At 40.2% G+C, this 58669-nt stretch overlaps 1 protein-coding gene and 1 long non-coding RNA gene across 2 annotated transcripts; one reads left to right on the top strand and one right to left on the bottom strand.

The window, feature by feature from the left end:
- The first annotated feature begins 3870 nt into the window (after positions 1-3870).
- On the top strand, positions 3871-53817 carry LOC117951446 (short transient receptor potential channel 7-like). The gene is made up of 12 exons (XM_034883134.1): positions 3871-4514; positions 10580-11342; positions 16316-16498; positions 19395-19559; positions 31556-31772; positions 33093-33326; positions 35139-35403; positions 47219-47414; positions 47773-47994; positions 50700-50780; positions 51652-51727; positions 51996-53817. Exons 1-12 carry the CDS (start codon positions 4036-4038, stop codon positions 52133-52135), a joined length of 3021 nt encoding a protein of 1006 aa, XP_034739025.1. The 5' UTR covers positions 3871-4035; the 3' UTR covers positions 52136-53817.
- Positions 6320-39740, bottom strand: LOC117951473. Its single transcript, XR_004658191.1, has 5 exons — positions 39731-39740; positions 28350-28359; positions 25161-25271; positions 23402-23405; positions 6320-6329 (listed from the first exon to the last, which is right to left on the bottom strand). It is a non-coding gene; the product is annotated as an uncharacterized LOC117951473 (long non-coding RNA).
- Positions 53818-58669: the final 4852 nt, after the last annotated feature.

Here is a 58669-nt window from a genome sequence, read left to right as displayed (position 1 = left end):
TGAAATGCAGTGTTCCTTCTACGCCAGATATACTTGGACACACACTTTCCAAAGAGTTCCACTTTTGTCTCATCGGTCAACAGAATGTTGTCCCAAAAGTCTTGGGGATCATCAAGAAATTGAGACGAGCTTTGATGTTCTTTTTGCTCAGCAGTGGTTTTCTCCTTGGAACTCTGCCATGCAGGCCATTTTTGCCCAGTCTTTTCCTGATGGTGGAGGCATGAACGCTGACCTTAACTGAGGCAAGTGAGGCCTGCAGTTCTCTGGATGTTGTTGTGGGGTCTTTTGTGACCTCTTGGATGAGTCGTCGCTGCGCTCTTGGGGTAATTTTGGGCGGCCGGACACTCCTGGGAAGGTTCACCACTGTTCCATGTCTTCGCCATTTGTGGATAATGGCTCACTGTGGTTCGCTGGATTCCCAAAGCTTTGGAAATGGCTTTATAACCCTTTCCAGACTGATAGATCTCAATTACTTTCTTTCTCAATTGTTCCTGAATTTCTTTGGGTCTCGGCATGATGTGTAGCTTTTAAGGATCTTCTGGTGGACCTTACTGTGTCAAGCAGCTCCTATTTAAGTGATGCCTTGATTGTGAACAGGTGTGGCAATAATCAGGCCTGGGTGTGGCTAGAGAAAATGAACTCAGGTGTGGAAAACCACAGTTATAGTATATTTTAACAAGGGGGCAATCACTTTTTCACACAGGGCCATGATGGTTTGGATTTTCTTTCACCTTTAATAATAAACACCTTCATTTACAAAATTGCATTTTGTGTTTACTTGTGTTGTCCTTGACTATTGTTTAAATTGGTTTGATGTTCCGAGAAACTTAAGTGTGACAAATATGCAAAGGAACAGGAAATGAGGAAGGGGGCAAACACTTTTTCACACCACTGTACTGCATGGATTCCTCATTTCATTTCGAATTTGGAGAACTAGAGTACTCCTTAATTGTTATGGTTTATCTCTAAGGCTCCCATCTTGAATATTGTGCTTCTTACAATGATCCTTTAAATGCTGTATAAGCTTGGCTGATGGCAAAAATATAAACATTTATAAACAGCTTTTTTAAAAGTAGTTTATAAGCTTTGAAATCACACAGATTCAGTTACAACAACCCCTTTTTCGCGCTCTTCCTGTTATTGTGCAACACCCCCAGCATAGAGGGTGCTTGCCACTTTATAGTTAGCTTTGATGTGTGTATTCATAATAAAGCATGAACGGTCACCTTTCACACCGCCTTGTTGTTTTGTTACGTTACCCACTGCCGTCGGTATACTATACCGTGAAGCAGAAGAGGAACCTTTGAGTGAGGAGAGCCAGGATGAGGAGGATAGAGGAGGAGGGGATATGTATATATATATATATACATATATATCCTATACTAACAGCGGTAAAAATAGTTTTAAATTTCTTACAATTGTGGACCTGGCTTTCCTCTTCCATTGTTGTTGCTGCAATGGTCTGTCTAAATGTGGGGCCAGAGGGGTCTGTCTATATGTGGGGCCAGAGGGGTCTGTCTAAATGTGGGGCTAGAGTTGTCTGTGAGCTGACTGACTGACTGACTGACCGGCTCCCGGCTGGCGAGCCTGCGATGCCTGCCGGGGATTGTGGAGCTTTCCAACTCCGAAGGCTTTTTTAATTCACAATCAATTTTTGTTGAACTGCCTATATTCAAAATCTACACAGCTGATTTCTCGCTTTAAAACATCCTAACAATGAATTTATTGATTTAATAATAGACGTAAATTGTGAAAATCTGTGTACCGGAAACCATACGCGCTTTACACCCAAATTGAATGCTGGGATACCGTCCCGGCCAAATTCACACAAGTTACCATCCGATGTATCCTTGGTAAAATGGGCGTGTCGAGATCAAATCTGGGGATTTTATCTGTTCTTGGCGAAATGCTAACTTGTGTATTGGATCAGTACTTTGTCCACCAAACATGACGTTTCACAAGAACACAAGAACACAAGTCCATAGGAGAACACAGATTGAGAAACGTCCAGTGTTATACTGCAAGCTTGCCAAAAAATAGCCCACAGTCTGGAAGAGTGGCGTGTACCAGTTCTGAAATACTGAATGTTTAATTAATCCTCCAGGGCCGCTTTACTTTTTTCATTTGAATCCTATCATGCTAATGAGGGGAAGAAATGAAAAAACCTGACATAAAAAAGTTGTATGTGTCCCTTGGTTCCTGGACATGACTTTGTCATTTAGTTGAGCAACTTCAAGCCGCTGAAGTGAGCCAAAAGTAAGTAATGAAACCCTAAAGTATATATACTATGGATACCTGAAAAAGTTCGTTATGCTGCTTTGTAACTCCCAGATACTCAATTCAACAAATGCCCAAATGTGTGTTTGTGTTTTTGTTTGTGTGCGTGCGTGTGTGCGCGTGAGTGTGTGCGTGTGTGTGTGCCCGCTAGGTGTATAAATACAAAGACTGATCAAAGAGCTGGGTTAGGACTGGTTATTGTCTGTGTGGGGGTACAGGAAGTCTCCATCATGACTAATGGTCTCTGCTTCTAATTACAGAACTACATGCAAACACACACGCCACAAGGATACACAAACATTCAAACACTGTATTGTTTTTATCTGAAGACAGAGACCTTAAAAGGTTTTGTGTTTAGGTTAGTCTAAACTTACCAACGAGCAAGCAAGGACTTAATGTGTCCTAAACCTACCACTGAGGTTAGATGTTGGCTATTTTAAGTATTAATTGCTTGTTCTCTGCAGCAATAACAAGATTATATCAGTACAAGTAATTGGCATACAACAGGTGGGCATGTTAACCCCTCCCCAACCAACCTCCAACTCTCTGGATTATCTCTCCGTCCTCTCTTTACCTCTCTCAACCCTCTTCTTGATTGAAATTTATGTAAATGTACTATTACCACACTGAAAAAATTACTCTGCTACACGTACAGTCCTGCATTCAGAACCTTACTTAATTTAAAGTATGCAAGGATTTTACGCAAAATGTACCTAAAGTATGAAAAGTATTCATTCTTTCAACATCGTACAATGTTCCCTGTGAATGTTATACTATTTTGGATTAATATTACTACTGCATTAATTTATATGTTTCATTTTACTGCTGTAGATTTGAAATGCTTATTTAATTCCCTTTATATACTGTTGGGTAGTTAAAGCTGCAGCAATGCTTCCTATTCTGTAAGATCATCTTTGTTTGTAGCAATGCTAAGAACCACATATCTCTAAAAAGGTCAGCTGTTTATGAACTCAGGAAGACAGCGTTTTGCAGCGTTGTGATCATGCATTTAGCTTTGCTTATTTAGCTTTAAAAAGTTGGACATTTTCACATTCAGGAACACTTCATACTTCCGTTTATCAGAACCATTTCAGTTCAGAATCAGTAGGCTATATTTGGTTTTCACTGGACAGGATGGGTATGAAAAAAATGTATCTGAAAAGTAACAAAAGCTGTCAGCCAAATAGCTTTAAATGGAGTTAAAAGTAAATTTTCCCTCTGAGATGTAGGTGAGAATAAGTAAAAAGTTATGTAACATTGAAATACGCAACTACAGTAAAATTACCTAAGTACAGCACTTGAGTAAATTAAATAAGTTATACTCCACCACTGGGGGACAGTAATAAAAACAATTGAGTTACCTGGCACGTACTGTCTGTTAGCTTGCTTGAACAACGCAGTGAAACCTGTGTTGTATAGGCATTTTCAAATATTTAACTATATCAACTATTTCCTCGATAGTAGCCCAAATGTAAGGATAACGTGTATTTTTGTAGGCCAATACAATGTGTAAATTAAGCTATTTTGTGATGTAGCCACTTCATGGCACTTCCATTTTGGAATAGGCTGGCTCCCTGCGCGCGCACTCTTGGTGCTCTCTAATTAGTGCGCGTGCTCTAGTGTAAAGGTGGAGGTTCGGCTCGTCGCTGCTGCGCGGCTCAGAAGAAACTTGTGCGATTAAAACTTTGACAAACCTCGTTAAATGTCTTCCACATAGCCAGACATAGTTAAAGTATATGCTGCTGAAGAAGTCTCCCAATGTCTGACGAAGGCGAGGAAACCGACAACGGCGAGAGAGCCCGTCTCTCTGAGTCTCCCTCGCCGTCCCTGTCTGTCGGTCTGCCACGAGGATCTCCTTCCTCACCGCGGCCCCTGTATCTCTTCTCCTCCGCCTCTCCGCTGCTGGGGGACACAGACCTGCATTACCTCGCCACACCGGAGTGTCTTCAGCCGTCCCCAGATGATGGGGAATCCGGGGACTCCCCGCACTTTACAACGCCAAAGTTCTGCCGGAGCACCGGGGACACCGGCTCTGCGTTTCATTCGCGGCAGGATGTGCGCATAGATGCGGTGTACGACCGCTGCGATGACCCTTTTCTCAAATGGAGAGGACGAGGCGCGGCTAACGCTGAGCGCTTTCAGCACCACGGACAGAGACTCCAGCGGGCTCCGGAGCCCCACGGGAACCACTCTGTCGAGCACATCGACACCGAGTTCAACTCCGAAACCAGGCAAACGTGAGTCATCCTGTTAAATTTGTCGACAACTTTTGTTCATCCACCCAGAGGCATAAGTATATAATACGTAAAGTCACCAGCTTAGATCCCATGCAGCTTATTTATAAACTCTGCAATTTGCAGTTATGCAAAGAAGCTGCTAACCAATACTTTAGAAATGGCTTAGCTGTTCTGGGTTGAGATCATTTAATCAATAGCAACTAATCCACCTGGGATGTCAACAAGTGGAGGTCAGTGTTGGAGAGAGTAGAGTAAAGCAGCATGAAATTTCACTCAGCAAACTCATTCACCTGTCAATGCAGCTGTGGACCAATGAATGTCTCTCAGCTGTGCCTTACAGTTTCTCAATGGATTGCATCAATGGGACTGGACGGTGATATACAACAGATCACTATTACAAGAAGCTCATCAGATATTTTGCAGTCATGCATTGCTTGCATTGCAAACTGATGCCCCTTCTTAAATGGAACATTTGCACTAAATGCACTCCATATGTGTTGAATGAGTATTTCATATTTAAACTTTGCTGTTTCTAAAGACGATAGGTGTGTGAGTCTGAATGAATGTCTTTGGGGATTTGCCACTACAGGCCTGTGTGTGTGTGTGTGTGTTTGTGTGTGTGTGTGTGTTGTGTGTGTGTGTGTGTGTGAGAGAAAGAGTAATGGAGACAGCGGGGTAAAACCATGTGTCACTGAGCAAACTACAGAAATTGTCTTGCACAGTACAACCCCACAATGTCACACTCATCTCGCACACAAAACACGCCCATACACACTCAGAAAACCCTGATTGGAAAACCTCTCTGTGTGTCCTATATAATTTCCTCAATTGTCCTATATGTTTAAATACTTTACTGTGAGATAAGTGCTCAATTGGAAAATACAGTCCATTGCTTTAATGCAAGAAACATCTGCAGGCACAAATGGGACATAAATTATGACACTTAATGGATAGTCATGTAGAATTGCCAGCTTAGTTATGAGATATTAAGAAATGCAGGCCTCAGAGTTGTCTCTTTGACCTTCCCTGGTCTGCCCCTTTGATACATCAGAGTTCAACTTAAAAGGCTTTGCATGGAAAAGAAGCATGTATGCTCTCACAGATGCCTGTCTGGGATGAGTGTTTGACGCCTTTGTGTGTCTGCCTGTATGTGAAACAGGGTGCCATAGACAGTGAACATACATGTCTGTTTCTCATTACCAGTGAAATATGTTGGGCAACTAAACTTTGATCTTACAAATTGGCAATTTACTACATCAAAGAGTGTCCATGTGTGTATATTAGATAAAGAACGAGAACATGAGGGAACGAGAGCTGTCTAACTTTTCTCAGATATTCTGCTCGTCTGTGCACTGATAAAATGCTCACTCATTAATACATTCTGTAAATATTCCTGCAGAGTCAGAACTTTGTTTTTCACTCGCTGTCCTCAATATTTGATTTCAAGCCTGATTCATCTTCTGTTCTATCTTTCATTTTCTCCAGTACACCGGTAAATTACTTAACCTCCTTGATTGCTTAAACTGAAAATAAAGAACTTGATGACCCAAGCTTAGAGTTTAGCTCTAGAAAAGAGGAAAACTAAGTTTAAAAGACCACAGAGTTAGTCACAAATATTTTCTGAGATTTTTATTGTATGCCGAAGATGTTTCACATTGTCAGTGCTTTTCACACCATCCTCCCATCAGCAGAATGTATTGATTTTTCCAACAAGGTAAACCTTAAAGATCACCAGAACACTTTCTGACTGTCAGCTAAAATGTGGGCATGATCAGTGTGACTGTGCAGCTAGTTCTGAAGTTTCACAAATCAGAACTCTTAAAAGGAACCTAAACACACAAAATGTAACTCAAATTGGAGTCATATACTGTAACTCAAAGTAGAACCAACTGATTATTGTTTATTGGTGGGTTACTTGTTTCACTTTACATTAATAATGCTTGCCAATATAATATATAACAAACCAAAAATTATATACATTATGAAAAAACTACAGTCTTACTGGATAAGGGTATTCCTGTAATGTGTGTTGAAATATAGTTGGAATCAGTTGTAGCAGTGGTGTGAGATAGTTTCTCCCTTTTCTGACAGTTTTGTTGTTAATAAGGGAGGGAGCTGCTTTCTTGGACAGGGATTCTGAGTGATTTGCAGCAGCCTCTGCCTTGGATGTAGCATCAAAATCAGAGCTGTGCACACTCAGTAACAGATGAGTTGTTGCAGTGTAAAAAATGTAGCCATATAATCGCATTGCAAGTTACCTCAAGCCAGTCAATTAACACTCGATCAAATGAAATGGGAACATGATTTTCTTTCTCAGGTGTTTGTAAACCAAAACAGGCGCTAAAGATGGCTGAATATTGAAGTTAAATTCAACAGGAAGGCAGAGAGACAGCTAGTCGAATGAGATCGTATAAAATGTCAGTATTTTTGATCGGTAATTATTTTTTAAAGTTGGTATTTAATTGCTGTGGGAGCTCTTCTTCCTCTATCATGACATCATGTTCTGCTACACCCATGTAGGAAATACATGTTGCTTTGGATGCAGCAATGGTAATTTGGCAAGTGCTTTAGTCTTAAACACTATATGATGTATGAAAACAATCACAAATGTTAGGCAAACAAGACACATACTTTTGTTTAATAAATGTGTTTATGGCCTGCCTGCATGTGGAAACGAAATGCTTTTGTCATGTCATGTCCGATGAAAAATAATTTAGTGGAAGTGAGAAACACAAGGCATTCTGGGGTCTTTAGATCACGGAACCAACGTTAACGTTACGTACAGAGTAACGTTAGTAAAGTGGGAAAGACTGGCCGCGACTGGGAACCATAAGAAGGATGGGAAATAGTTTTAAAATTACTTTAACATCATCATCCACCAAGCCAAAATGTTTATGTTATCATTAGTCAGCTATCACGTTTGTGTAACTGCATCACAAGTTATAGGAGCTTAGCTAGGAGCTCAATGGAGACACCTAGAGTTTATGTTTGCTACCCTACAGCCAACAGAGTTAGCTTCAACTTCATATATTACCTTCTAATAGCTGTATTCTCAGTAACGTGACAATCTGCAAGAAACAAGTAGTGGCAGTGGCCGATAGCATCGTGGCTAACACTATTGTTACTTAGTTTATGACATATCGTTTCAACTGTGCTTTTTATCACGATGTAATTGTGGTAACCGAGCACCGCTCACCTTTACAGCAGAGCATTGTTACACCTGTTAGATAATGTTCCATTAAAGAGTTCTCTGTTGATTTGTGTCGCTGTGTGTTTGTGGTGTAAAATGAATGTAAACAAAGTTGGTGCCAGAAATACAATGCGCCATGACATAGGTCCCCCTCAAAGCCAGGCTAACGTTGGAAGTCCCTCTAGTGGACAGAACATGTAACAACAACTACTACATGCTTATAGTGGCATTAGCTATGAATAAGCCTGAGTAGTGTAGTAGTAGTAGTATTCATGACAGGCAGCATTTGAGCATTGAATATTCAAATATTATTTGAACATATGAAATTTGAATAGTATAAAGGTATATTGACAGCTCTAATGCTCCGCCTCACCTCTCTTTCCCCTCACATCCCACCCTCCGTTTCCATGCCCAGGTAGACCCTTGGGATATTATTACAACATACAACTGTCCCCCTCCTCGTGTTTCTTTATTGTGCCCTTCATCATACACGCCCTGTCAGGTAGCTTATGTCAGAAAAACACACACACACACACACACACGTTCTATCCATCTCCATTAGGTCGGCCTCCTTCTGTATTTGTGATTATAATTCTGTACAGAAATGATGCAGGTAAATTATATTGCAGATCACAATCGCAAACAGTCAGAGATGGATGGATAGGAAAATGGAGAATGATGGAACATGGTCATTCATTACTTGACTATAAGGTTATCTAAACAGGCCGGCAGGCAGACTGTCCCCTTGTGTACTAGGGATCTTCCAAATGCTTACATATATTTGTATGAGTGTGTTTGTTTGGAGTTGGGGGTTAGGGGAGATATTAGGTACACCTGACCATACAACATAATGGATTAGAATTCATTTACACAATGGCCTTCTACGCACATTGACCAACTCTCTCTCTCTCTCTCTCTCTCTCTCTCTCTCTCTCTCTCTCTCTCTCACTCTTTCTCTCTCTCTCTCACTCTCTCCCTCTCTCTCTCTCTCGTACACACACTCACACTCTCCCACAGTGATTTGCATTGATGAAAGGTTTCCATTTTCACCTTTTCCTTATCTTCCCATTTCTACACACACACACACACACAGTGGGGAATTACAAATTACAGACAATTGTTATTGTGAAACTGGATCACTTCTCATTTGTAAGTATCAATTTAGATAACCCAAATGTGCAGAAGGCTATTGAAAACTTTGAAAGTATTTTGTATAGACAACAAAGGCCAATTAGTCTTTTAAAAATATTCAAATTAGCAAGTACATTAGTTTGTATTACTTTAAGTTTACTCAACGATAATTGGTTCAATTATCAAAAGTCTAAATTAGTTATTTCACACTGGAAACCCAAACTGTTCGGGGTAATCCTTTCCCATCAACACCACTTGTAATTTCCCATTGCCACTTTTCATTTGAAAGCTAACCCATATCCAATATCTCCCCCCCTTCCACACTGTCAGTCACCGTCACTGTCTTTCCCCCCTTTGATTTTTACAGCTTTGGGATACATCAAGGCATTTCTTCACTTCTGTATGTGGGTCAGAGTGGCAGATCTTTGTGTCTCTAACATACAAAGGGAGGAGTACAATAGTCCCACTGAAATGGGTTTTAAGTGAAAACCAGTAGTTCTGTGCAAGGTACAACAATTATGTTTGACGAGTCCCTATTGATGAGGATTTTTACACTCTGCCCTGCTGAAATGTGACTGGAAATGGGGTTCCATGCAGGAAGAAAAACAATCAATTTTTGCGTGCATGCATGTGTTGATAGATAATGACAGATTCACTACCGGCCGAAGAGTCACTTTGGATGAACACAGACTCATATGGAGCTCACCCACTGCTAGTACCAGGCCCCATCCTCCTTTTTCCATTGCAGATTTAGTACCGCCTTATGCGTGCAAAGAGTGGGGCTGGTCGTCAAAGCAACGCCGCAGGAAACTGTCGTGACCTAACGTGACGCACAGAACGTTGAAGGTGTGTTGTTTTTGACTCCCAGCATGTTGCTGTTGCCACAGCCAAAGGACATTGCTAAACTATTTAAAAAACGGCGGGTTTGTTCAGCGTCCCCGTCTGTTGCTAGGAAGGATGACTCAGTGATTAGTGACAATTCTCTCCGACCAATCAGTTCCCTTCAAGTTTTCACGTCAACTTTTGGTATCACCTCAGCTCGCTTGGAGGCGATACAAAAAAATGTACCTGTTGGCAGGGATTTTTTTTCATAATGGTGGACTAAAGGTTAGAGAGGCAAGCTTGTGACTGGGAGGTCATCGCTTTAGTCCCCAGACCGACAGGATAAAAAAAACTGTGTGTGGGGAAGGTGAAAGAGCAGCAGTTGTTCCTCCCTCATTACTACCACTGAGGTGCCCTTGAGCAAACGCTCCAGTGGAGCTGCTCAGTGGCCAGCTGTGGTTGTCCTGGGCAGCTTCCAGATAACTGTGTGAATGTGATCAGGGTGTTCCTGCAAAAGAGAGGCTGCCTCACAGTGAACCTTCTCTGAATAAATGAAGAGGAAAAAGGCGATTAGAGTTGAGGCGAGTCATTCCAATGGAAAAACACCAATAGTGTGAGTTTGTCATGCCAGCGTTTAACCTCCAACTAACAGGACACCTTCATCTCTCGCTCTTTCTAATCAGACCTTTGATGGTGTTGACCTTAGATTGCCTCACAGTGAGCTTTGACCCTTGGATTACTGTTTGATGTAACTAATGATTCTGTCTATTCCTCTTGCCTTCCTCATTTGCTCTCTTGCTCTCCACATTTCTTTCCCTCACCCTCCATCACTGCATCAATTGCTCCTCTAATTTGTTCTTTGTCTCCTTGGATCATTCCTTGGATTCTCCTCACTGTTTGCTTTCCTCTTTACTGTCTTCAGGGTAGAAGCCATGCATCGCCGGCACACCACACTGAGAGAAAAGGGGCGACGCCAGGCAGTGCGGGGCCCGGCCTACATGTTCAATGAACGTGGCTCAGCCCTCACTGCAGAGGAGGAGCGTTTTCTGGATGCTGCAGAATATGGAAATATTCCTGTAGTCCGCAAAATGCTGGAAGAGTCCAAAACGCTTAACTATAATTGTGTGGACTACATGGGCCAGAATGCTTTGCAGCTGGCAGTGGGAAATGAGCACCTAGAAGTGACCGAGCTGCTTCTAAAGAAGGACGGTTTGGCTAGGATTGGGGATGGCTTGCTTTTGGCTATTTCCAAGGGTTATGTTAGAATCGTTGAAGCCATTCTTGCCCACCCTGCTTTTGGCGGAGGACTCCGACTCGCTTTGAGTCCTCTTGAGCAGGAGATGCGAGATGACGACTTTTACGCTTATGACGAGGACGGAACGCGTTTTTCACATGACGTCACGCCCATCATCTTGGCGGCTCACTGCCTGGAGTATGAGATTGTCCACATCCTTTTGACAAAGGGGGCCCGCATTGAAAGGCCACATGACTACTTCTGTAAATGTACAGAATGTATTGAGAAACAGAAGCAAGACTCGTTCAGTCACTCACGCTCCAGGATGAATGCATACAAGGGCCTGGCCAGTGCAGCTTACCTGTCACTCAGCAGTGAAGACCCTGTGCTGACCGCCCTCGAGCTCAGCAATGAACTGGCAAGACTGGCCAACATCGAGACAGAGTTTAAGGTAAGGTGTTATTTTCAAGATCTTTGATTTTTTTTTTTTGATGTATTTTACCTTTTCTGTCCACTCGCTTTTTTAATTCCCAAACATTAACATAAATACTATTTCATATGGATGGACAAAGTGTTGACGCAAGATTTGGCAGAGGGGCATAGAGAACAGGGCCGGAGTGGGACTCATTTCACACCTTAGACTGGCCCACTATACTTCACGGCTGACTGTATTGAAATAATGTAATTAAAACCTTAATAGGCGTATTTTTGTAAAATATAATTACCAATTCAGTGCAAATTCAGTGTTACTTCATAATGTTGTTTTTTGTGTTTTTTTCTTTGTTTGACTTCAAATTCAGTGCAAAATATTGCAAATATTTGCAAATTGCAACATACAAGTTCCAATGTTTTGTTCTGCAAGTTCTTACAACTTACATCGTATTCTACAAGCTCTCACCTTTTGCACCATATTTGTCTCTGATTATTTGTCTTCCTTTGTCTGCCCATATGTTGCTGCATTTTCCCCATCAGCTCTCAGTTTATTTTTGTCATTATTCATCCATTCCTCAATCTTTCTGCCCACCTTTGTATTTGCCAGTCAGCCTTTCTGATAGTCATTCTTTTCCTCATCTCCAGGCAAATTAACGAGAATGGCTCACCTTAGGGAGCAGAGTTGTGTTGGAGCTCATCCGTCTCACTAACATCTCGTTATTACCCCTCTGTCGTCTCTCTTTATTTGTCTCCCTGCCCCTCTTCACATCATCCTCTTATTACATTCAAATGTCACATATTTAAGTGTCAATAGCCTGAGATGGTCCTGTTTCATATGGGGAAACCAAACGTGGTCAATAAATGCTAGGGCATAAATCACATTTTCACTTATGATATCAATGTTTGCTTCCTGTTGTTTATGGGTTTGATGTTCTAACAACAAATTGAATGAAACATTACACAACTTTAAGACATTGGAGATTTTCACAAGCATATCAATGCGTGATACACAGTCAACAACACAAAGCGACGTATGGTCTTCTGTGTTTATAGATTGTAATTTTCTCACGGCAACTCCTATTACTGTGGGTCGTGCCTCCAGATAGAAGAATCATATCAGTACTTGGTCCAGGCTTTCTCTTTGCTTTGTGTGCTCATGTTGTGATACACGTGACACACAGTGTTGGGAGGAACGCGTTACAAAAATAATGCAATTACAGTAGTGTTTTTTTGTTGTTGCTGTGACCCAGTAATATACAGCATTATTTATTAATTTTTGGTAATATTATACTTTTTACAATCTCAGTAACGCAAGTTACAACGCATTTTAACACAACATTTAGTGGTGTGGTGTTTTTTTAAGAATTCACCAACACCTTCAAACATTTCGTCACAGGAAAAAAAGTGCACTCTCGTTGTTATTCCGTGTTGCTGTATTCGATGGTTGAGGTGACTGCACATACATTTGTGAGATGGATACTATGTTTTGGAGTATTCATGCTGCTCACAGCAAATATGCTGCTCACAGCAAATATCTTCTCACTATCTGCGAGCTGCCGGCCCAGGAACACACTTCACAGTCAGAAACACAGTCTCTTTAGACATCGCAGGGTCTACAAACGGCAACAAAAAGAAACTGTGCCCACCTGCACCACGAAGCATACACAAGCAATGTTCCAGCCAATAACCAAAAACAAGGATTTGGGGGTAGGAAGCACAGAAGGGAGGGGGAGATGATAAAGAGAAGGGAGGGACAAGCTAGTCTTGTTTGTTTTTTTAAATACTTTGAACGTCAACAAGAATTCACCCAACATCGCATAGAGCACCTTTAAAAAACATAAAGTTATATCTGAAACTAAACAACATAAATTTCTTAATCAAGAACATTAAGGAAACATTTTACAACAATGCCACACTTCACTACAACTGTAATAAGAATTGAGTATTTTCATTCTCCTATTTGCCTGTTGTACGTTTAATTATAATTTAGTTTAAATATACAAAAAATATGAATAATCTATGATGTATTAAAGTGGATAAAGAGGAGACTTTAATGATCCAGTGGTAAAATTCCAAGTCAAACCTCCACTGTTATTTTGGTGAAAGTAACTCAAAAGCAATTCAAAAGTAATGTATAGCATTACAGTTCCGAGACACTAATACTGTAATACAACTAATTACTCTCTAGTAAGTAACTAGTAGTAACTAGTAATCTATGATGTAATACATTTTGGAATTAACTTGCACAACGTGAGCCTCTAGGAATAGTACTTGCCTCAGTCCATCTTTCTGTTGGTTCAACACAGTTTGCTGTTAAATTTGGTACAGCATTCATTGTCTTTGAGATGATAAACCATATGAATGTTAAGATCGGCAAATTTATATCTATCACCACTTGTCCTGCATTTCAATTCATCTTTAACCCCGCCCTCCACTCTATTTTGAGATTAAGACTAACGTCCTAACATATAGTAAAGGTTACATGCTTAATATTAACCATGTTAACATGCTAAAAATGAATACAGTGTCAGGTGCAAGCATACACCACTTTTTCACGCACTGGCAAACACAATCTGAGAGTGCTGCTCTTGGTGCATGTTGGCTGCTTATGTGCTGAATGCACATCAGGACACAAACACACACACATGCACATACACACACACACACACACACAGAGAGGGTAAGGTGGTGGAGGGTGTCGTTTCATTTTGTTAATTACATTTTACTCTGTTCTTGTGTCATATGAATTTCAGTTTAATTTAGTTTAAATTTCGACACACGGCCACAGAGAAAGTGGAAAACGTAACCCTCATGTTGTCCTTGGGTCAGATTGACCCGTTTTCCCTTATCAATGCTCTTTGGCAAGTACAAATCTCTACTTTCATTCATTTTGGGGGGTCTTTTTCCATTTTATAGCATTTTGAAAAATAAATGTAAGTGGTTTTCGAAATAGTATTGAGTAAAAGTTGACATATTCCAGTCTGTGATTATCCATCAACATACTTTCCTTTAATTTTAGTCTAAATAATTTGTAATTTCTGAGGTTAATGACCATAAATTCCCAAAATAACTTTAAAACTGAAGTTAATAACTTAGTGTTACATAGTGTTGAAAACATCAAAAAAAGTGACAAACATTGAAAAAAAGCTTCACACGTGTTGAAACAAGGGACAAAAACATGAGAAAAGTGTTGATTTTCAATTTTGACGGGAAGATAACACAAGGGTTAAACTCATAGTGGTGAATGTTAACTGAAGTGCGGTAATACTAACTCTCTCTATCCATCTCCTCTTCTCATCCCTTCATCTTGCATCTCCCTCCCCCCTCCATGTTTGAGGCTTGGCTTGTGTCCCTCTATGTTCACTCATCTGTGACCACTCTCACTCTGCTTCACACTGCTCTGTCTCCATTTTCAATCTCACACCATAATTCCCTTTCCTTTATCTCAGCCCCCAAGGAGCAAACCAAATACCCTGAATTGTGATTAGATTTTCACATGTACTGCATATGTGTGGTGTCTGTGTGTGTGTTCTTGATGTGTCTTAAGATTGATTAAGAAAACATTCTTGCATATGCCCATCCTGAAGCAGATAGTGATAAGCCTTTTGACAAACCCTGTCTAACATGCCATTGAGTTTTTTTCTTATATGGTAAATCCAAGCCTGAAGGGCAAGATTTTACATGTTATAACATATACAGCTGTTTGGTATTTCAGAGTATTAACGCACTGAGACTTAACAAAACTGATTACACCATTTCATATTCAGTACACCCCCCCCCCCCCCCCTTATTAAATTTGTCAAACACTGGAGGAATGCAAATGATGTTCAGGGTCAGTAGGTGCACCAAAATACAGTCTGCTTACAGAGTGTGCCCCAAAAGAAGGTGAAGGTAGAAATGGGCAATTTACCACCGTGCAAAATTGATTGCTGTATTGCTGATTTTGCTGGGAATACCTGTGTAAAAGTCTGGATGAAAGTGGGCATTATCAACAAGCTGTAACGGTATTATTGAATATAGAGCAAACACAGCAGTGACTGCATAATGAGAAAATGGTGAGGGACGAGCCAGGTGGGCGAGGGGACGTAGTGTGAGAAAAACAGGTGAGAAGATGTGAACTGTGGGGGCCACAAGACAGAGGGGCCAAAAGTTGAAACTAGAAGGATTTGTGAAGGAACAAGATGAGAGCAGGTTAAAAGACAAGTTATTTTTGTTCCAGAAGTACATGTAAAAGCCTCATAACATTTTGGGATTTGAAATTGGTAATTGGCACTTTCAGCAATTTCCAACATTTGGAAGTACACAAAGTCACAAAAGATAATATTTTTGGGTTCATCCCTATGTTCCCAGGGTACTTTGTTCTTGATATGAACTAAGATTTTAAGAGATTGGTAATGGGTTATCTTCACAGTTCATATTTATTAAATGGAGTTAGACAGAGAGAAAAGCATATTTAAACAGAGGCAGCAGCAGTATAATGGGCTTACAATGTAGGTGTGTCACTGAGCTATTGGATACATGAGATCAGCTGATGGGACCAGCTGAGGACAACAGCTGATAACATGACTGACAGTTCCAGACAGGGCCACAAGGAATCATGAGTGAGATTGTATGAGAGGATTGAATGCAGATGCATGAGAAATACAACTACAGGCATACAAAAGCAAAAGGATTGTTTTCCTGACTGAGCTTGTGCTATTGCTTCGTGACAACAGGACACAAAGAGGGTTTTGTTGAGGCATAATGTGAGAACATCTGAGGTGAAGGGAAGATGCTTAAAACAAAATGGAAAAAGACAGGGAGAACTAGAGGACGGTGAGATAAGGGCGGACAGCAAAGGAGGCACAATTTCATGGATCTTTCATGTTCATTAATACATTTGAAGAATGCAGTATTGTCTGAAACCAGTCATGATTTACTCAAAGGTTAAATTAAGTCGAAAGTTTCACTCCCCTCCGGTCTTTTATTTCATCTTTCTTCTCTTCCTATCAGAATGACTACCGTAAGCTGTCCATGCAGTGTAAGGACTTTGTGGTGGGTGTGTTGGACCTTTGTCGGAACACAGAGGAAGTGGAGGCCATATTGAACGGTGACGTCGACCAGTGCCCTCCAAGCGCCTACAACCGACCCTGCCTCAGCCGAGTCATCCTGGCCATCAAGTACGAAGTCAAGAAGGTAAGATGACCAACAAATAATCAAAGAATCAACTATCTACTGTATGCAAAGGACTAGTGGTAGTGTCACTTGCATTCATACAGTAGTGGAAGTGATTTTGCGACATTTTCTATAGTGCAGCAAATCATAAGTTACATTGTGTCTATGAAAGCCTTTTTTGTGCTTGTGGTTTTAAAGAGCCCCATTCAAACAAAAAGCTGGCCTCTATTTCACTGAGCTAATCCAGAATTGCGTTCTTACTTAATGTAAAACCAAATGCCCTTTCCCCATTTCTCTATACCGTACCACGAACGTGCCTATTTGACCTTCATGAGCTGCATGTTTTCTCTTATCAGGTAAATCCCTTGTGTGTGTGTGTGTGTGTGTGTGCATGCAAGCGTGCATGTGTGTGTGTACGTGCGTGCGTGTGTGTGTGTTTGTGTAAGTGTGTGTGTGTACAGCCTGTTCAAGCTGTGTTTTATCCTGTACAAGAGAGCGTGACCAATACTCAGGGAGCTAATTACACAGAAGGCAGGAAGAGAGGTAGGGATAGATTACCATTGCAACTAGGTGAAGCATGACTGTGTGTAGTGCATGTGGCTGGACGCAGACAGGGTTTATGTCAGGGGTCATTAATAGACTGGTCACTGAACACCAGTGGGGAATTATGTTGACTACAATTTAGTGTGCAGGTGGAAGTTTTATGGCTGTGTGTGGTTTCCTTCTGAATGTAGAAATGATTGTGTGCCTATACACACATTGTATGTGTGTGAGTTTCGATCGGCTGATGGGTCAATTGTCATCTCAGATGAATGCTCCCTGAATGTGATGGCCGAGGATAATTAGTGAAGTGATGGGATGGCTTGATGGAGGGAGCAAACCAAGAGGCTAACAAAAAATTGAGTGAGAGCAGGTTAGACCGGATATAATCTGTTGTTCAAATCTTACACAAAGAACAACACACAAACACAGAGTTTTATTGGTACACCAGTTGACCTCCTATCGAGCATCGATTGCTCTATTGTCAACATCCTTCCTCCAGCTGGAACAAAAACTCACCTCCCTTCTTGGAGTAAAGTCGGCAACAGATAAATGCCAGACCAAGCCTCATCTAATAAAGTGGACATGCTTCAGCAATAAATGTTAACACTTAGTGTTTCTTATTTGCTACCTGCTTTCTTTCTGCATACTGTAAATTTAAGTGATTTCACAATCTGCTTGTTGACATATTTCTTCAATCTAAATGAATTCAAGTGGCAGGCATGAATACAAACGTGTTGTGAGTATTACATATTTTTTTTACTGTAATGAATACACAATAGATGTGCTCTAAGTAGAAAAGCAGCCTGCACACTCAGCTCCTTAGGAATATCTTGACCACTAGAAGCCCTCCTCATGAATGCAGTATTTTGATTTTGAAGAATTTACATCCATTTATTGATGCAATTGAAAAACACATGAAAGTACTAGATGAAAATATAAAGATTGTATTTTCTGTTGTACTTTATGCTTTTGCCATTAAAATCCAAACAAGATATTGGGGTGGGACAAAATGAACGGAAATATTGGTCAAAAGATGCAAGTTGGAAAAAAAAAACAACACCACCAATAACACTATGTATTACAGTAAGAACAACTGAATTACCTGATGTAAAAAAAGAAATGTACCACAGCCCGATGTTCTACCAAACAAATACTATTTTCTATTTTCTTGTCCCTGGATTATATCCATTGTCCTGGATAATACAGTAGTGGCGGAAGTAGTAAGGGCTTAGATAAAAGTATAAAACCACAATGTACAAATGCTCCATTATAGTAAAAGTCCTGCATTCACAAATATACTTCCAATTAAAATTCCAAATTTATTCGCAGCTAAATGTACTCAACTAGTGTACTAGTACTAGTGTAAGGCTGGTGGTGGATTAAAGAGCAGACATGGGGAAAAGGTTGGAAAACAGGAACAGAGGTTTATTTAATACAATGAAAAAATGGTGCAAAAAAGTCCTCTGGGACTGAGATCAGGAAGACAGGTGGGAGGCAGGTCCAAAAAATAATGATAGGCTCGGGCAAGCTGACTGGGTTTCCAGGGCTGAGCCAGCAATCTGAAGCAGGAACAAAATAAACTGCTTAATCATAGATATTAGCGGAAAATACTAGAGCTGGTCGTAGCGAATGTTACCACAGTGGGTGAACGAACGATCTGGCAGAGACTGGTTGGGAAGCCGGGGTTTGCTTCAGGTGTGTAGGTAGCCACAGGAGGGTGAGAGAGCCAGGAGCGACGCACCCACTCAGCAGAGGAAAGGCAAAACAAAAACACAGAGAGGGAAACCGACAGAAGAGGCAGCAAGCCAAATCATGACAACTAGTGCAGCAAAACCCCTTTCCGAGTGTCATAATTATTGGATCATTATTAGGGATGCATGGACCCGTGAGCAGCGTTTATCGTTTGTGAGATAGTTTGTTTCATCAGATTTTCATACTCAATATGGTGTTTATTTACAGGGATTGTTTTGCTAAATATTGAACCCCAAGATCAGTACTGACTGCCTTTGCAGTCAGCTTGTCAAATAAGCCACCTTTTTCCTTTTTGTGACTAGAGGGCCATATCCGTGTAGCTGCAAGTATTGTTCTGGCACACAGTTTCCTCAATGTGCTGTAGCTGTGAATAATTTACCGACCCCTCAAACTATCTGTAAAACAATCAAAAACAATTAAAAATTTTTAATGAAGATGACAAAAAACAAATTAGTATTGCTTCTCCTTTTTGTTCTTCTCTTTAACTTATGGTTTGTTAGTTGCTCTCACCTTTCTCTCTCTCTTTCTTTCTCCCCTCTCTCCTTTTGTTCCCTGTGTCCCCGTCCCGTCTGCCTTTATCTCCATTGATTTCAATTTCTTGTCCCTGTCTCTTTTTTTGCAGTTTGTTGCCCATCCTAACTGCCAGCAACAGCTGCTGACTATCTGGTACGAGAACCTGCCCGATATGAGGCAGCAGTCTGTTGTAGTGACGTGCTGGACGGTGCTGGGGATCACCGTAGGTTTGCCGTTCTTGGCCATTGCCTACTGGATAATGCCATGCAGCAAGGTATGAACACACATGCACACAAAAACATGCAAAAGACACCAACTCCTCTCTGACCCTCAAGCTCTTTAACCTACTATCATCCCTGATCTGAACCAGAGTTCATCACACACACAACCAATTAACCCTGTAAAGCAGAGATCTTCAAAAGGGGGTCAGAGGCTCCTAGGGGGTCCTCACAGTCAATATAGGGGGGCCTTTTAATCAGAATATAATTACTATTGTCAATTTTTGAGTGTAAAAAAAAAAGAAAATCTTGACATAATTCCAAAATATTATTAGCAAATATAAATCCCCACTGATGATAGGCTTACTGGCCTATATGTAAGGTAGTCACTAATCCCTAAGATTTACTGTGCCACATGTGTGTGTTTGTAACATTAAATGATGATTTAAAAAATAATGCCAACAATTAATATTTTAATATCTAAGTATTCTATGCAAACAATTGTATAAAGGCTTTAGGCTGCCTACACATTATACTTTACACACATCAGTGTGTTTCAAACATTCCTACATACCTTGGGTCTTGATGCGATGCAGCACTTATAACCCAGACACGCAAAAAGCATATTTTTGACATTTATAAAACATTTACAAGCACGTATTTTTCATAAAACTCTGTTTACAGAATATGTCTTTGGCAACATTACTGAAGGTCTATAGTCCGCCTGCTCAAAGACTCATTAAACACTAACTAAAGTGTTGGATAGATGTAAAACCTCTGATCATTAGAGCACTATTTTTTATAGGGTTTATCCTCTGTGCAAAAGCCATTTCAGGACATCTCAGGTTGTATAATGGTTGTATATTTTCTACTGCACGGCACCTACTGTACTCGCCTCGCCTCTACTCACATTTTTTTTTTGCTGCCTCCAGCTTCTTCTGGGGTCAGCGGAGAAAAAATATCTAAATTGTTCACACAAATTCATATGCATGCTCTTGGTTTGACAAACTGTGAGCACGGATTCATAACAAGCCGTGCTCAAGGTTTAATAATCATGAGCAAAGTAGGAAATATATTCACAGATTCAAACTGCTGGGATCAATTACTCTAAAGCAAAAGGATATTTAATCACAAAATGATGCATCTTTACTAGCGTAGTGAAGTTTATAATGAGCAAAACAATTGTTTATCAAAACAAGCCGTCCTCCAACCTGGAGAAATAAGATTGGTCTCTAGTAGCAGCCAGCGGTGCTTAGACGTATATAAACTACAACACCCACACAAACCCCCAGGGGGGCTCTGTACTTTTGATACTAATTTGACTTCTGACGTCAAAAATCCAAAGCAACACACCTTTGACGTTTTGTGTGTCACAGCAGTTTCCTGCTATTATGACCAGAATCGCTTGCCTCACGCATGAGGCGGTACTAATCTGTAATGGAAAAATGAGGACGGGGCACTGCGGCTTAGTTGGGGCGAGAAGAGCAGGTACCATTAATGGAAAAACGCCATTTGCAGCAGCAGCCTGTAGCTTATTCTCTCGTTGAACAGTTTAAGTACGCTTGAAATTCACCTCAGTTGCAATAGTCATAACTCTAATGGTTTTACAATGAAAATACTCCAAACCCTCCACATTCTCCAAACTACTGCTAGTTGCGAATGTGTGTGCTTACATGGTTGAAACACAGAATCCCTATCTTCGAGGACTTCAGCGTGGCTGTGGCAAAAAAAGCGCTCAGCATTGAATGAATTTAAAGGGCTGTAATATGTAATAATATTAGGGTGTAATATAGTTACAATATTAGGAGCAGATAACACCACAGGAAAAAGTGGCTGTATGCACATTGACTCTAGCTGCTTGCCATTTCCTATGGAAGAGCATCAGGTGTTTGTACTAGGTTTCCAGTTGATTTGTTGGGGCCTTGCGTGTGGGTGGGGGTGGGCAATGGGGACAATGTCCCATGCTCTTTCCTTTTATTCTGTTTGTTCTTTTATATCATTTTGTTCATAATTTTTCTTATTTTTTTCCCTTTCCTATTCCCACTATACCATGGTCCATTGCTTATGAAAAATGACTTTGCAGTTTCCAATCAGAGGGTCAGAACTTTACTCCGCTACAAATCTAAGATATTATAAATGGAAAATGTCAAAATGACACCAGGCGGTTTAAACTGGCATCATATTAAAGTAAGTACCTGGAATGTAGGTGGCTTAGGAAGGAGAATTAAACATTCTAAAGTTTTCTCCCACTTAAAGAGCCTTTCCGCTGATCATGTCTTTCTACGCATGGATGATCATCTGAAACTGCGTAAGCCTTGGGTCGGACAAGTCTTTCACTCAACATTAATAGTAAATCTAGAGGCACTGCAATTTTTATTCATAAATTAGTCAAGTTCAACCCAGATCACGTACACTGTGATTCAGAGGGCCGTTATGTTGTAGTTCAAGATATACTTTTCAAACACCTGTTGTTTTAGCAAACATGTATGCCCCAACGGTGATAGCCCAAACTTTATGTCCACAATTTTTTTGCTTATACCAAATTTGAATACCTACAAGTTAATATCAGGATCGGTCTTCAATTGTGTTACTAACACTGCCATTGATCGCTCTAACTCCAAAAGAGTTACGCCTGCTGCAATGTCTTAAGACTCTATCAGCTTTTATGGATCAAATTGGCTATGTTGACCCCTGGCGTTTCTTTAACCCCAATGCTAAGGATTTCTCCTATTACTCCACTGTCCATCAGGTCAACTCCCGTATTGATTACTTCTTTATCGACAAGACCCTTCTATCTTCTGTTACTTCCATACAATACACTGCCATTGTCATCTCTGACCAAGCACCCCACATTTTAGACCTTTGTTTCCTGTCAAGCTCACATAGGCATCAACGAGGATGGAAGCTAGACTCAGGCTTAGGTGATTTTGTTTCCGCAAACATAGATTCTTTCTTTGAAACAAACTGGTCCAATCAGGTATCCCCATTGCTCTTATGGGAAATGTTAAAAGTGTTTATTCATGGGGAAATTATATCTTTCAGTGCACATTTAACTGAAAATAGAAGATCGAAACAGCAGAACTAACGGGCGCATATGGACAGACAGCAGGCTTCAGCAATTAATCCAGATTTAGCAACCAAGCGTCTGCAGCTGCAAACTGAATTCGATTTACTATCAACAGGAAAGGCAGAATATCTACTAAAAATACAAGAGCAACTTTTTATGAGCATGGAGATAAGGCTGGACACCTTTTAGCCTCACAATTGAGACATCAATGCGCTGCCTGCTTTATATCACAAATCTCTGACTCATCTCAAAACCTGACTACTCACGCATCAAGTATAAACTCAGGATTTTCTTCCTTTTATTTTACTCTCCACAAATCACAGCCCCCTCCTGACACCGCTGTTATTGACTATTTTCTTAATAACTTAGAGATTCCAACTACAAATGAGGAATTGACAAAACGTTTAGATAAACCCCTTAGTCTAGGAGGAATCACTTTCTGCATTTCTCAAATGCAAAATAATAAAACTCCTGGCCCAGATGGTTACCCAATGGAGTAAGAAATTCTCTGCTCTGCTTGCTCCTATACTTTTAGAAGTCTATAATGATTCTCTAGAACATGGTATTTTGCCTCCAACACTCAATTAGGTTTTGAATTTTCTGATAGTAAAGAAATATAGGGACCCTAATCTATGTGGTAGCGACAGACCCATAAGCTTACTTAACAGTGACGTAAGCTGCTGGCAAAACTGCTGGCGTGTAGACTTGAGACTCGCCTTCCACGGATCCTTTTTTGACAGCCTCTCTGTTGTCCTTAACATACCTATATCCCCATGCCCCTTGATTGGTATATTTGCTGTGTCTCCTATTGTGGGAAGATTTAATAGCTACCAAGCTGATGTTATTGCATTTGCTGCTCTGATAGCCAAGCGTCAAATACTGCTACAGTAGAAGAGCCCAAAGCCGCCTAGCACAAATTCCTGATTAGAAGATGTAATGTCATTTTTACACCTAGAAAAAATCCAACATACTGTTAGAGGATCCCTTAAGAAATTCTATAAAACCTGGGACCTCCTCCTTTCTTTTACAAACCACCTATCCTGAGCCCCCCCCCACCATTTTGTGTAGAATTTTTCTTTTCTTTTCTTGTTTCTGTACACCTTCATCTGTCAGTACATTCCTGTACATCACAATGAATGTAGGGTGGGTGGGTATGTTAGCCGAATGGAAGATAAATGTTTAGCATCTGGTTAAAGGGTGGTGGAGGGGGGAATGGTTGGGGATGTATGTGTTTTTTTCTGTTTTAAAAGCAAGAAAAATGTTAAACATGCTACCCTTTGTTATTCCTGATACAGTCTGTAATAATTTATGAGGTTTGAGCAATAAACATATTTAGGAAAAGCTCTGGACCAAAGTGTTGAACAGACAGGCAAAATGACAAAAAAAAACTACTGATCTCCGACGTAAAGAGCACTGTATAACCATAACTTGATTATAGCGCCCTTTCACATATTGTTAATACTCCATCAAGCAAATTATAATCTGTAAAGTGACACACAAGAGCGGAACCAGTGGTTAAATCTGCTCATTAACCTGGATAATCCTTTACCTAATCATCAAGTGGTGTGTGTGTGTGTGTGTGTGTGTGTGTGTGTGTGTGTGTGTGTGTCTAAGAGAGAGAGCGAGAGTGCGCTAAGGCAGATTCAGAAACAGTGTTGGAGCCCTCAGAGCGGTTCATTTTAGGTGTGACTGATTTACTGAAAAGAGAGAGAGAGGTAACAGCTGGGAGAGAGGATGGAGAGCAGTAACGCTGAGTGTCCCCACTGCCCACCAGCTAGCTATGGATTTAATCATGAGACACTAGTTTTTTTCTGATCACTGTGTCACAAAAACACCTGTGAATGTTAATTTTTTGTGCATGCAAATATGATTACAAACATTTGATTATGAATCAACAAACTAGCCTTTGTGTGACAGTCTGCCATTTTGTGACATAGCAGAGAACACAAAAAAAGGTAGTAGCGTGGGTAAATAACATATTAAAGGTGCTGTAGGTAGAATATTGAAGATCCAGGATTAAGCCAAAGAATTTGAACATTGACAACTTCTCAGTCCCTCCCCCCATTTCGGCTAAAGCCCAAACGGTCTCCTAAGAATGTGTGTGCATGAGCAGTGAATGAGATGCAGTTAGTAACAAAATGGATGTTTATGAATGCTTATTAACAATGAGACGGCACCCCAACAGAGACAAATAGGTTTTTTTAAAGGAATTAAAAGTGAAATAGATAAAGAGTTAATCAAGACTAGGTTGCAGAGAGAAAGCTTTTATGTGTTTTTGTTGATGGGTGTTCTGGTGCTAGTCACGTCATTTTGTTCTGCTTATCTCGTTAATTTCTCATCTCTTACAGTTCATAACGTTCTCCATTTTTACAGCACCACAACACACTGATATCAGAACACACTGTTGTTTATATCAGTGGGGAAAGCGGAAACAAATTTTATTATTTTTGTTGCTAAAAAATAACAAGTAGGTAAGTGATAAGTAGTAAAGCATTGAAGGCAGACAGAGAAAACATGGAAAAAATTGCTTTAAAAATCTAATTCAAGAGAAACATGTGAGATATTCAATTATATTTTAATGTCTCAAGACACTTTACGGATAGAGTAGGTGTAGACCACACTATAACTTACAAAGATGCAACAATTTCCCACGAGCAAGCACTTGGTGCAACAGTGGCAAGGAAACACTTTCTTTTACATGCTTTGGAAGTGATGGAAACACATGCATATTAATATTGAATGTTTCTTATTTATTGAAAATGGTAAAACATGCAGAGAGGGATGGAACACATTTAAAAAAATGTACCTCCCTGAGTGACAGAAAAGAGATGAAACATAGAATAAGCGTGAAACTGGTAAAAAAAAATTGCCTTAGAATGGCTGGAAAGTTCCCCTCCCCGAGAACAATCTTTATGCTTCAGTAGAGGAAAGACTCTTTCTCAATATTTCATTTCATTTTTACAGCACACAGCATACAGCTTCACTGGAACGTGTGGCAATATATTATTGATGAACTATTGCTGCAAAAAGTAGGGAAAGTTTGAGATACTTGTACTTTACTATATTTCCAGTTTATGCTACTTCATACTTCTACTTTACTACCTACAACATGTATATAATCAACCTATGAAATGAGACCACTGCAGAGAAATTGACAATCTGTACTTTACTAAATATTGTTGTTTTCATATCAGCCCTAATTACTCAAGCTGCAGTCAATTTGACTATACATATATACACTGTATATACATATATATACTTCCAAATTAGCAAAACTCTTTCTTTGATAACTGTCCTCCAGTCTGTCATCCATTTAATTTACTAAATAGGGAGGGGAAATAAAGAAGGAACTGAAAGAAAGAAACCAGAAAGAAAAATAGGAAACAGAAAAACAAGAAGAAGGAAACATGGAAATTAACAAAGAAGTAAATGAAGGCAACAAGGAAACAAAAGCAGGAAAGATGTAAAGAAAAGATCCCGCTGTTTTGGTTTTTGATTATGTTATTTCTCATTTCCTGCCCTGTATCTCTGCCCTTTCTTTGGCTTTCTTTGTTCTTTCCTCTCTACCCTCTTTGTCAATTCAAACCCAGTTCACTACAAGAAAATGAAGTCCTGTCAATACACACAGGGTCACAAGCCATTCATCATTAATGCATTGACTGGAAATCATTGATTTGCCCCTTAATATAACCTTTGTCAATAGCAATGCAACATTTTTATCACTTAGAAAATATTAAGCTTAGTGGAGTAGATTTTCTGGTGGGAGTTGTCTATACAGTTAAATAGGTGATTGCAAAATGGCTGACCAATTAAATAATCTATATTGGTGAATGGGATTGTATATATTTGAGTCAGTTACAGAGAGAATGGCAATGAAAAAAAATACTCAAACATGTCCCCCATAATCTATTGTCATTTAAACACAAAGTGTACACACAATATACTGTATCTACAGTATGACAGAAGGTCTTCACTCATACTGTATCTGGATAATTCATTTTTCAGAGTGGACTCAATGTTCAAGATGCTTTATTGTCAATTTATGGACACATGTTACTGAAAGTGTCAATGATTATCATTCTCACGACGTGACTTATTGCTCCTGTTTTTTATTTTTTTATTTATCCAAGTAAGTGAATTGAGAATAAATTCTAATTTGCAATGACAACCTGTCACATTCGCATGGTCACACATTTATACCTGGAAGTCCGGTACAACCACTGTCAGATCTGCAGGCCACTGAGCAGCTCCCCTGGAGTGGTTGGAGTTAAAGGTGCTGTAGGTAGAATTGTGACGATCAAGGATTCTTAGTCCCTCCCCCCTTTCTGCTACAGCCCAAACAGTCCCCTAAGGCCCTCCCCCCAGGAGGGAGAGTGAATGTGTGTGCCTGAGCAGTGATTGGAGCATCTGAACAGGGAATGGTGGATTTTTGCAAATCACATTTCAGGCTGTAGGTGGTGCCAGAGGAGACAGATTTTTTTAAATGACCTGCTTTATGTAGTTCTACTCAATCATAGGGTCAGTTCAGCAAACATGTCAGAGTTAGTTTTACAAGTCTTACCTACTGCATCTTTAAGGCCCTTGCTCAAGGGCACCTCAGTGATGGTAATGAGGGAGGGACAAGCACTGCTCTTTAACCTCCCCCACCCAGATTTGATCCTGTCAGTCTGGGGATTAGACCGGCAACCTCCCAGGAACAAGCTTGCTTCTTTAACCTTTAGGCCCCCTCTGCCTAATCTAATAGATTTTAAATGTAATTGCTAAATATTTAAACGATTTCGACAATATGGCCAGAGTACAGGCTATGAATGAAGAGCGGCTGTGGAGAGAGAGAGAAAGAGAGAGAGAGTGTGCAGCTGTGTGCCGGGTTTTGTGCGGTCATTAGGCTATAATACATCCATGGTTTCATGTTATTTTAAGATTTTCAATAAAAACAGTGGTTCATATTTGCTCCTGTCTCAGTCCTGTTGACTAGAGGAGGAAATCCTCTGACGTGGTGACACAGCGTTGTGTCCGAGGTATATTGGACACATCCAGACAACAGGCATTTGGCAGCAACACGTACCACTCCTGACAACATACTTCTTGGGCATATAGGGGCACAGCACCCGCATGAGCACCAACAATTTTCAGTGCCCTGCAGCACCCCAGCTGCTGCCTCACCCTCCTCCACGTGCTGCCTCTTGCAACTTGTTTTCTCTTCGTCCGTAACATAGATTACCGTGGCTGAAATTAATACAGGTGGTCATCAAACCATAACACTGTCATCCTCATTGTCAAAATCATTTAAAATTGACCCATATCATTGAAAATCTTTTAGATAACAGGTGCCTATCATTTCTGTAACCTACTCTGTAACAGACTACCTGAACGCCTTTTTCTCATCTTGCGTTTCACTATCCCACCGGTGTTTTCTGGACAAAAGGTCTCATGCTGAGATTGCCAATGTTGTCAGACACTTTCAGTAACAATCTGAGCCTGTCAGTAGCAAAGAAAAAAAACACTTTTAATGGTTTAAAAAACAAAGCTCTACAATTGCGCTGTTAGGTCACATTGCAGCTTTGTTCACGTCAGCCCATCATTGCAATTTCGGTCAATTCTGGAACGAATGAAAATACTTTTGGTCACATCAGTCTATTAGACACAAATGCATGGGGAATTGGGCCTAGGTTCCAAAACTTTTACCCTTTAAGCTGAGTGGTGAAATGGATCGGTCTAATCAGCACAAAGACAGAGCCACCTTAGTGGTAGGAATAGGTTTTGCCAGATTAAGATTCACCAGACAACCTCTTCCTACATGGTTTTGTGTGTGTGTGTTTGTGTGTGTGTGTGTATGCGTGCACGCATGTGTGGGACATGGGGACAGCTATTGAATCTAATGTGACACTATGCATGCAGAGTGTAGAGAAAGCCTGTGGTTAGTTAATATTGAACACAGCAGGTGTAGAGAGTGGCAAATGTTGGCATCTCAAATGTCTGTATGAGGTGTGTGTGTGTGTGTGTGTGTGGGGGGGGGGGGGGCATGATTAACAGTCCTTGTGCAGCATCAACTTGAATTACGTTATCCCCATATGTTGAATTTTGAGTAACTGATGATTGTTTGGCATCGGCAGTAGTTATTCTGTTCCACATTCATGAATTATTACAGCTGTTGTTTGCACGCCAAGATGGTTGTGTAGTGATGCTTTTCAGATTTTGATCTTTAGGGGACAAAATCTTAGGAACTCTAGAAAAAGCACGGATACTAATGTAACTCAGTAATTAAAAACAGATGTTTAGTTTAGCTGACATTTTACACTCGTGTATAGTCACTTTTTTAACTGCTCAAAAGAAATACAACTCAAACATCTATCATTCCCTGACACAAATACAAAATGTGAACTTTGTTTTATTAGGAATTAAAATAGCCCGATATCATCACATAACCTTCACCTAGAGCTGGACAATATATTTATATTACATCAAAATTGTGATATGAGAAGAGAAATGTCTTAGATTTTGGAAATAAATCTTATATGGCATAAGTGGTGTCTTTTCCTGGTTTTAAAGGCTGAATTGCAGTACAGTCATGTCTTTTTCTGAATTTTCCAGACTGTTGTCACTATTCTATTATTTGCTTTTACCCATTTAATCATCACATTGGAGCTCGAAAGTTTGGGCACCCCAGGTAAAAATGTGTGATAATGTGCATAAAGAAGCCAAAGGCCTCAAATGACAGATTATACATTTGTCTAATATGTCACAAAAGTTAGATGTTATTTCCATCATTTACACTTTCATAATAACAAAAAACTAAAATATTTCAAGGGATTTTAGGAAGGGATTTTAACTGCTATTTGTCCGATTTAAAGACTTATTTTGTACAGAACACACGTTGTGTGGCTGATAGTGACGTTTAGAAGTCAGAGAGACTAAATCCGTTCAGATCGCTGATCATCTACAGTCTGTTGTTAATTAAAATCAGCAACAGATTGCATGTAGAACATATCAAGAGCTACTCTGTCATAATTAAAATAACTAGAGACTGTGTCATTCATTCATTAAATCGGAATCGCACCATAGTGTTTTTTTCACAACCTGTTCAGTCTGAAGGCTGCTGAAAATGGCTGAAAACTGTCCAACTTTACCGCAGCTTTTTGTCCCCGCCCCCTGCTGCTGCCGCCTGCTCTCGTCCACTTTACAGGCGAGGCGCAGTTAATCTTGAACGAGCCTAGTGTCATGGATTGTTCTCAAGCATCATCTGGAAAGACCAGATGATGTCAATCTTAAGGTGTTAAATGCCCAGACTCATCTGACCTTGCCCCAGCAATCAGCAACATGGGTTCTTCTAAGCAGTTGTCTAGAAAACTGAAACTGAAAATAGTTGATGCTCACAAAGCAGGAGAGGGCTATAAGAAGGTAGAAAGCGTTTTAAGATGCCAATATCCTCTGTTTGGAATGTAATTAAGAAATGGCCTTCATCAGGAACAGTGGAAGTTAAAGCAAGATCTGCAAGACCAAGAAAAATAGCAGACAGAACAGCTTGCAGGAGTGTGAGAAAAGCAAGTCAAAACCCACGTTTGACTTTTGTTTGAAGTTTGCCAATGAACATATAGACAAGCCTGATGCATTGTGGAAACAAGTTCTGTTGACCATTTAGGTTAAAATTGACATTTTTGGCTGGAATGAGCAAAAGTAAGTTTAGAGAAGAAAGGGAACAGAATTTAAGGAAAGAACCTCTTTCTAACTGTTAAGCATGGGGGGGATCAATCATGCTTTGGGGTTGTAGTGCAGCCAGTGGCACATGGAACATTTTACGAATAGAAGGAAAAATGGATTCAATAAAATTTCAGCAAATTTTGAACTCTAACTTGATGCCATCTATGAAAAAGCTGAAGTTAAAGAGAGGTCTATAGATAGACCTTAAAAGAACAGTGCGTGACAGACAGTCGAGAAATCGCAAAGAACTGGAAGACTTTTGTAAGGACGAATGGTTAAAGATACCTCAAACAAGAACTGAAAGACTCTTGGCTGGCTACTAGAAGTGTTTCCAAGCTGTAATAATTGCCAAAGAGGGCAGTACAAGGTATTAACTCTGCAGGGTGCTCAAACTTTTGCAGACGCCATTTTTTTGTTTTCTGTTATTTTGAACGTGTTAATGATGGAAATAAAATCTAACTTTTATTTGATGCCTTTTGGAGATTTTTCCATCTTTTCTTGGCTTCTTTATGCACAGTAATACTAATTTTTACCTGGGGTGCCCAAACTTTCGAGCCCCACTGTAAATTGACATTACTGATATTACAATCAATTACTGATAATCATTTATCAAAAATTTCATTGTGTAAATATTGTGTGAAAGCACCAATAGTCAACACTACAATATCGTGGTATTGATATTGAGGTATTTGGTCAAAAATATTGTTATATTTGATTTTCTCTATATTGCCCAGCCCTACCTTCACAATACCTAGAAATTGGCACGGTTTTAGTTCAGTTAGCCTAATAGCTGATGTGATTTGCATTGAGAGATGATCTTATGGAAAGTACCCCATGCCAATTATGACATATTGTGAGTGGCATGTGATGATGTGGAGCTATTTTAATTCTAAAGGCCAAGGGAACTTTATCAGGATGCATAGTATCCTGGAATTTATGAAATAACTGGCCTTTAATAATAAAAATCTGCCTCCCTCTATGGGAATTTAACATAGGGGTGTGTATACTAATGCCCCATGTATTTTAAGGAAGAACATTTATTTGTATATGAAACGTTTTTCATTCACAAAGAAAAATTGGAGTCCTTAAAGGGTGGACAAATTTTTACAGTTAAGGCATTAAGCTCCATTTCCCAAAGATGTTTTTTTTATTCCTCTTTTTAGTCAACTTTAGTATGGGTGTGTAAACTTATGCAAGCCACTGGACATATGTAAGGTACAAAACAGAATATAGCAAGGACCACAACAGACACATATCTAATTATATCCTCAATCTTCTCATTTTCAGCTCGGTCAGATCCTGCGAAGCCCCTTCATGAAGTTTGTGGCCCACGCTGTCTCCTTCACCATCTTCTTGGGTCTGCTTGTTGTCAACGCCTCTGACCGCTTTGAGGGTGTTAAAAACCTGCCCAATGAGACCATCACAGATCACCCTCGACAGGTGTTCAGGGTCAAGACCACCCAGTTTTCCTGGACTGAGATGTTGATCATGAAGTGGGTGTTGGGTGAGTTTTCTCGTCACACACTTGTTGCACACACACACACACACACACACACACACACACACACACACACCCCGGTTCGGTGTTTAAAATTCTGCACAGTTGTCGTCAATTAAAATGCAAATATATGTGGGATAGTCCTTGTTGAGGCAGATTCTCCAGCATTGTACTATGGCAACCACACTTTAAAGTACCTTTATTTGATGCCACTTTACATCCAGTCTATAGTCTGTTGTTTGCCTGTTTGGTTGTTTGTTTGTTTGTTTTTTTGCTTTTACTGTAGAAAACCGCTGCTGCTGTAACAAGGGAATTTCCCCACTGTGGGATGAATATAGTATTATATAATCTAATCTTATCTAATGATAAGAAATAACCTTAATGCAGCATATGAAAGTGTCAAGGCAAAAACTTTCCTGGTAGAAATTCTTCATACATTTTGTTTAATAAAATAAATTTAAAAAAGTGAAGTTACACACACAACTACTCCCCAATAAATTAGTGAAGTGAACACTTCACCTTTATGCCCCACTTTAACATGAGGCAGGATCAAAGATCATTTCAGCACCATACCAACCAAGTTGAGGAAAACTAAGTTTATGGCCACACAAAAATAATTTCTCTTTTATCTTACAAAGATCAAATAGAAGTTCCCTGGCTGGATGCAGCTCAGGTCCGACATATTGAGTCCTACTGATGAGCTGCAGGGATATTTGGAGGTGGTGCTGAGAAAATATTGGTGTGAGCAACGAGTTGTTGGTAGACAGATGAAAGTAAAGAGAGGGGTGGAGCGTACGGCCGACAAAAGACAGGCATGACAAAACTGATAGACGGGGGTGACAGAAAGACAAAGACAAGCTCAACAGACAAAAAGCCCATGGCAATATCCGTCAGACCTCAGCTGCTTCCCATCTGCTGATGTTCTTCCTTTCATCTATGCACACACACACACACACACACACACATTTAATAACATTATGGATGTGGTATGTTGGTGCACACATGGTTCTGTTTTTATTTGTTTCTGTGTAATGGTGCTTGTGGTGTGTCTGTGTGTCTGTGTGTCTGTGTGTGTGCAGTGAGTGGTAGAGCAGGGTAATTATAATTCCAGCAGCATGCTTTGAAGGTCCAGTAATTGTCAAGGGCCTTTTTCAGTAAGCAATGTTCTCCTTGTTTTGGCTCCAAATAGACAATGAGACAAAAGACAAGTGATTTGAATGATTCAGATTGAGTGAATGTGTGTGTGTGTGTGTGTGTGTGTGTGTGTGTATTTCCCATCTTTCCACCGTTTGTTCACGTGTTTGTTTGTCTGTCCTCCATCTTTAGGTATGATTTGGTTGGAATGTAAGGAGATCTGGAGTGATGGGCCCAGAGAGTACATCATGCACCTGTGGAACGTTCTGGACTTTGGCATGTTGTCCATCTTTGTGGCGTCCTACACAGCACGCTTCATGGCGTTCCTCAAGGCGTCCAAAGCCCAGCAGTATGTGGACATGCACGTACCAGATGAAGACCTTAGCAATGCTTCACTACCTGACGAAGTCGCCTACTTCACTTTCGGTAAGCATTTTCTCCAAAAATATGATGAACGGTTTAGAAGAGACAAGGAGATTTCTCTGGTGTTTACAGAGATTACTCGGAGTCAGAGTTCCAGTATGTGGCGCTCTTTTATTAGCTATTGTGATTGCCACTATTTGTGATAACTAGACAGTTATGTGTTGTTTGTTTTGTGTATGTTTAATCTGACAAGTATTGTTTCTGTTCCACAAAATGTCAAACCACTTAACTTTGTATCTATTATACAATTTCACAGCACATGATGAAATGTAAATGCTTTCATGCTCGAATCAATGTTGTGCTACATTAGTCCCTGATATGGTTTATCAGATGAGTATTTGCCTAAAAATGTCATGAATAACTAAAAAGCTGAGCTGTGACACTGGAAGATGAGAGCGTATTTGTCATTTAGATAAATATGTCATTGTTGCATACTTACCTCAAGATGTTCATATGCAACAAGTAAGAGCAGAGATACAAAGGAGCTACACCGGTAGGCGTAAACTCCACAGATGAGAAACACAGTTATTTTGTAAATTAAAAACAAAAAAATTGCAATGTATGTGAAGCTTAAAAAGATTAAAGAAAACCACCTCAGACAATCATTAACACTTACCTTCCCTACTCTCTCTGCCTCAATTAGAAACCTTTTTGAATATTAAATTGGGAACACAGATATCTCAGAAGACAGAAAATCACAGAAAATATAAACTTTTAGTTCACTTCCAGAACTCAAACTTCTCTTCAACATATTAAAACCTACTGCTGGCTGCTGGACTGTACACTATTTAGTGGCAAACTAAGGAAACTTTCATCAGTGCTGTCATCTGGTGGTCTGACTGTGTCATGACAAATCAGAAAATAGATGACAATGTCTTTACTGGAGTGTCACTGATTATCCCCTTAAGCTGTTCTCAATACGTCTCCATGTATGCACTGAAAAGTGCATACACTGTGTGTGATATATATATACTCATTTTCCTAGACAGTCTTAGTTTAACAGCAAATTAGTGTAATGTGATGTTTTTTTTCTCTGTTTGCAGTCTTTAATTCTCTTTGGTTTCTCATTTTTCTATCTAGCTCAATTATCCTCTCCGTCAACATGTCTGACTGTGCCTCTTTTACTGCCCCTCCCTGCTGCCTCTCTCTCTCTTTGTCCTTACGTCTCCTTGGACACATTATCCCTTTCTTCCTTCCCATCGCTTTCCACAATCTCATACTAAGTGCCTTTCCTCCTCAGGACGTCCTTACTGGATCTATCTTCTCACTGAACCTTCTCCTCCATCAAAACGCATGTTTGATAGCCAAGATTATACTTTTTAGGAATCTCTCTTAAACATTTAGGTCCCACTCTAACCAAAAGTCTGTTCTGTACATAACCAGGAAAAGAAAATGAGAAAACAGTTATGTGCAGCTGATGGCTCAGTTCCTCAAGCCAGAGGAATACAAGATTTTTACAATAGCCTTTTATGGCACAGTAAGAAATAGTGTGATAGTAAAACACCTTCAGAGCAATTGGTTCAGTCTTATATCGGAAGAAATATTTAAATTCTAAAACTACAAATGCAGCTGTTGATGATTATGATTGTTTATACATGTACTTCAACATTAATGTTGGAGCATGCCTGATGCATCTGGTTTTATTCAGTGTGAGCTGTGTAAAATCTAAACTGGGGACCTATTGTATTGTCCAAATTGGAAAATAACCAGTTCCCTCGAAATTAGACAATCAACCTCTGGTTTCTGCTGCAGCACATTCAGATGATACATTAACAGTTTACTGAGCCACTTCTCTTTTTCTTTCTTCTCCTTCAGCCAGGAACAAATGGCGCCCCTCAGACCCCCAGATCATCTCAGAAGGCCTGTACGCCATCGCTGTGGTGCTGAGCTTCTCGCGCATCGCGTACATCCTTCCAGCCAACGAGAGCTTTGGCCCACTGCAAATCTCTCTGGGACGCACAGTCAAAGATATCTTCAAGTTCATGGTCATCTTTATCATGGTGTTTGTGGCCTTCATGATTGGCATGTTCAACTTGTACTCGTACTACCTGGGAGCCAAGTACAACCCTGCCTTTACTACGTGAGTTATGCATGTTGCATGATAGCCCTACTGTGGTTGTTTTATTTATTATTGGAAAAATAGGAACAGGTGACCTGATTTATAACTCAACGTATGTACATGTGTACTTCATACATTTGGAGACATGTGTATGGCTTGTGGCTACATCATTATATCGTGTAACTTAATTCAATCTTATCAACAACAAAAAATTTCATGTCCAAAGTATCTGGAAATAGGGGTTTTCCCCGGCACCATGTTGTCTTTTCTGTAACGTAGAAGAAGTGAGGATCTTTTGGACAGTGTCTCAAACATTTTTGATGCCTGTCCCACTGTTTGGTAAGTTTTACTGAGACACGAGAACTTTCTCATCGTTGAATAAAGTGCCAGCCTACAGTCAATGGGTTTTATCGACCATTTCTAATCTAAAGCCAGATTTAAAGCCAAGAAGGAGGTTGACAGTGACATGATCAAACCCATATTACCAAGTGACAAATGTTAGCCATCTGTGTGTAACCACAGTTCAGCTAGTATGCAGACTTCACTGAACAATGATCCCTTTAAAGATAAGTTCATATTTATGAGTATGCGACGTGTACATTATCCTTCTCTTACTGGGCACAAAGCAATCTTTTCCGAGCACAATTACACTGTAAAAGAGGGGGAACTAAATCCAGAGTCCTTGTTCTGGCTTCAGCAGTCTAAGTTAGACAAATCAAGTGAACAGACTATTGTTGTATTTGATAATTGAATATTATCCAACCAAAAATGGGTGATGGCAACCCTCAGTACGCTGAATGCACTAAAGTGCTGCATTTAACTCAATTATCAGGTTCATCCATTTTAAATATGGTCAATTACACATTTTAACTGAGGAGTCATTTTGCACTTAAAGGCTGCCGTACTATAAAACCAATAGTACAGTGCCTTGAATATGTTCATTCACTTTCACATCCACATTAGCAACAAGAAATTCATTCGTTATTCTATGACTTTTACTTCCTCATTTTAACTTACAAGTTGTTGTGTCATATATCAATCTGCTTGTAAAACAATCAAATCGGCCAACAGTCGGCAAAAAGTCCCACATCCCATCAATCTGAATACCGATCCTTCTGCCTCCTTCCTTCATTTTAGCTTATCTATGCTGTGTCTGCGTGCTCATTCTTTCACATCAGCTGCAAACAGAGTGACGGTGGATCTTTCATTGTCTGATATACAGTATATAGGAAAGTAATCCATCTTGGGCTGATGATAGAATCTCTCAGCAAGCCTGTTTATCATCATTCACTTCAAAATGAGCACTCTCTGAGGTTGCTCTCTCTGTCGCATATCATTATTCCTCTTCTCAGAGGAATGTATAGATTTAAACAGATGACAGTTCACCATTTATGCTAAATCCAATAGATTTTAAATCCAATGAAGATTTCTAACCAGAGTGGAAAAGTCTATGTAATTGCATTTTTTTTCTAGTATTCTAAGGTTCACATTTCCTAGTTGCAAGAAAGCTTGGCCTAAATAAGTTACATGTAGCTCGGACTTTTTGGAAGTTTGGCAAAGAGTCATCATCCCACCAGGGTAGAGCAATAGACATGTTCAAAACCAAGCAGTACATTTAGTGGAGCAAGATGTTTCTGTCTTTTGCATTATTCACCTTACAGGTTTTTTATGTCAGTAATGAACACATAGTATGACTTGAATTCTTGCCCATAGATAACTTTGTATCAATAGGCTTTCCAACCATGATTCAATTGCTTCCAGGTGTCAACATCTGTCTCCTCATAAATTTAATCCTTGTGCTGTTGGCTTTTCTGATGTTGGTGGTTTGGAGTACTCCCAGTAAACCACACAGTAGTTTTTTGCATCACAGTTTGCTGCTTAGTACTTAGACCTACCTTTTTAGATATTTTAGTCCAGTTCTTTATCCATGATCCAATGGCCCTGACACACTAACCCGATAATTGTCCGTCGGACAGTCTGGCGTGGTTGTTGACTTGAGTCTGTTTGATGTGTTCTGTGTTGGAGGGGCCGGCAGCTTTCATTTTGGCCAACCTGAAATGCTCAGTCGGAAGGCGGGCACTGCCGGCAGTTGGACTCTAAGGACCAATCTGATTTGTGCTAACCCGGGAATGACGAGCAGAATGAGCGAGACTAGAGTCTCTCAAAATCTGATGAAAATCTGGTAGCCCTTTACATTCCACCACGGTAATAAGATGGAAAAATCTGTCAGCCTGTTTTTCTTATCTGGTTATACACCTGGATCAAATACCTGGTGCAATAACACATAATACCACGCTATGTTATGTTTGTGCAACCTCAACTGTTCATTTAAATATACCAGATGGAGGTGGCCTCTAGCTCACCCAGTAAGAGCATAAGCCCCATGTTGACCGAGTCCTGGAGTGGTCTGGGTTCAAATTCAATCCACAGCCCTTTGCTGCGTGTTGTCTCCCATCTCTCTCCCCCTTTCATGTCTATCCAGTGTCAATAAAGGGAAAAGCCCCCAAAAATTATCTTAAATATATTAATAATTTCCACTCTTTATTGATCCCCTATGCGGGACTTCCAATTTACACTCTATTGTTATTACAGACTGTTGTTGTTATATATACATATTATATCATATATACCAGATGTTTTACTGCCATTATACTCATCAATCCCATTTCTATCACCTGTACGTGAAGCCTGGGAGCAATTTCCAAGTGTAGGACCTGCTGAACATTCACCTTAGATGGAGTCACTGATCATAAACGGTTTGTGATTGGACTTGTAGTGTGAGGAGTCTACTTTCCCATGCTGTCTACCCTGCACCTCTGTGCTGTGCATATACAGTAGCTCCTCTGATCAGTCACAGCACAGGGGTCTTAGAGGCTGTGAGTTCTGCTTGGCTGCCCACATGGAGCCAAAGATCCTGGCAGCGTGATGAGCAGACAGACAGAGCAGTGAAATGAGACGGAGTTAACTTCCAGAAAAGCAGATAGACAGATAGAAACAGAGACTAATGGAGTTAAAATGGAGAGTTGGGAGGATTGTGGTCAGATCCAGAGAGTCAGACATAATTAAGACAGAAAAGACCCCGGGCCCTGGAGATAGAAGTGCCTTATCATCACCAAAAGAAAGGCCTTTCCATCATGAATGTATGATCTAGCTTTGTCACCTTATCACTTCCTCTCTCTGCTCTTGAGATCAACATCAAGGCTGATTTAAAAAATCAGCATTAACACAGCTGTGATAAAGATAGAAACTATTTGTGGTCTTTCTTAACAACCTTTGACTGCATTTCGGCCAGAAAATGTCCCTGCCACTAAATGAGCCAAACTAGTGATCCTCTCACAGTTTCTCAATTGCCTACTCTGGCAATGCAAGCTGCATCCAGATGGGTTTCCCGTGACAGACCCTTCTGTTGTTGTTATCAATCTTGCCACCAGGGGTCAGTCCGGCTCTAAATCTTAACCTGTCTGTATAATGGTTGAGAGCCATAGCCTGGACTGAGCTGTTCAGAGAGACACTATTTAATTGATTTATTTTTGTGTTGTTGTCTAATCAACGTTTTTGTCTCTTGATTTGACTGAAGTGTCTTATAGAATTTGCAGTGTGTGTCTCTCTGGTGTCAGTGCATGTTTATTTTTCTGTTCCACTCAATTCAAGGTGTGACTGCAGTATGGTTGGTAGGACTGTTGATAAAAGACTTGTCTATGTTGTGCACAAATTGTGAAGAACAACCTATCCATTTCTTTTCTCTGTCACAGAGTAGAGAACATGTGCTTGTGTGTGTGTGTGTGTGTGTGTGTGTGTGTGTGTGTGTGTGTGTGTGTGTGTGTGTGTGTGCGTGTGCGTGTGCGTGTGCGTGTGTTTGACTTTAGCTGTCTAACTGGGCATGTCTGATGAAGAGCAGAAGAGGGAAGGAAGATAAGGAGGGAGACAGGTGTAGGTAGTAATAATATCCCAGGAGGGGCCACTTGGGCTGGGCAACAGAGTGTGGGATGTGAGAAAAGGAGGGTGGGTTATGGTGGAGGAGTGATGCAGAGGATATCACTCACTCCCTCACGCACAGACTCACTTACAAAAGCTTAAACACTTGCAAATGCACTTTGTTGAGTGCCCACCCATTAATGAACAAATACATTTAGCAGAAAAACACACACAAGGGGCATGCACATTTACACATCCTCTCTCTCAATGTTTGTTTTTGCATCTGTTATAACAGATGCTTAGGTGGACATTCACACATTTACGTACAGATCAATTCACCCATACAATTATAAAGATTTCTATTTGGACAGCAGTGGTGGAGCAGTGGACCCGTCTATGTTCTAGTCAACATGCATATTAACACTGCACAGACAGACAGACCAAGTGGGAGAGGACAGGACAGTCGTAGGTGGAAGCCATGCCTATATTTTGGCTGAGTGAAAGGAAAGATACTGCGGGGTGTCAAGGACTTCATACTGATGCTTAAGTGAAACAGTGGAGATAATATGGAATAGATACAGCACACATAGGGGCAGCTCACAGCACTGCCACAAAGTAGCGAGATAAAGTCCATCGGGAGGAGGAGGACTGGGAAAAGGAAGGGAATGAGGGATAAAGAGATGTATATGCAGGGGAAGGTGTTTTTGGCTCGGCTGTTTTTCAGGCCAAATGTGGGAGACCAGCCAGGATGAACAGACAAAGGAAGAACAAGGGAAAAGGAATGAGAGAGGATGAGAGAAGGTCAGGCAGACTGAGCAACAGACAGAAGCACAGATGTAACCAGTAACCATTTGAAAAGGTGGGATCAATTCCGAAAAGAACTCCTACACAATATACATATTTTGTCAGCTGTTTTTTTCCAAACAGTTTTCATTACTTTTCACTTAACTCCTTTTTATGTACCATTATGTTCTGTATTACGTTATGCTGGTTTAAGTGATTGAGTTTATTTGGCAACATGGACCTTCTTTTCCTATCACTGAAACATGCACATCTTTGAATTAAATTGAAAGACAAAAACAAGACAGGAGGCATATGAGATTAAAGCCAAAGACAAAGCCATGTAATCCAATGTAACTGACAAAGAGACATGAGACAGAGAGGGAGAGAGAGAGAGAGAGAGAGAAAGGGCAGGGATGCAAACAGAAAAAAGAGAAGAGCGGAGTGGATAATGATGGTGTATTAAAAAGCAGAGATTAAGATGTAGGCTGCAATATGAGGTTTGAAATGAAGACTGAGAGAAACAAGAAAAAACTCTTTTGTGAGTTGTTGAGTCTAGAGTTAGAACGTGGTGACGTGACTGGGATCTGGGTAAGGGAGACTAAAAGAAGGATAAAAGGTGGCAAAGAGAGTGAGTGAGATGGTGGAGACAAAGCAAATGAAAGAGATAATGTATTACCTCTGAAGGCGGGGCAGAGGTGTCGTGTTCAGCCTTTACCAGTCAAGCACATCTGAATGTCAAAATGAGGAGTGGAGGTACAAATCCCAATTAAGGCGAGACCGACCGAGAGAAAAGAGAAAAGAATACGTGCGTGTGGTGTGACCAACATGGGCTCTTAAATGTCTATGCCCGACCAGTAGCTTTTGAGTTTTTGCCTATGTTCAGAACATTTCAATATAGTCTTCCATTATAATGACAAATGAAGTGCAACATTCAGTTCCCCCTCTTGGTGAGATGTAAGATGCAGTCTTTGTGTTGAAATCCATTCCTTTAGTTGAGCTAAGAGGCTGAAGAGCGGGGAGATCATCCTACATACAGTATGTTCATGGAAACGCTTCTGTTCTGTCTATTAGGCCATCACATGAAGAATTAACTAACTATAGCTACGTTGATATTTCATAGAAGTCCGGGAGAAAAAACAGGCTTCTAATTTCTTGTCTGTTGCCCTCAACTTTGTCAGGTAAAATGAGAACTTTCACCAGCAGATTTGATCAGCTGTAGCTAGCGAGCTAATAAAGTTAACGTTAGCTCAATGAGTTGGTTAAAAACCATTCCCTTAATTCTTCAATGTTACCAGTTAAAGCCCCATAAAAAGGGCTACATACCTCATGATGTGCTATATCACTGAGGCTAAATCTGCATGTCCAAGACAAAAAGTATGGGATCCATATAATACATGATAATAAAGTTAAAGTATTTGTGATTGAAGTCCCAGTACTATAACCACAATAAGGAAAAATGTAAGATCAGACTATTTGTTTTTAAATTGACGTGGTTACTTAGCTTACATACTCTGAGCAAGACAAAGTAGTATTTTCAAACATTGTGTCTGTTTTAACGTTTTAGTGGAAGAGGCTTTGTGGACTTTGAATTGAATTTGGTAAATATAACGTTTGTCCTATAATATTACGGTTAATGGGCTTGGCTGGGGTTGCTGTATTGTGAACTTCCCTATATCCATGTGTTCTTGGTTTTGGAAATGCTAATAAAGACTACCTGTTTTGGGGAAACCTTATTGTAGCCCCATGCACACTGCTTCAGCATGTATAGAAATCCTTGACTAGTTATGGTAACTAAGCTATGACTGGACTATTGCTAATCAAGGGACAACACAGACTAACAGAGAGATAGGGAGTGAGGGAGCCGGCCGATTTAAAAAACAAAGTTGACGTTGTTCTTGTTTTAATATCAAAAGACTCTTGAATGCTCGTCTTGTGGTGTTATATTCCCCACTTAATAATATTTCTCTCACAATTTGCCTGAAGATGCAAAACAAAAGAGCCTCATTTTGTATCCTGCTGCCTGTCACACAAATATACACACACTCATAAACAGACATACCCATGAGACATCAGATTTCATTCTGTATCACACACACACACGGAGAGGAGAGGGAAGAGAGGTTTGGTTTTCAAAGTCCCTTTATTGGACCATTTTTAGATTACAGAAAATCAGCATTATAAACCAAAATAAACTAAACAAAATTTGAAAACAATCAAAAAACGGACCAGCAACTTTCCATCCTCCCCCACAGAGCATAATACTCCCCTTACAGCCCACAAACGACTGTAAACCAGCTAATTGGAGAGGAGAGGAGCTCGAGAAGGAGAAAATTAATATCTTGCTAATGACTAAAGGGCAGAAGGAGAGAGAATAAGCAGAATGCTGGGTTGTTCACAAAGTCTACATTTACACTCAGCCGTTGTGAGAATCTTGCTGTAGATTAAGCAAAGAGGAGAAATATATGTGAGTGGAAAAATAATGGGAAGAAAAGAAAAGTATAAATCGTACAAATAGAATGAGTGAATGAATCAGAAATAGCTTAAAGCTGTTGGAATATGGAAAGGGCCTGAGAGGAGGGAGGAAGGGTGATGGTTAGAATGATATAAAAGCAAGTGCAATGGGAATATAATGAGAGAATGAGTGAGCGAGATAATGAACCAGAGGCAGAGAAGATAGTGAGAGAGAGAGGAGCTAAGACAGCGATAGAGACAAACTTAAAGTGAAAAGCAAGAGAGCCATAGAGCATGTCTCTGGGGGGAAGAGGGTGATTTAGCCCTGTTGGTGATTGGGTTTGGACTGCTCTGAGGTGACTCACCAGTCCCCTGTGTGTGTGTGTGTGTGTGTGTGTGTGTGTGTGTTTGTGTGTGTTTGTGTGTGTGGGTTTGTGTGCATGTAAAGCCATTGTGCTACATGCATCCCATTGGGAGCTGTCACTCTTAATAACAGAAAATAACACTGTCCATCTCTGTCTCCAGATGCCCACTGTCCCTGCTGATTTACTGCCTGTTGTACAATGATGTTAAAACACAAACACACACACACACACAGACACACACACACACACACACACACACACACACACACACACAGTTTGAAATGAAATAATCTCATTCTTACGTTGTTAGAAAGTCTCCCATTATCCAGAGCATCAAGCGTCCCATATATCTCAGTTACAAGTTATTGCATAATACACAGATGACCAGTACCTGAGCTGACATTAGCAAAATATAAAATTCAAATTTATCAACGTTTATCTCCGAGGATACATTTTACATTTTTCATTATTGCACTTCCTCCCAGAGAGGCATCTCCCGCACATTTCAGTGAATCAAATAAGCAGAAAACAAGGTGGGCAAAATTTAGATGATGGTGCACAGCAGCACCAGCTGCTCCTGCATTAACATTATCGAGGAGGGAAGAAGAACCTCTACTAATGTATATACTTAAAGGGTTCATTTGCAACAATAAATAATGTTGGTTTTGTTGGTTTATTCATTACTGCCTGAGCAGTGACAGCGGCAAAGGCCCTATTGAAACTGAAGAATTTATTATTATTTCTCCAGCAAATGATGCCGGAGGAAACATACTGAAAACATACTGAAGAACTCACCAAAATTGGCAGTTGAATCAGGTCTGGTGAAAATGTAGGTATTTTACGAGTTTCAGGAATAGGCAGACAAAAATGGTTCGCTAGCGCTCCCTACAAAATTAAACATTGCTACGTATTAAACATGACGTACAAAAAAGCTCATTGAAGCCATACCCTAAACCCAACAGGAAGTCTACCATTTTGTTTTGAATGTTCAAAATTAGTGTGATTTTGGCCATTTCCACATGTCGTACTTTAACAAACTCCTCTTAGAGATTTCATCCGATCAACTTCAAATTTGGTCTGTGCCATCTTAAGACCTTAGAAAATAAAAGTTATTAAAAGGGGCCCGTCCAATGCTGCTTGCATATTTAATTCATTTATTTTTATTTTTTGTTTTTGAATAAACTCTTTACTTTTCTCCATATTCTATCTATATTGTGGATAGAAGTGAAGAAGTGGAATGCATGTAGAGTACATTATCACATGGGGGATGGTGCTGTATGGACTCTCAGTAACGCTGCCAACACATAAATGTCATACACATTTTTGGAACTTTGTATTAAACTACCAATCCACCCACGCGAACAGATGAACAGCGTGTATAAATTGCCAACTACGGTTTGAGTGTGTAAGTTTAAGTGTGTGTGTGTGCGCGTGTGTGTGTGTGTGTGTGTGCGCGCGCCTGGAACAAAGCCCTTCATTATCATCTACACTCAATTTTTTTTGGTAACATCAAAATGTAAATGGAGTGAGCATTTCACACGGGTAGGAAGGATATCTGGAAGACAGAATAATTTGATTTAAAAGATAATTGGGAAATATTGTAATAGAACCCAGATAATTGCCCTCTTTTTATTTTGTTTCATATTTCAAAGCCCCAGTAAATCATTTGTAACTTATAAGAGAGGCTCCAGATATATGACCAGACATTTTTTAAAGAGAAAAGACTCAAAATAACAGGTTTTAAAGGCAAGGCCACCAAAACCACTTTCCTCAGCTCTCCTGATTGCACGATAGACTGGTGAACGCATATGATATGATTAGTGAGTGAGAAGACGGTATTGTCGATATAAGCCTTTGGTCACTGCTCGTCTCACAGCAGTGGTCTGTCTGGTGTCTAGGCAGTCTATTGTAGCAACACAAAGAAGAACTTCTACAGTATTAATGCTTGTGAACGTGTTTACACATGCCTCCAGTGTGCAAGGTCACTGTAATGTGTTTGAACTTATAATAGTAGTAGTGTAATATGCATCCATGTTGACAGAGATGCTTATTTCTCAAAGTAGTTCAAATGTCATTCGGGTTCTAAAGAAAAATCCTTTCTATGGTTATATGTTGTCGCTGCATGTTTCTCTGGTCAGAAACTTAATGTACCTATTAGTCTCAGTTTAAAACACGTATGTTGGAGCTGTTAAATAAACCAATGCCATTGTGCACTTATTGGCATTTTCCCTGTACTTGTTTTCAATTGTACTTTTTTGACAATAATTGATTGAACACATTATGTATGTGACCAATTCCTGTTTTGGAAAATGAACTCATATCCTGATCCTCATAAAAGTTTTCTAAGTTTGTCCGACAACTTCATGTTCATGTAGGATCCTTTGGTGCAGTGACTGAAAACGTATGTTTTTGAAAGCCTTTAAGTCTATGATGCTCTTCTGTGGTTTTGTAATATGGACTCATAGATTAATCATAGCAAGAGTGTTTTTGTATGTTCAATGTTCAGCACATGCTGTAGTACAAAGCTGTGTGCATAACCTTACATGTCCAAATGATCAACGTGCAGGTTGGCAGTGATCCTAGGCGTAATATCATCTGTCATGTTAGCCGTTAAGCAGATATACAATGTGAATACAATTTAACATGGAGAAATAAATTTGATGTCTTTTCCATATGAAAGCATGTTTAAAGTTTATTAGAAAAAAAATATTTCAGGGGTGTCAGAGGTTAAAAACTATAAATATGTGTTAGTATGTAGTGACCAATAATCATGTCATTAAACTCTACCTGGTGGAAGCACTTAATGGGTTTATGATGTTTGTAGTTTTCCTAGAAAGCAATGTGATTTTCAAGGAAATGTGTTGGATAAAGGCCATCATACTTGTAGATGTTTTACAGCTGAGTTAAGTCTGATTTATTTATACATAAGTGGCTTCAATTTATTTATTTGTGCCTTGGTGTGCGTGTTGATCTTTTTAAAAATGAGAGGTTCACGGCAGGCTATGGTGTAAGCTCCGGCGTAGGGTATATATCATCTGTAACACACCCACAGCGCTGATTTAACGCAGAAACATAAATTGGCTTTTAGAGAGAGAGAACATACAGATATCTAGTTTTACTGGTTAGTTATTGTGTGTGTGTGTGTGTGTGTGTGTGCGTGCGTGTGTGTGAGTGTGAGGGGAGAAGCTGTGCCTGTGTGTGTTTTGTCTCTGTCTCTAGATGCATGCACGGTTGTGTTTTTACCTAGCCGTCTGATTGGCAATGAAATTGTGTCTCTTTGAAATAAGTTAAGTTGGGAGAAGCCAGGAGCTTATAGATCTTCTCTACCTACAGCCGTCTTCCACCTCAAACAAGGCAGCGGGTTCTTCCTCCCTACTGAGCCCCTCCTATGTCATCTCAAGCCCATGCTTGCCACTCATGCAATATTTAACGACAGATGTATACCTGGAAGTCAATGTTGACAAGTCTTGCAGCTTTATGTTTTATCTTGGGTCAGTGTGAGCCTTCAGGCTGAGCTGAGATTTGACAGTGGGCCTCAGGAAAAAGCAAAAAAAAATTGCAGTTCTAATTGTCAGGAGGAAAGGAACAACTTTACGAAATTCAAGCACAAGAACTGCAGGCTGGTGTCTCTACAATGAACAGTCTTAGAAATTGTATTCACAATAAAACTCAAATTAGATTGAAAATAGGGAATTTGACAACCATGAAAACATGTCTTTTGAAGGAGTTCAATGAACTCTGGTTTGAAATGTTTCTTAATTTACATGTTTAGATACAGCCTTGACACCCCCCACAAAGGCTACACACACATTTGATTTTAAGTTACAAAGGGAAAAACAAGCCGTTATTACTGCCGCATTAACTGCATGTTTCAGTGTTTTTTGTACAGGTTAACTCAGGACATGCTACAGGCTTAATGAACTGACTTCTAAAAACTAAATGATCTCTCAAATGCTAAAGTTGAGTAATATCTTGCTTTTTTTCGGTTTTGCAGAAGCCAATTGTGTTTATATGTACATGTACAAGTATGTGCAGTGCATGTGTGTAATTGAAGCTGTATATGTGTGTATTTGTGTGTGTGAGAGAGATAAATGGGATAATCTCGACATGACTCATCAGTTATTTCATCAGTGCCACCTCACAAACCACACAACATTAGAGTGCATTTTTTGTGTGGTTGTGTTTGCGCGCGCGTGTGTGTGTGTGTGTGTGTGTATGCGTGCGTGCGTGCCAGAACAATTAGCTGCTAACACAGTGGGCTTGTGTGTTTTCACTGTCATGTACCTATCTTACTGTCTCATCTTCTCTCTCGTTCCTTGCAGGGTGGAGGAAAGTTTTAAAACTCTTTTCTGGTCGATCTTTGGCCTGTCTGAAGTGATCTCAGTGGTGCTGAAGTACGACCATAAGTTCATAGAGAACATCGGCTACGTGCTGTACGGAGTCTATAATGTCACGATGGTGGTTGTGCTTCTCAACATGCTCATTGCTATGATCAACAGCTCGTACCAGGAGATAGAGGTACACAAATAAGACGGTCAAAATAGAAAGGGTGTGATATTGTCAACAAGTCAATACAGATTGTTGTTTGATTACCTTTGAGCCTGCAGGAGTATAACAGAGTGAGTTGAAAATACCATAAGCCTTAAAAAAATCAATACAATGGCAACAAGTGAAAACAGAGAATACTAAGCAGAAGGATCAGTCTCACTGTGAAGTTGTCACAAAAAAATAAATAGACCAAATAGAACTAGAAGAATTAATAAAAGTAAATAAGCACGTAAGTAGTGTTTTTGTCCAAGGTTTTTCCAATCTGATGGATTTTTGTAAGTCTTCACCAGCCCTGCTTATTTCACCTACTCTCTGTCTGTCTCTGCAGGAGGATGCCGACGTGGAGTGGAAGTTTGCCCGAGCCAAGTTGTGGCTCTCCTACTTTGACGAGGGCCGCACCCTGCCCGCCCCCTTCAACCTGGTTCCCAGCCCAAAGTCCTTCTACTACCTGGTCCTCCGCATCAAGTCCTGCCTGATACACCTCTGCAAGGCCAACAGCCGTCGCCATAACAATGAGCTAGAGCTGGGCATGCTCAACTCACAGGCAAAGGTTAGTGTCATGACCAATTGCATGCACAAACAAAGTAGTAATTTGTTATTTTACATACTACCCTGTAGCCCTGTACCTTGTAACAGGCAGAGGTGAAAAGAGTACAAGAATATTGTACTTAAGTAAAACAACCGTTACGGTAGAGAAATACATTTACCTAAAGTAAAAGTACTCATGTACAAATTTCCTTAAGTAAAGAGTAGGTCGGTTAAAACCCTCCCTAACTCCCTATCAAGGATTGGACATCTAAACAAAATCACTCTAATGAAAAGCAAGTATTGCGTGCAGAAAATCGCATAGGCAGGCCATTTCACACAGAATCTGTCTTAGCGCTGGCCTTGTCTGCAGGCTGTTTCCTGTCTGGGTCCTCAGCTCAAATGGCTCACCCCAGTGCCTCAGCGAAGCTATTAATCTACCTGCGTCTGCTCAAATGCCTTGGCAGGTTTCCGATGGGGACAAGATGGGTTACACCCCCCCGCCTCTTTGAGGTCCTGAAATTCTCTGCCGCTTTGACAGTTTAACAGCAGAGCCAAGCAAGTGCAGTAAACGATCAATATATAAGCTCAAACTTGACCACGGTGCGTTGTTGAGAATGTCAAGTGAGATTTGAAGAAGAGAGTGTAGTCTTTCTGATTGGAAGTTCTTTTGGGCCATGTTTCTCATGGGATTTCCACCATTTTTGAAAAGAGAAAGAAGGTGTGTTTAATATGTGTGCGTGTGTGCATGTGTGTGCTTGCTTGCAATTGTTGATGCGCAGGCTCTTTAATGAATGCTTTTCATATTTTCACAGTAGTTGGAACAATTAATAGCTTGCCAAATGCAGCACGAGCCAACAGAGCAGGTTACTGAAGGGGACTGGATCACAAAATACACAACAAAGAAATTTGAGCATTGTCAGCTGGGCTTTGGTGAAGCTCTGCATAATAGATGTGTTCCTTGCATTCACATGAAGCTGAAACAGTACTTGCCTTCTTGTTTTCTAGTTCAATAAAGCAGTAATTAGATAAAAACATCAATTTTCTTCTCTATTAAATGTCATATAATTTGTATCTGTAGAAGGAATTCTCTGTTGTACAAAGTTATAAAAATTGACTGGGCATTTTTTTCTTTCGGAGAGCACAAGGTGAGTTTCCCTGCTAAATTAAGAAAAATATTAAACATATAGTATAAAATCACACAAATTAATTAATTAATTAGCCTGTCTTTACTTTGATTCCTCTGTTTATAAATAACACCTACTCTTGTTAAGAGCCTAATTAAAGTAGTAGCCTAATAAAGATGTTTTTTTCTGTAATAACTTACATTAATTTAGTAATTAATCTGTTAATTTAGTGCAGACACATTCAATATTTTTTTTTTAAGATTATTTTTTCAGGGTTTTTTCCCTTTGTTAGATAGAGACAGTGGATAGTCATGTGAAAGGGGGAGAGAGAGAGAGATCAGGGGATGACACGCAGCAGGCTGGATTTGAACCCGGGCCGCTGCAGGACTCAGCCAACATGGGGCGAGCGCACTTACTCAGTGAGCTATAGGCCGCCCCAACATTCATTATTTTTATCATTTTATACGTATATACAGTAGGCATATGTTGAATATTCATAATTTAATTCATAAAAGAGAAATTGGACGATCTTTAAAGTTGTAGTCCATAAGACTGAGTTAGGTTGTTTCTAGTGGCAGCTTTGGTGGTAAAATGTAATTACAGGTGCACCTCTGGGACCTCATCTCCCAGAGTTCCTTTTGCAAACAAACAGTGTCGATTGGAAGCTCTCACCTGCACGATGCGGAAAGAGGCCTTCACATGCTCCAGTCCACACTGATAGCAGTTTAGTCAAAGATGAGGTGAGAGTTAATACATCTATGAAGATAAGAGCTGTGTGGGTGAACACACAGCCGTGGAGATGATGGAGAGGAGGGAGTGGCTAGCTAACGTGGCTAATCAGGTTTACGAGGTCAACAGTGCCACCTCCACCAACGGGATACTGTTGTCCGTTTTAGCACGTTAGCCCCGTACCTTTAGCAGTCAAACAAGTGGAGCCTCCAGCCAGTGCACTCCCAGCCCGGGTAACATTAGTGCACTTAGCTGAGCACCATCTAACCAATGTGACACAAACACCCTACTAGTCACTACGGACAAATGTAATATAAACCTTAGCTGATGAAGTGGGGGCCGAAAAAGAGCGGGCAGCATCAGTTTCTGACCTAAGTGCGGCACCTCACATTGCTAACAGTATTAGCTGACAACACATCTAAACCAACCTGAGCATCAGAATGTGCAGGACAAAAACACAGCCTGAAATCCCAAGGTGGGTGAGCAGGTTATTCTCTAGAAAAAAATTTGCATGTTGTAAATTATTCATCCGAGTATTATTTTGAGATATCTCCATGCCACTGCAGCTTCAGTGGATATAGAGTAGCAGCTAGTTGCATGTGTCCACTGCAGTGTGTTTTGACACTGCAGTGCTGAAATGACACACAAGCTAAAAAGCAAGGTCATGGACCAGAAAGGTATTTAGAAATGAGCTGATATGAGATTCATTTTGGTCAAGTGATGCGGTCGATACTCTTTGAATACTAAGCCCTGCCTTTCATTGTGGTTTCGTGTTGCTCCTTCCCTTTTTAAATGTTTCTATTATAGAAGACCACTCAACCGTGAAATGTGACATTAATACTGGACTGTTGTCTGTATCTGACTGTTGTAACAGGATGAACACTTCAGGACTTATCCGCGCCCAGGAGAAGAGTTCATCCCCAAAAAATCTATAAAACACCCGACCAGATACCAGGTAAGACAGAGAGCGAAGGCAAAATGAGACAAAGCAGAACCAGCGAATCTCTCCAAAGAGAACAAGCAAAAGGGGAGAAAAAAAAAAAATACAAAATGTGAGAGACACACATTCAGTCTGAAGAACATAGAACACAACAAAAGTGGGGGTGGCTAGAGGATGATAAGATATGACAGGAGAAGAGATGGAGAGAGATAGTGAGATGGGTGGAACAGGTAACGAAAGACTGGTATGAAAGACAGAGGTAAAGAATAGTGAGGGAGGTAGGGAGATGAGCTAGAGACAACAGCGAGTAAATCATTTGAAAGGGCATCAGCTGAAAGGAAGACAGAATTGGAACAAGTGATTGGGAATGGAAGGACAGAGGAGGAATGGCAAAAGTAAGTGAAAGCAACTGAGCAAGAAAATGCCTCTAATGAGCTGTTGGAGAGAGCTCGAAAGCAGGCACTCGGTTAATGAGCTCAAAGTATCACGCTGAGGAGGGATGAGTCTGCCCTTCACTTTTTCCCCAAGGAAAATCTAGCTTCCTTCACTGGTCGACTGCGCTTTTTGTCTCAACACTCCCAGTTTATGTGTTTGTTTGTTCATTTCAACATCCAGTACACAAACACACAAGATCACACACGTGCCAAGCACGTACTGCATGTGTGTACCGGTATGTGTGTTGACAGGTATAGACTTGTGTCGAGAGTGCATGCAGAGATTGAGCCTTGGCAGTAGATCCAGGACATCCCTGTTGGCTACAGATCAATACTCGACATTTCACACTACGTCTTTGAGAAACAGTGCTGTTCTCTTCTGTTATGCGTTGTCACATCACCTCATCACCTTTCTTTCTATTTAATCTACTCCTTTCCCCTCCTCCGCATAGAAAATCATGAAGCGCCTGATCAAGCGGTACGTGCTCAAGGCTCAAGTGGACAGAGAGAGCGATGAAGTCAATGAAGGTAAAGATTCTCTCTTCATTGAGTTACACTCTCATTGTGTCATTATTTGCTCACGGCTTGTATGTGTGCAATGAGTGTAACAGACTGTGAGTGAGCAACAGGAGGTATGAGTTAGTCTGTGTAAGAGGTATAAAATCCATGAAATATACATGATTCTATTGTATGTATTGTGCGACGGCACATGCTCACACATGTCAACTTTAGCACAGTTTTGTGGCGGCCTGCATATGTGGCCTGACTGTTGTGTCTGTGTGTGACCATGTCGTAGGCGAGCTGAAGGAGATCAAGCAAGACATTTCCAGCCTCCGTTATGAGCTCCTGGAGGAGAAATCTGACGCCGCTGGAGAGCTGGCTGTGCTCATCCAACAACTTGGCGACAAGTTTGGCAAGAACACCATGAGACACTGACAGGACTTGCAAGAAGGAGAGATAGAGAGGGAAGAAAGGAGGGATGAAGAGGTGAAAGAGTGAGGAGGTGGGGGCAGAGAGCCGGGTCAGGGAAGGTATTTTTAAGACCGTGATAGGGAAAGGGGAAAAAAACAAGGAAAGTGGGATGTTTATGAGATAGACAGGGGAGAAAGTGGAGGAAAACACATGAGAGAAACAAACTGGGCACAGAGGGAAAATTTGCTAACTTAAAGCAAGAGGCAAGTGTTTGGTATATGCAAGGACCAATTAGGGATAAGGAAGATAGCTGTGACTGCAAGGGTCAGAGGTGAAGTCCATTCACAGGGTGGGTCTTTGTGTTGACAGTTGAATACTTATTAAGGGCAACGTCTTCAGGGAGTGAGAGAAGAGAGGAAGATGCAGGCTCGTAGGCTGGGTGGGAGATAGAGGATGGTGAACACAAGAACCAGGTGATATGAAGAGGCACCACGGGGCAGAAGACTGAGGGAGCACAGCGACAAGGGCCCCCATATTCACCGCCAAGAGACATTAGTGTATCACCAACTCGGAAGAGAAGAAGGGAAACCCAGAGAAAGGCAGGAGGGTGATGGATTGGGGGGGGGTAAGAAAGAAGGTATCTGGGGAAAAAAAACCTGCCACTGTTATTCACACCACAAAGTCTGGCTTTGCTTCTGTGTTCTTTGTTAACTCTGTCAGGGCAAGCACAGTGATGCCTGTCGAGATTATGTACACCCCTTTATACACCAGGCTATCTAATTAAAGCATTTCCATCCATAATGCACAACTTGTGATCAGGAAAAAGCGGAGAAACAGTGTAGGATATATGCACTCATTTGAAAGTCACTAAAGCTCCCTCCAAAAATGCAGTCAGTGACCTTTGTATGTCTCCATAACACACAGTTTGTTGTATAGACAGTTAGTATTGCAGCTCCATGTGAACTGTCGCCATGAGATCTTTTGTTAGTAGAAATCAGATTTCCAGAGTTCCAAAAAAAAGTGCTGATAACATTACTCCAAACAGCATGTGTTTTACCTCACTCAGAATTATTTCAAATACAATACACTGAGTAATCACATGCTTCCAGAAAGCATGCATTAGCAAATACAGACAGGAAAAACAAATGTCACATGATGCCTCTCCCACTTTGTTTATAGTTGAGGACTCATGCATATTGGAACAACTTCAAGACAAGAACAATGATAGATATGTCCTAGAAAACTCTTGTGGATTATCTCCTTTCATTGTGCCTTTGCAGCACTATTTTCTAAAATATTAACCAAAGAGTGACATGACCCAGAGGAGTTGTGTTTACAGCTGTAAAGTGCAGGAGGTCAGTGCTCATGAGAATCACATGAAGGCAGAAAAACTCTGATAGCTTTAAGGCAACCAGATGTTTGTGAGGTGAGAAAATGTGGGAGATACAGAGATATGGGATTTTAGATTTCTGGAACATGTAATTATTTGGATTGTGCTGCAGAAGCTGTGTGGAGTAATGTTATGCTCTTGTTCTTCTTTTGGAAACTCATTTAACAGATGGCTGCACTACTGTAGCTAACTGGCTGCGTTACACTTCCCCAGTCATTCGACTCACATGGGTGATAGTTGCAATGTTGCTTTAACTTTAGTTATAGAGAAATGTCATCGCAATATTAATGTTTGATAAAGTGCAAATGCTGCCCAATTGCAATCTTTTTATTTCTTTTTTTATTGTGAAGTGAAAAACTGTATCTACAAAAAAACACTACACAGATGTAGTATCTGTCCATCAAGGAACAGCAGCTTTTTGGGGGATTTTGATAACAAAAACAGTAACCTTCAGCCCAGTATTTATACTCTGTCTAATCCCTAAACCAGAAGGCATTCAGGATCCAGCAAATTCGTAGGAGATTAATATTTTTCTAGTTAGAATGCTTCAGTAATTTTAAAAATTCAGTTTCTTACTCGATGGCTTGACATTTTTTCCCCACCACTTTTGGGAAACAGCAACATCCAATGTTCACATAACTCCACATATATATGTTGTTATATAAAAACATCATACAGTTTGGGTATTTTACATATTTATTAATCAATTATTTAATTAACAGACTGAATGGATTTTGCTGTGGATTCAAATAATTAGAATATACAGTTACACTTTACTTGACATAACAGATACTCACATGATACTGTCCTGAACGTGTCATAAACATTACAAACCAGTCATAAATGTTAAAAACATAATGCTTCTTTCTAGTAAGTGTCATTCAGTTTTTTTGTCAAGACAATTTAGGTTTAGGGTTCATGTGTCATGACTGTGTCATGACAGTGTCATGTCCCTCTTATGTAGATCCCTTCAAGTAAAGTGTTAACTAGTATATCGTACAATCACTTCCATCCCTTTTAACCCAATTGGATAACATCCAAACAACAACACCATGGTTTTGTTCTTTGTTTATTGTGTGAATGCTATCAAATGTCAATACTCCATACTGCACATATTAACACATTTAGGGCTGTCATTAGACATTATTTGTTTTGGTGGAATAAACAAATCAGACCTTGTTCATGTTAACATTATTAACCACTGTACCTTCAACTTGCCAGACTGTAAGATGAGTCACTGCCATAACAAATGAGTCTATGTGTAAGGTAGTTTCAAAAGCCTCTAACAGGAAAGGCCTAAGTTCACTAGCAGGTGCGGTAACCCCCAATTAACACTGTTAATCGCAGCGATAATCTTTATCAGAAGGCTTTAAAAAATAAATGAATGGGTTTTTAAGTGATATGATATGATAATAAACCTATACTGACCACATTTTGTTTCAGATACACAAATGTTTTTTAGAGGTTTTTATTTAAGTACGTAGTGAGACTTGTGTCTTTATTTGTTCTGTATGTATCAGAGGGTTAAAGAGCAGAACCCGGTTAGTCATGAGAAAACTACCAGAGAAGGTTTTATGATTACCTGAAATACTGTATTTTTCACTTGTACGCAAGACATACAGATTAAAGAAAAATATTGTACTATATATTGTCATATTTTTGATCCTTGAATTAAAGAGAGTACACTCTAAACTATTTTTTTGATATCATTGAATTACTTAGTTTTTGATGATAGGCAGAGCTTGATGATGTTTAATGAGTCTAAACATTTAGTGTCTGTCCCTGTCAGTAGCTCTTAGTCGATGACAGATGCTGCCTGGAGCAAAACCAAACACAGTGCTGCAGTGTAGCTATGCGCTATGGTGACGGTATGCACACACACACACACACACACATACACATTCAGAACCAATGCTCTTGAATCAAACATTTGAGCAGTCGGGAGGACCCATCTTACACACTGTGCAATAATACACATCCATAGGTCACAGTACTGCACTCAGACCTCAGTGTTTTCAAAGCCATTCACACATAGCCTTAACTTTAATATAAATACACCTAAAATGCACTAAAACTAACATCTAGCGTAACCAACATTTAATACATGCCTAAAGAAAAGTCCCATGTAAAAGTTATTTTCCAACCAAGACACTCTCACAGAAACACTTTTATAACAGGAAGCATTACAGGATTTGTGTTTGAAGTGTCATTGATGTTTTTTTTTAACATAAACCAGCATCCAGAACCTAGTATGTGTCAAGCATATTTGTTTTACCAAATTTCAAATATAATGTTTAAAAGAGTTTAAACAGTAAAGCCCAAGAAAAAAAAAGGTTTACAACAAAAACAAAAGGTCTACTTAAGGATTAACTCCTTAAACACAGTACATTCAATCTGTTTAAGCATTACACAATAGGGGTGCACGATTCAGAAAATGTCACGATTCGATATCAAATTTTAACCTAAAAAATTTGATTCAAAAGCCATTCTAAATTTTTTTTAAACGATTCACAGTATGTAAATGTAGTTACTTCTCCCATGTCATAGTATACCCGTCATTACAAAACGAAAAAAAAAGAATCAATCTTGAATCTGTAGAGCTTAAATCATGATCCAAATGTGAATCGATTATTTTTGCATACACTTATTACACAATGTTACTGCAGACTCAACACTGGCCTTGATCAAAGAGGGTCCAAAGAACCTGTGACTTGGAAAGTGTGTGTATGTGCATCTGACTCATGCACCTGTGTGTGTTGACCTCGCCAACACACTTGGCGTGTCAGAGACATCCCGACAGCTGCCCTTTGAAGCAGCACTGTAAACACTGCATTCCAACATATGTCCAGATGTTTAGACCTCACTTACTCACCATATATTCACCACTCTGTCTGCGTTGTATCAGCCTGTAACTGAAAGCCTTCTTTTTAACGTCTAGTCGGCCATTGAACATAAAGTCCAACGAACACTGTAAAGTCCTCTTTAAAACCTACCTTACATGGTCATCTTTTAGACTACATGACAAGAGGTTTGGTTGTTTTTGTTTTCAGTGCAATATCTTTTTTTATAACACCTTTTAGTACAACACTACTGATTTAGGCAAAAAGTAAGAGCGGAAATATTTTTGATTAAAAACTTTTCTTAAACCTACAATAGGCAATTTCGTACATTCATGGCCCCTCTTGACTGCTGCAGGTAAGTATTAGTTTTCTGGACTATACTCATGTAATGTAAACCTTTAAACTGTCCAAAATCTTGGACCTTTCTTCTCAGTTCTCTATTACTGTTGATAATGTAGTGGGTGTTGAAGAAAATGTGTTTTTAGATAAGGTTCAGCTTTCATCAGCAAATCCTGCTTTCTCTGGCTGCAGTGCTAACTCTTTAAATGCTGCTTTTCAAAATAAAGTTTAGAATATTGCACTGAAGTTCCAGTTCTAGGAAAGGATTTCTGACCGTGCACCGTACCAGATTTTCCTGAGTCTATCACACATTGTTTGCATTCTAACACAATGATTCAGGTTGTGTTCAAAGGTACATTTTTAGATAAAATGTTGCAAGGCACAGCTTTAAGGGAAAACTCTATAATTACCACAATTACAGGCTTGGGTACACTCGGAAGAGCATTCTTTCATTCCTCATCACATAGTTGAGTCTGGTTTATAATCTTTCTCACGTCCTCAACTTCTGTTTTCTCCACTCTTCCTCTCTCTTTCCCATCACTCACCGTATATGCAGGCCAGTGCAGCAGAGATGCCTAAACACTGTCACAAAAGAAAGAAGACTGAATTCAGCTCGCAAAATACTGCACAGCACACATAAACAGACTTCACGCTTACTTACTCGACTATCTGCATAGCAACAACGTCAATCCAAGGGAGATGTGCTTTTGGAAGTTCACAGGAAATTCTGTTACTGGATTTCCTTCAGTGTTCTTTCGCCGACTTTTCATATGAGTTTTGGCCTCTGTGTGTGTGTGTGTGTGTGTGTGTGTGTGTGTGTGTGTGTGTGTGTTTTGTGTCACAAGATCACATTTTATGGAGGTGTATCAGTTCATATTTGTTTGTGGATGACCTGTGAGCAGACACTGAACTGTGAGCAGACATTGACCTGTGTGTGTGAGAAGTGAGAAAAACAGACCATACAACAGAGCAATGGAAAAGAAACATCACGCATGCGTGCGTGCGTGTGTGTGTGCGTGTGTGTGTGTGTGTGTGTGTGGTAGAGCTACTGACATCCCTTCTTTGGTGTAATTTTCCCTTAGAAGCCCAAGGCAAGGAAGTGATTCCAGCATTCTCTCATCCTCGTCATCCTCCCTCTCTCTCCATCCCCCTTGTCTCCCTGATCTGTCTTTCTCTGTTTCGGTCTCTCCCGGCAAAGAACTGAGCGATGTGACGACCTGCTTCTGAAAGACTGTGATTCCAGGGATTTAGAGGAAAGATTAGACTGCCTCTCCAACGCGCCTCCCACCTACTGCCTGGAAGCCCCCTCAGGAGACACACATATATACACATGCAGTACTTACATACATAAATACACACAGTACAGGCTAAAGGTTTGGACACACCTTCTAATTCAATGCATTTTCTATATTTTCATGACTATTTACATGGTAGATTCTCTCTGAAGGGTTCAAAACTATGAATGAATAAATATTGAATTATGTACTTAACAAAAAAGTATGAAATAACTGAAAACATGTCTTATATTCTAGTTTTTTTCAAAGTAGCCAGCTTTTGCCACTCTTGGCATTCTCTTGATGAGCTTCTAGAGCTAGACACTTGGATTTTTTCTCAACAGTTTTGAAGGAGTTCCCAGAGATGCTCAGCACTTGTTGGCCCTTTTGCCTTGACTCTGCGGTCCAGCTCTCCCCAAACCATCTTGATTTGGATCAGGTCCGGTGACTGTGGAGGGGCAGCACTCCATCACTCTCCTTCTTGGTCAAATAGCCCTCACACAGCCTGGAGGTGTGTTTGGGATCATTGTCCTGTTGACAAATAAGTGATGGTCCAACTAACGCAAACTGGATGGGATAGCATGCCACTGCAGGATGCTTTGGTAGCCATGCTGGTTCAGTTTGCCTTCAATTTTGACAACATTGTCACCAGCAAAGCACCCCCACACCATCACACCTCCTCCTCCATGCTTCACGGTGGGAACCAGGCATGTAG

This window comes from Etheostoma cragini, chromosome 10, assembly GCF_013103735.1.
Source record: "Etheostoma cragini isolate CJK2018 chromosome 10, CSU_Ecrag_1.0, whole genome shotgun sequence".
NCBI lineage: Eukaryota > Metazoa > Chordata > Actinopteri > Perciformes > Percidae > Etheostoma > Etheostoma cragini.
This window is presented reverse-complemented; position numbering and strand designations above follow the sequence as displayed.

Coding starts and splice junctions, on each gene's coding strand:
- LOC117951446 (XM_034883134.1), top strand. CDS start 4,036: ATGTCTGACGAAGGCGAGGAAACCGACAACGGCGAGAGAGCCCGTCTC. Junction 11,343..16,315: donor ACATCGAGACAGAGTTTAAG/GTAAGGTGTTAT, acceptor TCTTCCTATCAG/AATGACTACCGTAAGCTGTC. Junction 35,404..47,218: donor TACAACCCTGCCTTTACTAC/GTGAGTTATGCA, acceptor CGTTCCTTGCAG/GGTGGAGGAAAGTTTTAAAA.